Here is a 58,819-nt window from a genome sequence, read left to right on the forward strand (position 1 = left end):
ACTGTCAGATATTTTTAGGCCCCGGCACCCAGACAGAGGAGAGGTTCATTCAACTTTGGGTTGCCCCGCAATATAATGGTAAAATGAAAATAAAAATAGGATTGAATGAGGAAGTGCCCTGGAGTAGAATAATATATGGTTAAGGGGAGGTAGTTAATGTCTAATCTGCACAAGGGATGGACAGGTCCTGTGGGATCCATGCCTGGTTCATTTTTAAGAACGTCAGCTTGTCCACATTGGCTGTAGACAGGCGGCTGCGTTTGTCTGTAATGATGCCCCCTGCCGTGCTGAATACACGTTCAGACAAAACGCTGGCCGCCGGGCAGGCCAGCACCTCCAAGGCATAAAAGGCTAGCTCTGGCCACGTGGACAATTTGGAGACCCAGAAGTTGAATGGGGCCGTACCATCAGTCAGTACGTGGAGGGGTGTGCACAGGTACTGTTCCACCATGTTAGTGAAATGTTACCTCCTGCTAACACGTTCCGTATCAGGTGGTGGTGCAGTTAGCTGTGGCGTGGTGACAAAACTTTGCCACATCTCTGCCATGCTAACCCTGCCCTCAGAGGAGCTGGCCGTGACACAGCTGCGTTGGCGACCTCTTGCTCCTCCTCTGCCTTCGCCTTGGGCTTCCACTGGTTCCCCTGTGACATTTGGGAATGCTCTCAGTAGCGCGTCTACCAACGTGCGCTTGTACTCGCGCATCTTCCTATCACGCTCCAGTGTAGGAAGTAAGGTGGGCACATTGTCTTTGTACCGGGGATCCAGCAGGGTGGCAACCCAGTAGTCTGCACACGTTAAAATGTGGGCAACTCTGCTGTCGTTGCGCAGGCACTGCAGCATGTAGTCGCTCATGTGTGCCAGGCTGCCCAGAGGTAAGGACAAGCTGTCCTCTGTGGGAGGCGTATCGTCATCGTCCTGTGTTTCCCCCCAGCCACGCACCAGTGATGGGCCCGAGCTGCGTTGGGTGCCAGCCCGCTGTGAACCTGCTTCATCCTCATCCTCCTCCACCTCCTCGTCATCCTCGTCCTCCTCGTCCTCCTCGTCCTCCAGTAGTGGGCCCTGTCTGGCCACATTTGTACCTGGCCTCTGCTGTTGCAAAAAACCTCCCTCTGAGTCACTTCGAAGAGACTGGCCTGAAAGTGCTAAAAATGACCCCTCTTCCTCCTCTTCCTCCTGGGCCACCTCCTCTTCCATCATCGCCCTAAGTGTTTTCTCAAGGAGACATAGAAGTGGTATTGTAACGCTGATAACGGCGTCATCGCCACTGGCCATGTTGGAGGAGTACTCGAAACAGCGCAACAGGGCACACAGGTCTCGCATGGAGGCCCAGTCATTGGTGGTGAAGTGGGGCTGATCCGCAGTGTGACTGACCCGTGCGTGCTGCAGCTGAAACTCCACTATGGCCTGCTGCTGCTCGCACAGTCTGTCCAGCATGTGCAAGGTGGAGTTCCACCTGGTGGGCACGTCGCATATGAGGCGGTGAGCGGGAAGGCCGAAGTTACGCTGTAGCGCAGACAGGCGAGCAGCGGCAGGGTGTGAGCGCCGGAAGCGCGAACAGACGGCCCGCACTTTATGCAGCAGCTCTGACATGTCGGGGTAGTTGTGAATGAACTTCTGCACCTCAAATTCAGCACATGCGCCAGGCAAGGGATGTGCGTCAAACCGGCTAGTCCCAGAGCTGCAACGAGATTTCGCCCATTATCGCACACCACCAGGCCAGGCTTGAGGCTCACCGGCAGCAACCACTCGTCGGTCTGTTGTTCTATACCCCGCCACAACTCCTGTGCGGTGTGGGGCCTGTCCCCCAAACATATGAGTTTCAGAACGGCCTGCTGACGTTTACCCCGGGCTGTGCTGAAGTTGGTGGTGAAGGTGTGTGGCTGACTGGATGAGCAGGTGGAAGAAGAGGAGGAGGAAGCCGAGTAGGAGGAGGAGGAGACAGGAGGCAAAGAATGTTGCCCTGCGATCCTTGGCGGCGGAAGGACGTGAGCCAAACAGCTCTCCGCCTGGGGCCCAGCCGCCACTACATTTACCCAGTGTGCAGTTAGGGAGATATAGCGTCCCTGGCCGTGCTTACTGGTCCACGTATCTGTGGTTAGGTGGACCTTGCCACAGATGGCGTTGCGCAGTGCACACTTGATTTTATCGGACACTTGGTTGTGCAGGGAAGGCACGGCTCTCTTGGAGAAGTAGTGCCGGCTGGGAACAACATACTGTGGGACAGCAAGTGACATGAGCTGTTTGAAGCTGTGTGTGTCCACCAGCCTAAATGACAGCATTTCATAGGCCAGTAGTTTAGAAATGCTGGCATTCAGGGCCAGGGATCGAGGGTGGCTAGGTGGGAATTTACGCTTTCTCTCAAATGTTTGTGAGATGGAGAGCTGAACGCTGCCGTGTGACATGGTTGAGATGCTTGGTGACGCAGGTGGTGGTGTTGGTGGTACATCCCATGTTTGCTGGGCGGCAGGTGCCAACGTTCCTCCAGAGGCAGAGGAAGAGGCCGAGGCGGCGGCAGCAGCAGCAGAAGAGGCCGAGGCGGCGGCAGCAGCAGCAGAAGAGGCCGAGGCGGCGGCAGCAGCAGAAGAGGCCGAGGCAGCAGCAGCAGAAGAGGCAGCAGGGGGAGCCTGAGTGACTTCCTTGTTTTTAAGGTGTTTCTCCACTGCAGTTCATGCTTTGCATGCAGGTTGTGCTAAGGTTCAGAACGTTAATGCCTCGCTTCAGGCTCTGATGGCACAGCGTGCAAACCACTTGGGTCTTGTCGTCAGCACATTGTTTGAAGAAGTGCCATGCCAGGGAACTCCTTGAAGCTGCCTTTGGGGTGCTCGGTCCCAGATGGCGGCGGTCAGTAGCAGGCGGAGTCTCTTGGCGGCGGGTGTTCTGCTTTTGCCCACTGCTCCCTCTTTTGCTACGCTGTTGGCTCGGTCTCACCGCTGCCTCTTCCTCCGAACTGTGAAAGTCAGTGGCACGACCTTCATTCCATGTGGGGTCTAGGACCTCATCGTCCCCTGCATCGTCTTCCACCCAGTCTTCCTCCCTGACCTCCTGTTCAGTCTGCACACTGCAGAAAGACGCAGCAGTTGGCACCTGTGTTTCGTCATCATCAGAGACATGCTGAGGTGGTATTCCCATGTCCTCATCATCAGGAAACATAAGTGGTTGTGCGTTAGTGCATTCTCTCTCTTCCACCCCTGGGGAAGGGCTAGGTGGATGCCCTTGGGAAACCCTGCCAGCAGAGTCTTCAAACAGCATAAGAGACTGCTGCATAACTTGAGGCTCAGACAGTTTCCCTGATATGCATGGGGGTGATGTGACAGACTGATGGGCTTGGTTTTCATGCGCCATCTGTGCGCTTTCTGCAGTAGACTGGGTGGGAGATAATGTGAACGTGCTGGATGCACTGTCGGCCACCCAATTGACTAATGCCTGTACCTGCTCAGGCCTTACCATCCTTAGAACGGCATTGGGCCCCACCAAATATCCCTGTAAATTCTGGCGGCTACTGGGACCTGAGGTAGTTGGTACACTAGGACGTGTGGCTGTGGCAGAATGGCCACGTCCTCTCCCAGCACCAGAGGGTCCACTAACACCACCACGACCATGTGCACGTCCGCGTCCCTTACTAGATGTTTTCCTCATTGTTACCGTTCACCACAATAAGAAAAATATTATTCGGGCCAATGTATTGAATTAAAATTCAGGCCTTATTTTACAGACACCTAACACTATCTGGCTATCTATTTAGGTACCGTATTACACTAATACAGGCACACCAGTAATGACAGATTTAGCTGAATATATGTGAGGCCTATTTTTTAGGCGCTGTGTGACAGGTATACGTTTAATCACAGAATTAGACTTGTATCTGCACTGTAGCGTGTGTGTTAAGTTTTTCAGAATGACCCTATCAGCACCTTGAATCTAATATACCCTTTTAGGGATAGATTTAAAGTAGGCCCGATACAGCAGAAACCACTAATTTTGAGAATTGCAAATTTGGGAATTGTTTTTCAACCCAGAACAACAACTGTGCTTTGACGGTCACTAAAAATAACTTGACCAGCTAAAACAGTACAGATTTGGATGAATATAAATGTGAGGCCTATTTTTTTGGCGCTGGGTGACAGGATCAACTTGCCCCTGATGTAGTATATGGCCAAAAAATAACCACACTATTGATGGTTAAATGCACTTGATGAAAGCTTGACCCTGATGTAGGATATAGCAAAAAATAACCACACTATTGATGGTTAAATGTACTTGGTGGTAGCTTGTGCTGGCGCACCACAAGCCACAAAATGGCCGCCGATCACCCCAGAAAAAAGTGACTGAAAATCGCTCTGGGCAGCCTAAAAACAGTGAGCAATTGAATAGCAGCAGTTCAATGATCCACAGCTGTAGATCGATCACTGAATGAAGTCTTTTGGAGGAGTTAATCACTGCCTAATCTCGCCCTAACGTCGCAGCTGCAACCTCTCCCTACACTTGTATCAGCAGAGTGACGTGCAGCGCTACGTGACCCAAGCTTATATAGAGGCTGGGTCACATGCTGCACTGGCCAATCACAGCCATGCCAATAGTAGGCATGACTGTGATGGCCTCTTGGGGCAAGTAGTATGACGCTTGTTGATTGGCTGCTTTGCAGCCTTTCAAAAAGCGCCAAGAAAGCGCCGAACACCGAACCCGAACTTTTCCGAAAATGTTCGAGTTCGGGTCCGTGTCACGGACACCCCAAAATTCGGTACGAACCCGAACTATACAGTTCGGGTTCGCTCATCCCTAATCTTGTATAATACTCCAGAGCTGCACTCAGTATGCTGCTGGTGCAGTCACTTTGTACATACATCACTTATCCTGTAATGATCCTGAGTTACATCCTGTATTATACTCCAGAGCTGCACTCACTATTCTGCTGGTGCAGACACTGTGTACACACATTACATTACTTGTGGTCAAGGCTCCGGGGGGAGTGTTGAAAAGAGGGTGGAGAAACTGGACACGGTAGGACCTAACTTGGCTAGTGGTGTGCCTTTAACCATGTAACGCGGGTAGCCAAAAAAGGGGGCTAACCCAGGGAGTCTGAGCTGAGGTGAGACTGGAAAAGAGGGAGGGTCGGGTGGGGCACCGCGCGATGCCGACACCTGGGGGAGGCCGTGCGGCCGGCTAAATACCCTATGCCCCTCCCACAAATGCAGGCTGGAAATCCAGCCTGCTATACTTGTGGTCAAGGCTCCGGGGGGAGTGTTAAAAAGAGGGTGGAGAAACTGGACACGTAGGACCTAACTTGGCTAGTGGTGTGCCTTTAGCCATGTAACGCGGGTAGCCAAAAAAGGGGGCAAAACATGGATTTAGGCAGTTTATTGTTTGAGAATTACAAAACCAAACTGGAAAAAGCTTTGGCAATCTCGACCCGTGGATGTGGGATGTAACGGGAAAAACATGAAGATTGCCACCGTCCCATCTTTCGTATGACGTGAGCGGGGACGCCATGTTTAGAAGCTGCAGATGCGGCCCCGATTCGGAAAGAGTGTCCGGAAATGGAGGCAGCGTGGAACCCCAGACCCGAAGCTATGGAACGAATGTGCCTGATGAACTGCGCGGATGTCAGTGAAAGCACGGGAAAAGGCAGTAAGGGGCTATCGGGAGTTCTCTCATGGAGAGTGGAGAGCAGCTGATTAAACACTGACACTGGGCACCAAGGATTGAATGAATTTAAGTATTCAATCTGTACCGGTGGACCGACTTGGGAGGTTTTGGAGGAAGGTAGAGAGAAGGTGAAGTGGTCTAAACTACGGTGGAGCTGACTGATTGCTGGCCCTGGATTCTGGGCTGAGGTGCAGCAGAATTCCCCAGGCCTGAGGAACCCATAGAAGCTGAGGTAGAGGGCAGCTTTGAGGATCAAACTTCTGAAAGGGCCAAAAGGACTACCATCTAGGGCGGCAGAAATTTTTGGGAATAAATCCCCTGTAACTGGTTGTCTGGTGGGAGTGCAAGGAGAAGAGAGCTTCTGAATGCCTCTCAAGACCGCCTTGACCGCCTGGGAGGAAAGGAAAGAGGTATGACTGGGATGACTGATCATGTGGTGGAGCTGGATGCCTGCTAAATAAAGTCTGATGGTGTTGTGGGACAACCGGAGCTCCTTGTGGCAGTACGCCAGGAAGGCCAGGACGAAGGAGACTCTGTCCTTGTCCCCCCTGGGGTGAAGGCGTGCAAACCGCCTGAAGGTGTTCCACCCCGTTAAATAGTTCCGGGCAGAATTAGCCGAGAGTGACTTGCGGATGAGACCGTGGGCTGCGGAAATGTACTCCTCTAGTCCATGATCAGGGCTTCGAACCCCGGAGGGTTGATCCCGACTCTCCGTGCTCCCGGCATGACCTGAAAAAACAAATTAAAGTTTAAACGGGACAGAGCATCGGCTGCGGTATTTTTCTTGCCCTCTATGTGCCTGCAGATTACACGGAGGTTGTTTTGGAGAGACAGCCAGGTGAGCTTGCGAACCAGACGCATGACCTTGGGGGAGCTGGACCTACCCCTGGCGAGGATGTCGACAACTGCTTGGTTGTCAGTTATGAAGCACACTGGCCTGTTACTCCACGACTGCCCCCAGACAAGAGCGGCTGCGATGATGGGGTAAACCTCGAGCAGGGGGAAGGACCTGGCAGCCTTCTGGTCTGAAGAGACCTGCGCGGGCCAAGGACCCGCAAACCATTGGTCCCCCCAGATGGCCCCGAAACCGAGGGAAGCAGCAGCATCGGAGAACACCAAGGGGGAGGCATCGTTCCACTGAGGAACGAAGAGGGAGATGCCATTCCAACTGGACAAAAACAGTGACCACATGGGCAGATCTGCCAAAGCATCGCATCCGAGGTGGATGAGGGCATGCTGATCTGAGGCTGTTGGGAGGAGTCTGAGCAGGCCGGAGGTGAACGATCTGCCCTGAGGCATGATCCTGGCGGCAAAGTTGAAAGACCCCAATAAAGACTGGAGTTCCAACTTTGACACCGTGCGGATACCCACGAGCCTGGCCACAGAGTCCTTTAATCTGCTTAATTTGTCCAGGGGAAGGCTGGCCTCCATTCTGACTGTGTCCAGGGTGATGCCCAGAAAGGTGATTACCCTGGAGGGGCCCTCGACCTTTGCTGAAGCCACTGGAACGTTCAGGCGGCTGAACAGGCTGAGGAGGCTGTCCAGCCTATCCGGGGCGTGTTCGGCCTGCTCGATGAGCAAGAAGTCGTCCAGATAATGGATAACCCTCGGACAGTAGGCATGGTTGACCAGGACCCAGTGAAGTGCTTGGGCGAACTGGTCAAAGAGCCAGGGACTGCTCTTTGACCCGAACGTCAAGCGGGTGGCAAATAATATTTTGCCCTCCATTTGATGCCGTAGAACTTCCACAGGTGAGGCAGAATAGGCAGCAACTTGAAGGCATCAGAAATGTCCGCTTTTGACAACCAAGCTCCTGCCCCGACCTGTAAGATGAGTTCCACGGCCTCGTCCAGGGAAGAGTACTGCATGGAGAATTCGTCCGACGGGACCAGGGAATTTAGGCTGGGGGTGCTGGATGCATGAGGAGCAGACAGGTCATAGATCAATCTTTTTTTATTAGAGGATTTTTTGGTCACCAGGCCTTTGGGGCTGACCCGGTACACAGGGAAAGGGGATTCGGCAAATGGACCGATCATGAAGCCCTTCTGCAACTCCGCCTCCAACAGTTCGTCCACCGCCCCGGGATTCGCAAGAGAAGAAAGAAGGTTGGGGCATTCATGAGTGACCTGCGGAAGGGTGACTAGCCCTGTATGGAAACCCTCCGAAAAACCCTGTTTGAGAAACAGGACAAAACTGGGGTCATGATGTTGTTGGAGGAGGGAGAGTAACAGGTCAATGTTGACCCCGCCTAGTCAGGAGCGTTTGGCCGTGCGTTGGGAACAGGAGGACTGAGGATGGGCCCTAAAGCAGATGGAGCAGATGTGCAAGGCTTTGCACTTATCATAACTGCAGAAACCTAGATTGAAATTATTACAAATCTGATTTTTCCCTAAGAAAGTGATGGGATGACCGAGTTTGTCCGTGGCGGGGTTAGGTTTCTGCGCCCCGGAGCTGAACATTGGCCTGGCAGGGGGTGGGTTGGAGACATGGGGGCACCAATCAGAAGAATGGAGGACTGATTGGCAAGCGGCACAGGCTGGGGATTTTTGCCCGGCGAAATGCCTGCAAAAAATCTCCATGTCCAAAACCGCCCAGTTGGTGACATGCTGGTGCTGGAGGAACGCTGCTGCAGCTTTTGCGGAGAAGGACCGGTGATATTCATAAAAGGCGGAACCGCCATATTTGTATCCCAGCTCGGTGACCTTGTACATGTATGTATCCAATTCTACTCTGCGGTGGGGATGAATGGAGCACACGATGTCCCGGTACAGGCTGAAGGTCAGCATAAATTCGGGGATGGACAGCTTCTTATTGAGGCGGACATCTTTAGACCTCAGCACCACCGACACATCACCGCAGGCGATTGTCCGGTTTTCGATCGTGTCATGGGTGGAGACGCCTGATGTTCTCTGATACGAAGAACGCGGGGGCGATGTCGGGAGAGGCAAGACTTGTACCTGGGATGTTGGCATGGGAAGTTGAAGGAACAGCTTCGGGCTCTGCAGGAGGGGGAGGCGTGGAAATCTTGCTCTCGACGGCCTGGAGCCTGGAATCGATGTGCGACATTGAAGATGCTAGGTTGTTAATGGTTGCATGGAGTTGGGTCAGGGAGAGCTGAATGGTCGACATGGAGACCAGGTCTTCGGAGGTTCCGGGTGGTTCGGGAGTCCTGGGTGATTCAGGAAAGAGCAGACGATATAACTCTGCCTTTCATGCTGATGCCAAGTGGCGGATCCCTTTCTTTTTAAGTTCGGCGATCAGCCTGGGGATGGTCCAGTGTCTGTAAGATGCGCGGCTGGCTGCCTCGGAGACCGCTGACTCTGGGATGGACATTGAGTCTTCAATGTCCGACACGTGAGACATGATGTCAAAAGAAGGCCGGACCCTGGAGCCTTAGAGAGTTTAGGAGGGAAAAATTTGGAAACCCTGGGAGCAATCGAAAAATGCCCGGGAATGTCCGCGAAGATGGTGAACTTCACACCCCGCGAACCTGGGATTGGCAAGTGAGGAAGAAATTTTATCTGGTACCTGCGGGGAGAGGTACACCAAAATATGCTGACAAAACGAAACTTACGTGATGATGATCAGGAAGAAAACAAAACCTGAAGGTGTCAGGCCGAAAAAAACTTAAGAAATCCTGAACGATATCAGGCGATGGAAGGACAAAACCTGAAAGAAAACACGAAAACCGAGTGGCCTGAGCGTATCAGGTAGTGAAGAAACATGACCTGGCGTAAACAAGTGACTTGAAAAACGCCGGGCCCTGAACAAGACCGAGAGCCAAGACGCGTCTGGAAACGAGGCCCCAACTGGATGCCAGCGTGGAATTTACCAGTGTGGCAGGCAGTGAGGTGACATGACCCGTGCGTGATGGCAATGGCGAGCAACAGGCCCCTGGCGTGACAGATAAAGAAGCATGAACTGACCGTGATAGGTACACCTATGAGGTAGAAGAGAAAGGTGCAACAGGACAGTAGGAGAGGAATTCGAGGTGAAGTGGTGTAAGCAGACAAATGAAAGATTTAGGAAAGATGAACGAAAAACAAGCAGGTCAGGCAAGACGGGACACGAAAACCGAACGTGACAGGAGGGAGGACATGATGAAGACTGAACAGCAAGAGGACATGACGAAAACCTGAACGTATCAGGCAGAAGGACATGAAGAAAAAACCCCGAACGTATCAGGTAGAAAGACATGAAGAGGAACCTGAACGTATCAGGCAGAAGGCACAAAGAACATCCTGAACGTATCAGGCAGAAGGACACGAAGCAAATCCTGAACGTATCAGGCAGAAGGACATGAAGGAAATCCTGAACGTATCAGGTGGAAGGACATGACGAAAAAAAAACCCGGACGTATCAGGCAACAGGACACGAAGAGAACCTGAACGTATCAGGCAACCGGACATGAAGCGAACCTGAACGTATCAGGTGACAGGACCCTAAGGGAACCTGAACGTATCAGGCGACAGGACACGGAGAGAACCCTGAACCGTATTAGTGCAAAACAGGAAAAGAAGACCACCTGGACGTACCTGGAAGGAGAAAACATGACGGGCCAGGTAAATAGAATACAGAAAAACATCTGAGCGGACAGGAAGAAATATTTTTTTTTTTTTTTATTTATCCTGGGGACACTAAAAACACAGGGGGGCTGCTAGTTGCTTAAGGTAACATCCCTCAGACAACAAGCTGCCATTCATGAAACCAGTAATGGGGCCCGGTCTGCCCCACAGACTGTGTGGGATATGACACCAACCACCTTACTGTAATTGAGAGGGACGCCTGACAGCATACTAATGTTTGTCCAAAACATGCACGTTTAGGCAAGGCAGGCCATTGTTTGGAGGAATGAATGCAGGGGAGTTTTAGGCAAGGTGAACGGGCGCCTCAGGATTTAACAGGGGGCCAAAATGAGTGAGGAATGCAGATGCTAACGAGCGGCCTGTTCTGGGAGAAGGGTGCCTCGGCAGGCTCTGACCCGCAGGTGACCGCTGGCAGACTACGGCGCTGTGCCTACCCTGAGGGAGAAGAACCCATCCACAGGGGAAGCGCAGCCTCTCCGCGTTTTCGTCTGCCGCTCCCCCAGGCACTGATACTGGCGATGCAGTCAGCCTGAGGGGGGAGAAGGAGACGCGCGGCGCCCCCCGCGATGCGACGGCTGAGAGAAGCGGCGTGCTGCTGCCAACATAGCAAACATGTACAAGTGTTTGGCTCCCTGCCCCACTAAGATCCCATCATCTGGCACCTGTGTTATGCAGGTGAAAAGTGACATCACCATGCTGCCTAAGTTAGGCCACGAGTGAACTGCATTGCCAGAGGACAGCATGGAAATGGGGCTGGCGAGTATTATTGCTAGCATTGAGCCAGTGGCAGCAGTTTAAAGAAGGGGCAATACATAGCACAATTGTGGGGCAGCGATCATTCAATCATAGTACTACAATGAGGCATCATATCTGGTAGTAATATTTTCAGCCATAACAGGAACAAGACTTTTATGGAGCACTGCGGAAGCACTTACGATTGGGGGAGTTGCCAGTTGACAGTAAGGCAGTTGGGGCCGCTATACACCTGCCCCATGCCGGACGAGCGGAGGGAGTGCAGCAAGCGGGGGTAAGGCCTGAGGGGGCCGCGCAGCTGGCGGCGGCTGCCCGTGATAGCGGACAGGTGGGGTAGCGATTTAGACCGGTTTCGCCGCGTAGGAGAGGAGTGCCGCCGCTGTCCATGGACGCTGGGAAGGCCGGAACCGGAAGTCGCACGAGGATGACGTCACGTAAGACGAGAAGCCGCACCGCGCGATGCCGACACCTGGGGGAGGCCGTGCGGCCGGCTAAATACCCTATGCCCCTCCCACAAATGCAGGCTGGAAATCCAGCCTGCTATACTTATCCTGTACTGATCCTGAGTTATTGTCACAATCAGTGTGGGGGAAAAACTCCACACTGAACACAGGAGGGAAGGGGAACAGTAACTGGGCCTGTAAACTAGGGAAGAAACAGGTCACCTCCTAAACAACACTAATTGTATGATTTTGCTAATTTATGACGTAAAGTCATGATTTTATGAAAGACACGGAGGCGAGTATTGCTTAGCTCTCTTTACTGACCAAAACCACAGCAGCAAAGAAAAAACTTGGGAGATTAGCATATCTCCATGGTAACAAACCATCCTCCCTGCTCCCCTATAAATAGTCTCTGTAATAGGAAGCCTTCCTCTTTCTTGGCGGATGCCACACCACTCGTCAGGAAACACCGGAACAGCAGCCGAGAACTGGAAGAACTGGAACTGCAACAACGCAACTGGAACAACGAACGCTGATCAGAATAAATCAGTCTGGGGTTGAGTATCTAGTCACCCTGGAAGAAACAGAAAACATAAAATCACATAGAGGGGATACTAAGATCCACTAAAGTAACAAGTGCATGCAAACAGCAGCGAAAAAATCTAATTGCAATCATACGACAATAAGCATAAAGACAAGTATAATAAATATGACCTCTAAACCTGAATAAGAGAAAACATGGGGAAGGGACTAAATGATTGAGGGAGGGCAATACTCGCCTCCGTGTCTTTCATAAAATCATGACTTTACGTCATAAATTAGCAAAATCATACAATTTTATTTCAAGACACGGAGGCTCATATTGCGAGTTCAAAGCTGACCAATGATCGAAGCAAAAACATGTGAAGTAGGGCGAAAATAAAATTTCCTAAATGTGGAGACCCTGGACCAGTCCGCAATCTTCATGACGTCCTCCAGGCGAGCGCCCGCCGCCATCATAGAAGTGGAAGACGCGCTCCGAGCAGAGTGGGCAGTGAAGATAGAAGTATCGACCCCCGCCAAAGACATAATCCACTTTACCCAACTGGCCAAGGTCGTGGTGGCAACCGGAGCAAAAGGCAGACGAAAGGAGAGGAACAACTGTGGGACCCCACTAGCACGATGAGATAATGTCCTGGCCTCATACTCTCGCAAGCAAGACACAGGGCAAAGAGCTGGAATCGAGGGGAAACCAGGGTAAGAAACCGAACGAATCTGAGTCTTAGTTCGATGAGAAATATCAAAGGTGACGCCCTCAGGAGAGAAATATCTGGGATCATAATCCAAAGCTCTAACATCAGACAGACACTCTCTTACAGGAGATGAGGCAAAATAAAGTGACCAGCTTAGCCGACAGCTGACGTAAGGAGAGATCCGAATTGGATGGCCAGGAAGAGAAAAAATTCAAAACTAGTGAAACGTCCCATGTGGCAGAGAGACGTGGTCTGGGAGGACAGGACATCCTAGAGCCCTTGAGTAAACGACAGACCAAAGGATGTTGGCCTGCAGGACGGCCCTCAAAGCCTTAGTGAAAAGAATGGCAGACCTGAAAAGATTTATAGTCCAGTAACTTTTCCAGTCTTCAAAGAGGGACGTGAGGAAACGCAGGATATCCGCTACAGAGGCCGAAACGAGATCCAAACCCCGCTCCAGGCACCAACTAGCCCAAGATCTCCAGGCCGCTCTATAAGCCCGTCTGGTGCCGGGAGCCCAAGATTCCTCCAGTAATCTCCTAGTCGCCTCCGAAAGGTCGTTGCTGACGTGGGAACGCCCGATACCCTGCAAGCTAGCAGACGAAGAGATCCATCCAGAAGGAGAGGATGCCGACTGTCTCCTGGGCCGAAGAGAAGGTCTGGACGGTCCGGCAGGAGAAAGGGTGGAAGGGTAAGGAGTTCCAACAGGTGGGGAAACCACGATTGAGTGGTCCAAAATGGGACAATCAGGATGATCTCCGCTGATTGGAAACGAACTTGACTCAGAACCCTCGGGATCATTGAGAACGGAGGAAACGTGTAATGAAGGAATCCGGACCAGTCTTGAAGGAACGCGTCCACGGCTTCCGCTTCTGGATCCGGACGCCAACTGAAGAAACGTGGTAGTGGCTTGTTCAAGCAGGAAGCGAAGAGGTCGATACAAGCAGGACCCCAGAGCGAGGAGATGGCAGAGAACACCCGCGAGTCTAATTTCCAGTCGCTGGCATCCCGGAGATAACGAGAACTCCAATCCGCCTGGACGTTGTGCGAACCTGGTAGGTATTCCGCCATGACTGTAAGCTCCTGGCTCAGACAGAAAGACCAGAGCTCCTTGGCCAAATGTGAAAGCATGGGAGAATGTGTACCGCCCATGGCACTGACATAACGGACAGCAGACATTGTCCATGCGTAACCGAATGCAAGCCCTGGCTGTGTTCTTCACAAAACTGCGGATCGCGAAGGAGCCCGTCAGAAGTTTCAAAGCGTTGATATGCAATGGAGATTCCTCCTGTGACCAACGACCCCCGGTCGATATGACTTCGCAGTGAGCCCCCCAGCCCAGCAGGCTGGCATCGGAGTCCACTGTAAAATCCGGGCAAGGACTGCAGATCGCTTTCCCGTTCCAGGCCTGAAGGTTGCAGATCCACCAGCGAATCTCGTCCCGAATTTCCGCATCCAGGGAGATCAGATCCGCGTATGAGGCCCCCTCGTGCAAGTGTGCTGTCTTCAGGCGTTGTAGGGCCTGGTAATGTAGAGGAGCCGGAAAAACAGCCTGGATGGATGAGGACAGAAGACCGATGATCCGAGCCAGATGCCGAAGAGAAATCTGTGGCGCCTCCAGTGTCCTGCGCAACTCCTTCCGGATCTCCCTGATCTTCGTCGTCGGAAAACTGAGGGTCTCCGTTACCGAATTTACGGAAAAACCCAGAAACTCCATGATTCGCGCTGGGGTCAGCACGGATTTGTCGTAGTTGATGAGAAAACCCAGCCTGGATAATAGACTCGAGGTGATGTCCAGGTGCAAAAGGAGAGTCTGCCGGTCCTGGGCCAACAAGAGAATGTCATCCAGATATATGATTAGTCTTACACCTCGACTGCCGAGCCATGCCACGACCGGTCGCATAAGCTTGGTGAAGCACCACGGGGCCGAGGAGAGGCCGAAGGGAAGGCAGGTGAAACGCCAGTTCTCTCCCATCCAACGGAAGCGAAGTAGGTCTCTGGAGGACTCCTCCACGGGGACTGTGAGGTACGTGTCTTTGAGGTCGAGCTTCACCATCCAATCCCCCTGGAGCAGAAGATCCCTGAGGAGGTGAATGCCCTCCATTTTGAAGTGCCGATATCGCACAAACCTGTTCAGGGGACGCAGGTTGATGACCGGGCGCATCTGACCGCCCTTCTTGCGTACCAAGAAGATAGTGCTTAGGACACCCATGGGGGAGTCCGGAGCGCGCTCGATCGCCTCCTTCCTGCGCAGCTCCATCAGTTCCTTGTCTATGCAATGTAGGGTCTCTGAGGAGGCAACCATAGGAAGGGGTGGTGAAAGATCTGGAAACCCCACCAATTCTATCTGGAAACCTAGAATCGTGGATAACACCCAAACGTCCGCAGACCAAGCACGAGAAAAATGTCGGAGTCTGCCCCCTACACAGAGTGGAGAAGAAAGAAGAAGAGATGGGGCACTTACCGAACGGTCGACGGGAGCCAGAATTTCCTCTGTAGCCTCTACGACTGGGGGCACCTCGTGACGGAAAGAAACCCGTTGATTGTCTGGAATCCTGGAAGGAGGACCTCTGGGTGAAGGAGCGGTGGTTGTAGGAGCCTCGGGTCTGAAACGAGGAGCGGCCGGACAGACGGCCCCTGGAGCTGCCGGCCCTGCTAGAAAAACGAGGTTGGAATACCCTCTTCATCGAGGATTGGGCCTTGTCAAGTGCCGTGAACGCTCCCACAAACTTGCTCATATCTTTGATGAACGAGTCACCAAAGAGGAGGCCCTGCGCTTCGCTACCTAACTCGGACAGGGCCAAGTTCGCCAGCTTAGGTTCGATTTTAAATAAAATCGCCTTCCATCTTTCAATTGAGAGGGAGGTGTGAACATTGCCGGCTATACATATGGCCCGTTGGGCTCAACCACGGAGCTCCTCCGGGTCAACCGGCTCATTAGCCGCCCTAGCGGTCTCAGCCAATTCGAAAATTTTTGCTAGAGGGCCAAACACGTCCAGGAGTTTATCCTGGCACACCTTGAGGGCAGATTCTAAGCCCTTCCTGGGGTTCCAGACGGATTTTTATAGGAATTGAACCATCTTAAGATCCACGATTGGAGTATCGCAAACTTTGTTTGCAACCAAGGGCCGAGGGCATTCGGCTTTCAATTTGTGTCGCGCCTCTTTGCTAAGAGGGCAGCGGACTCTCGATTATAGATACTGAGCTACATGGTCCAGCGGTAGCCACTCAGCCGACCTTGGGTGGTGCAATGAGTCGGGGTCAAATAGCGGCTCCCCAGAGGGGTCGGTCAAGGGACCAGAATGGCCCTGCAAAACCCCTGAAGCCGAAGTCCCTGCCGCAGAAGCAGGGGGAATGGGATTGGGACGGTCGGGCGGGGAGTCAGACAGGTCTGCCTCAGGGAATTCCACATCCTCAAATCCAGCCTCCTCATCATCAGAACCGAAGTCGGATCCGAAAAACAGAATCCGCTTGTGTTCTGGTACATTTCCAGCTCCTCGCCTTTTCTGCCTGGCGGGACAAGGCTCTTTTGCGCGATCCGGGCGCGCTCTCATGGGGGGCAGACACACCAGTCACAGTTCTGGAGGCAGGATGGGAAACAGTCTCTGGTTGGGTAGTAACCCTAGGCGGCGGGAGCTGTGCCTGAAAGGCCTCAGCAATAGATCTTGATAGGGAGTGGGACATAGACCCCATCGCCGCCATGATTGCCTCTGAGACAGATCGTTGAAAGGCATCCGTCAGGGACGGATCCGTAGTAGGGACGGTACCACTGGGGACAGGTGCTGCAGGAGGGGCGGGAGACCCCACCTCAGATGCCTCGGCCTGCACCTGCATGGATGGCAAGAGACATAACGCAGGCAGACCACCAGGTGACACAGGTAAACTGAATAATGGGCAGTAGGAAAATATGAACCTAACAGAAGTACTGACCGCTCTACCTGCAGCAGCCAGGGGCATAAAACAGGCAGTAGGTAGGAAAAACCTAACCTAATCGGGGTGAGCTACCCCCTGAGACGCAGCAGCAGCGTGTGGAAGCGTACGGACCGCAGGAAGAGGAGAAACGCGCACCCTGCAATCGGAAGTAGGAAGGGGGAGAAGCGGCGCAAAAATGAGGTGACTGGGAAAGAAAAAGGTGCAGCAAGATGGCCGCCGAGAATCTCGCGCCAGGAAGACGCGCAAGATCTCGGCCGCGATGATCTAAAGCAGGACCAACTGTCGGGAGGAGAACGGGGCGCGGAGAGAAAAGGTAACAAATAGAAATAAGAGCCCGATAAAGGGGGCACAGAAAAAGGCCAGAAATAACAGGAGAAAGAAAAACGCCATTGGCGTAAAGAGCCCAAGGAGCGGCTAGATGTGCGCAGAAACCTGTAGGGGAAAAGGGGAACACAGACAAAACTACAATAGGAAATACACCCAACAGGAATAAATACCCTGGGGGGAACCCCGCGCCCTGTAGGAAAAAACAGCAGAATAACCAATAGGACACTACAATGCTAAGGGACAAAGTGAAGTACTTCACTGTGGCAGCAGCAAAGAAAGAGGAAGGCTTCCTATTACAGAGACTATTTATAGGGGAGCAGGGAGGAGGGTTTGTTACCATGGAGATATGCTAATCTCCTAAGTTTTTTCTTTGCTGCTGTAGTTTTGGTCAGTAAAAGAGAGATAAGTAATATGAGCCTCCGTGTCTTGAAATAAAATCCGGGCCCTGACTACCTATCAATATGAATAGACCTTGAAGGTAGGAATATTCATAAGCAGGATACCTAGGCCCTTATATCCCTGTAAGGCCTTGGAATGAGGTAAGGATCAGAGACAACCCATTCCTCCCCAGATGGACGAATGGAAGTCTGTGTCTCAGGCCCAGATACAAACAACAGGGAATCTAACAAACACAATACAATGAGAACAGACAAGACTTATCTGAAAGTAGAAAACTGGCAACTCCAGAAGCACCAGAGTAAACCGACCAGCTAGTTAGAAGGCAGGAAGAAAATCTATAAACCGCACTTCCAAGAGTGAGAAGCGGCTACTTATGGGAAAGGTAAATTCACCAAAACACAGACACAATAAGATCCACAGTGAACTTGTCAATTTAACCCACGAGTTGCCAGTCTCTCCGATCTCCTGGTACATGCCACAGGAACGTCCATACCAGTACCCCCCCCCCCACCTTCTACGGGTGACCACCGGGCACCCAGGACCGACCTTATCCGGGTGAGATCTATGAAAGACATTCACTAAACGATTGGCATTAACGTCGGATGCCGGCACCCACATCCTCTCCTCCGGTCCATAACCTCTCCAGTGGCAAGATATTGAAGAGATCCACGGAGAACTCGAGAGTCAACTATTTTCACGATCTCAAATTCCAAAATTACCGTCCACCATGACCCGAGCGGGTGGCAAGGAAGATGGCTGTAAAGGCTCCACATATTTTTTCAACAAAGACGTATGGAACACATTATGAATTTTCATGGCCTGAGAAAGCTCAAGACGAAAAGCTACAGGATTAATAATGTCCGTGATCTTATATGGGCCGATAAACCTCGGACCCAACTTCCAGGAAGGTACCTTCAACTTTTGTTTTTTTATTTAACAATTTTTATTATTTTGAGAAGACATACATGTCAAAAGATCAGGGAATGAAATACATCAAGGAAAATGTAACATCAAATGATTATCCTAAGACAAAGAAGAAACAAGTAATTGTCTGGAAACACAGTTGTCATACCATAATGTTAACTACAATACTTTATGTAAAGTGCCTATAGGACTTCCAAAGAGTCCAGATCGAGAGGAAAATATTTCTAGAATGGAGTTCCCAATGTGAGATCTCTTCCAAAACTGTAAAACTGGTCTACCTTGTTGATCCAATGGCCAACGCTGGGTACATCAGAAGAGCGCCAGAATGTAGGTATTAATAGGCGGGCGGCCGAGATTAGGAAGGAGAAGAGGGATGCTTTATTGGCGTCAACTCTCTGGATGCCAAAGGATAAGCGAGCTATTTCAGGAGAGCAAGGGAAATTTGAAGGACAAAATGTGTTACCAAGCAGCTATAAGAGGGCATTTCCACCATATATGAATGAACGTGCCTCTATCCAATCCGTATCTCCAGTATAGGTCTGGGATGGTAGGAAAATAAAGAGATATCTTACCCGGGGTTCTGTACCACCGGGACAAGACTTTGTATCCATTTTCTTGCACACGGAGACAATGCGAAAGTTTGTGGGGGGGTTCTGAAGAGTCTATTAATCTCAGCTAGTGAGAATTGCCTCTCTAGATCTTTCTCCCATTGGCCTATAACAGCTGGTTTGACATCCAGGGAAGGTAGACCCAGTTTCTTATACAGAGTGGAGATTAGTTTAGGGGGTATCTAAAAGAAGTCAATAGACTTTCAAACCAAACCAATCCAGGGGATTCTGGGTATTAAAAGTTTTAGCCCAATGAGTGACTTCATTTCATAGGGAGTTGAGGAGTAAACTATGTGAAGGTGGGATACTCAATTTCGACCCCAGTACCAACTCTGAAGGGATGCAGCCCTCTGCGTGGAACAGATCAATTATCAAAGTAGGGGAAGATCTGGCCGAAAGAGGACAAGATTCCGTAAGGGCTTTAGGGGTGAGAGAAATTACATCTTTAATATGGAGAAGAGGGGACGGTATAGCAAAGGGCTTATGGGTGGTAGAGAACCACCCCCATACCTTTAGGGTGGCGTGTACCATAGGATTAGGGATCAAGGAAGGGATCGGAAACTTTCGGCCCGCTAACAACAGGGCCCCAAGGGAGGAAGGAAAGCATAGATTTTCCAAGGGGAGCCATTTCTTATGACAGGAGGGTCGGAGTCAGTCCACCACTCTACAGAGGTGAATAGCTTTCATATAAAGTTCAGGGTCAGGAAGACCTATTCCCCTAAACAGTTTGGGCTTAGTCAAGGTAGAGAAGGAAATTATAGGTTTCTTTCCTTGCCAAATGAAATGGCGGATATGGCGATTCAAGGATCGGAAGTATGATTTAGGGATTGCAATCGGAAGTACCTGAAGTAAGTAGGTGAGCTTTGGGATTTTCCTTTTCGAAAACGTTCTTTATTAAAATTTTCCAGCCGTTCGAGATAAAGGGGTTAAAAAAAAAAAAACTGTCAGTTTGCAGACTATTATTTCTCAGTTCCGTGAACTGACAGCTCAAGTGTAGCTCTCGTCTCCGATCTCCTAAACACTCATGCTACTTAACTGGTATCAAACGGACAGGAACATGGCTTAAAGTAATGTTTTTAAAGGTCAGGAAATCATAGATCAGGCTTCTTTTGAGCCCTGTTTTTGAACCCCTGTATCAGGAATTTTTTGGGTTAACAAAGACCAATTGAAAAAAAAAAAAAGTGTTTAGCCCAAAATGAGTAAAATGCAATCATAAAAATTGCCCAGAAGGTGTCCATAGCCTTTAAAGAGAATCTGCCACCTCCGAAACACCCCCCCCCCCCCAAATAGAGTAAGTAGTGTCAAGGAAGCAGAGTTCAGTTATAAAAAAACTAATTACCCTCATACTCGCACTCTGAGGCTGTGCTCCTAGCCATTGAGGCGCCTCCAAACTCATGCACAAAATGGAGAGGAGTCTATCCAATGCCTTTTAATGCTGGTTTGTGGGAGCACAGCCTCAGAAGGCAAGTGAGCATGAAGATACAAATTGCATAATCAGACTTGGAACCATTTGCACTATACATTGTTTACTCTAGATCAGGGATGCTCAACCTACGGCCCTCCAGCCGTTGTAAAACTACAACTCCCACCATGCCCTGCTGTAGGTTGTCCGGTCATGCAGGGAGTTGTAGTTTTGCAACAGCTGGAGGGCCGCAGGTTGAGCATGTCTGATCTAGATACGGGGGTGTTTTGGAGCTGAAAGATTCCCTTTAAGACCTTGAAGCAACAATACTTGTCTATTTAGCGGGAAGAGTTCTTTTCTACCCAAAAAAATAATAATTTAAACTTGACAGCCTATATGTTCACATGACATACGCAATTCCTAAATATTTGTCTCTGCAAATTGGTACAGGTAGGTTTCCATAATTGTGCACTGAATGGATAAAGTTAACATGTCAAGAGATCAGAAGATCACACTCTTCTGATCTTCAGCCGTATTTCTTGTCAAGTATCTACTTACTCTTCTGGGCAATTTACTAATTATTCTCCTCACCACCGAAGATCAGAAGCTGGACTTTCCCGTGTACTTCTTCCTCGGGAACCTTTCCTTTGTCGACCTTTGTTTCCGCTCCACTTATGTTGGCCAATCTTCTTCGGGACAGGAAGTCCATCACCTTTAAAGCATGCATGAGCCAGCTGTTCTTTCTATTCTCCACAAGCATGGAGTGCTTTATCATGGCCGTCATGGCTTACGACAGACTGGCTGCCATCAGCAATCCACTTCATTACTTATACGTCATGAACAAGAAGACATGTGTTGGCTTTATTGTGCCCTCCTGGATATGTAGCTGGTTACATTTGGTTCTACACATCTCCATTATTTCTTCTGTGAATTTCTTTGGGCATGATTCAGGAGCACTCCTGTGACCTGGCTCCCTTTGACTTGCTCAGATACGTCAAAGTATGACCTTGTGATGTTTACAGGTTCTTTGGTCGCAATGGGTCCCTTTGTCTTTGTAATGGTCTATTGTAGGATCCTCAAAATCATCTTAATGCTGCGTTCATCCCCCCTGAAGATATCAAGCTTTCTCCACTTGTTCTTCGCACTTAACCTCAGTTGCCCTTTTCTTCGGTACCATATTTTTCACTTATTTCAGTCCATCGACGGCAAATTCAGTTGAAGACAACAGGTCGGTGAACGTTGTGTACTCCATCCTTACTCCTCTTCTCAACCCTTTTATCTATAGTCCAAGGAACAAGCAGGTGAAGGAGACTCTGAAGATGATTTTACTAACGCTTCACTACATAAAAGAGGTCCATAGTCGTAGTCAAGCCGTTATTACGACCATTTGCTCTCCATGTCGCAAAAGTTTTAGCCAAAAATGGGAGAAAAAAAAAAAGCTCATCGTGAACAAAATAAATTTTATTAAAGAAATAGAAACTTCCTCGAAAGGATGAACTCAGTTACAGTTACTTAAGGCAGATCAAGAACGAACTATGCAGCCTTAAGAGTGGATCTGTTACCACAGTGAAGGCGGACATTTTTATCTTCAAGCTAAAAATAAATAAATATGGTAAAATTTACTATGACATAACAGGAACCCAGGCAGGAATTGTCCCAGTGAGGTCAGCGATTCTGAATCACATAGGTTCTCCGACACAATTTAACTGCTACAATGGCTGCCTCCGCTACAAGCGGTCCGGAGTTACATCCTGTATTATACTCCAGAGCTGCACTGACTATTCTGCTGGTGCAGTCACTGTGTACATTACATTACTTATCCTGTACTGACCCTGAGTTACATCCTGTATTATACTCCAGAGCTGCACTCACTATTCTGCTGGTGCAGTCACTGTGTACATACATACATTACTTATCCTGAGTTACATCCTGCATTATACTCCAGAGCTGCACTCACTATTCTGCTGGTGGAGACACTGTGTACATACATTACTTATCCTGTACTGACCCTGAGTTACATCCTGTATTATACTCCAGAGCTGCACTCACTATTCTGCTGGTTTTCAATAGCAAGATACGACAACCTTGTCAATGGAAAACCTCTTAAAAGCTTAGATGAAGAATATACTTTACCTTGTGCTAAGATCTCAGCTCTGAAGCCAGCAGAATAGTGAATGCAGCTCTGGAGTATAATACAGGATGTAACTCTGGATCAGTACAGGATAAGTAATGTATGTACACTGTGACTGCACCAGCAGAATAGTGAGTACAGCTCTAGAGTATAATACAGGATGTAACTCAGGATCAGTACAGGATAAGTAATGTATGTACACAGTGACTGCACCAACAGAAAAGCGAGTGCTGCTCTGGAGTATAACACAGGATGTAACATTTGTACAGTGACAGCTTTTTATAGTGAAGACGTTCTAGTAGAGGTGAGCTAGTGAAGATAATAGCACTCCCAAATAAACAGTCCCCACCATACAGACTGGAATATAGTGTATATGGTCAACCCTGGGCTCCTCAGGCCAGTCAGAGTTCAAATGCTCCTCAGTAGCTTACCTCTATTAGGGATCTTAAATCTGTCCAATTTAAAGGGATCTGCTATAAATGCCAGATGGCTATTGGGTGATTAGAAAACAATGGGAGAGGACCACGTCTTACAAGACATAGGCCCAGGTCCACAGCTCTACTCATATCTAACACGTCAGCGTGGCGCACAAACCAGACAGCTCTGCACAATATAACAAATATAAAGATATTTATCCTTTATTTAAAAAGCAGCAACTTTTTTTTATTTTTTCGACAAGAGAGTTACAGCGAAGAGAGGATCGTCATCTACTGTCGGCAAAAAGGAAAAGCAGTCTGTCCCTGGACGAGGCAGAAAGGAAGACTAGTCGGACAGGTCTTGGTTAAAAGATCATGACATTTGACTTTCGAGACCGTAATAAAATAAAAGCAACTCTGCAGAAATAACCTGACATTGATTCGAGAAGAACTTCAACTATAATATCTGCGGGCCAGCCTCAGTTACGTCCAGTGTAGAAAAAGAAATCCGTGACCAAATGGCTGTTCACCTAAAATGTCTAATCGCGTAGTCCCCCAAAAAAATAAAAAAAATATCTAAGAACAGCTCACTTCATAAAAAAAAAAAAATATTCTATAGGCCCAGATTTTTAAGACCCCCCCCCCCCTTTACCTGCAATCATCTCAATGGAAAAGCTACTAATAATATCGATAAAATTATTCCATGGAAACTAATGCAGAGACCCTTCCGTTTCATGTCACCGGCCGCCAGACCCTCATAAACACGATGTGTCGGAAAACACTAAAAATGGAGAGCGCCTTTAAAAGGAGTAGTCCAGGATTAGAAATACATGGCTGCTTTGAGCCCCACCTGTCTACGGGTACCAGAAAAAAACAAAACACACTGGCAGGGTGGCACTGTTTTTAGAAGAAAGCAGGCTTTTTTTTTTTTTAATCCTGGACAATCCCTTTAAAAAAAAAAGCTGATGCAAGGAGATCACCACAGCTCCAGTTTCAACCGTCTACCCACTCACGACATTACATGTAGGTCATACGTGTGAATGACTGTCCATGTACTGCCTAGTTGCGTCAGGTCGGTGAGGATAGGAGCCACTAATCACACATATCCCTTATCTACAGGACAGGGGATAAGGGGTCGGACGGCTGGGACTACCAGTGATCCCGAGAAGTGCCCGTGAACTGTCCCATGAGAACGGAGCGGTAGAGTGCGCCAGTGCGTCCTCTTCACCACTCACTCCTATGGGACTGCCAAGTACAGCACTTGCCATAGAACTGAATGGAGTGAAGGATGCAGTCGGGGGGGGTTATCCGGCACTTCCAGACCCCCGACCTCCACCGATCAGATGCTTATCCCCTGTCCTGTGGATAGGGGATAAGTGTTATTAGTGACAACCTCTTTAAAATGGCCATATACATTAGATAAATGGCAGCAGGATCGCCCACCACTTAATGTCCACAGGGGGCCCGATGACTCCCCTCATTGGCGGATGACAGGGGAGACAAAAATCCCACAGCTGGATTTAAACATGAACAGTGCTTGTGTTCTTGGGGAGATGAGCTAGAGGTGTCTAGTAGTTGCAATGTCCCTGTTCAGGCCAAGCATGCATGTGTACGGAGATAGCTGGCAGTTATCTAATGTGTATGTCTGCCTTACAGCAGGTGACACCCCTCTACAACGTCTTTATTATCTCTGTAGCCTACACACATCACTAATCAAAGTACATGGCTTTTATTTGGTCCCTATTACTGAAAATGGGTTGGAAGCTTTAGGCCGATGTATGGTTAGATACACCTACGGAGAGCTAAAATAAAAGTCAGTTCACATGAACATCTACCCTTGTGAGCGCGCAGGAAGCCCATACTAAAAACCATATGGTGCTCCTCGGTCGCTCTTCTTTGGACATCTATGTATAAGTAAGAGACGTGTACATTGAGGTGCTAAATTTTAACGGGAGGGGGGTGTTTAACCATCCACCGTACTGAACCACTGCTACTGGATACACAGGTTTGTCCATACGAGCAAAGGGTCTTCTTCCAAAATGTACAATCCTTTCACTGCTAAATTCATGTGAGCAGTTCCTTGTCCCTGAGCATTGGCCCGTCTATTCGCCCTCCCCCCACCCCCCTCGCTTCAGTGATAATTGCCTGACGGCCAGGGCATTGTGCAACATTCGGGGCACCGTTCCTCGTACACCAAGATCGAACAGCTTGGAGAACATGGCCCGCTTTTTGGAAGACCTGCGCAAGGACGATAAGCCTCCAGGTCACAAATGAGCTCCACGACTTCGTCCACGGTGGTGAGCCGACTCGGATGCTTTCTGAAGAGTTCATGGCTGGCAGGGACCGTATAATTCCTCACGGCAACATTGAAGTGAAGTCCCGGTAGTATGTGGATGATTGTCTCTGACATGGTGGACATCCTGGACCTCTGGACCAGGTGTAGGTTAGGGCCGTTGAGAGGCATTAATTCCCAATGAGCCGGCAGAGGAATCTCATTCAACTCCTCCATAAATTCCTGCAGGACTAGGTCTATACCATTACTGGAATTGTAGGCGCCCAGACTGAAAATCTCCATGATCTGTAGGAGCAAAATGATTTAGAGTTAAATAGTATTCAAGATTTGTGGTCCAGCCGACACCGATTCTGCTAACCATCGATATCTGATCTGTGGGGGATCCAACTCTCATCATTCTCCGAGGCCTCTACATTGATTACGCCGCAGGTCATCTATTAGTATCAGGTGTGCAGAGTATTGCAGCTTTGACTTGGACAATGCTGCAACACCCTGCACAGCGGTCATGTAAAGAATGAAGAGGTTGCAGCTTTCAGCCCAAATGCCATGACCGCCCCAAACAGACGAGAGTCAGACCCCCATGATCTGTATACTAAGAATAGGCCTTCAATAGTGTGAGCCTGGAAAATCCCTTTAAGGGGTCATACATTGGGGGCATATCGTTAGGACCTGCACCTGTCTCTAGAACAGAGCCTGCACATGCGCGGCTGCCCTACATTCATTCCTATCGGAGCGCTAAAAATAGCCGAGCAGCGCACTCGCCTATTTTCGGCAGCCCCACAGCAATGAATGGAAAGCGCAGCCACCACTCTTTTCACTTTTATGGGGCAGACGACGTATCCGAGCCAGCGCTCCGCTAGGTTTGGCAGTCCCACAGATATGAATGGAATGGAATCCTTCATCCCAATGATATGCCCCCAATGTATGAGATGGGCCAACCCCTTTAAGATACATGTGACGACTCACCACCGGGGTGCTCTCGTCAGCCAGCATTACGTCATCATCCTCCGTGACAAACTCTTCCGGTTTCAATGGGCAATGAAGATCCTGGAAGCAGAAAAAAAAAAAAAAAAAAGGGGGCATAAGTATAAACAGCAGAGCGCTGACTGAACCCTGCAATGTGAGGGCAAGGGATGAGGACTATAAGACATACCAGGGGCTGCTCGTCATCCTCGTCGTCAATGATGATCTCTTGTTTCATCCCTTTGGTATCCACGCCACCTATGACCCAGCCACCGCATGTCCCCTGTTACAATGAATGGGTAGCAATGTCAAGCTGCTCTATGTGGGGCGACGTCCACAGCTCTTCACGTGCTCCTTATGCAAATGGTGGCGGCAGATAACAATCCACCACGGTCCCAAGATCAAAAAGGGGTGAAGGCTTGATTCACACTGTGTTAAGCACTGCCTGCCCCAGGTTTCCGCGACATAAACCTTAGACGTGTGTTTAACGGACACCATTAAGTGGCCTCCGTCACTCATAGGTGCCCATGTAAAAAAAATTAAAAAAAGTATACAACATATTATACTTCTTTACTGTATGGAATAGTGCGGGGGTGTGCTGCTATTCCTACAGCATCTCTTACAGACACCATCCCATTGGACCCCATTCAGTGTCTATGCCTTGGCTTTCCACAGCGCAGTGTGAACAGACCCTAAGCCTTGTTCCATCCCGACCGCTGCTTCATATATTACCGCAAAGCTCACACAATTCTTACATCCGCAGAAGGGTATCCTCCATTTTTTAATGCAAGCCTTATGACCGGTATTTTGGGTGGCAACTGCACTTCTTCATCTTGTTTCTACAGAGGGGAGATTTAAAGGAAAAGGACTGTAAAGACCCGACAGCAGTCGCGGGGTGTGCATACATTTGCATCCAAGGTGTTATTGTGCCAATGCATCTAAAATGAAAAAGATGCAACTTTTTTTATTTTTTTTTAAATCAAAGTCTTCATGAACCCTTTAACTACCAGACCCATTTTTGGTTTAGCATTTTCGTGTTTTTTCCTTCCCACGTTCCAATAGTTATATATAGTATTTTTTAATGGCACCATTTAATTTACCATTTCTGTTGTTATTGGAAAACAGGGGAAAAAAAAATATATATATATATATATATATAAAAAATTGTATTTGTAGGGTTAAATTGAAAAACAAAATTCCAGTTTTTTTAATTTTGACATCACGGCGTTCGCGGTACGCTAAAAATGACATGACGTTCTTACTCTGCAGCTCAATAAGAATCCAGCGATACCAAACTTGTGTAGGTTTATTTATAAAAATCATCAAACTTTTCTTTGCGTCGACATTTTCTGACAGCCATAACTTTTTAATATTTTGGTTTTTAGAGCTGTATGAGGGCTTGTTTTTGGCGTAATGAACTGGAGTTTTTATTGGTACCATTTTTGCGGTACAAACGACTTTTTGATCACCGTTATTAAAACTAAAAAAAAAACAAAAAAAACGGCGTTTACCGGACAGGAATTTTTTAACAAATATTTTAATAGTTCAGACATTTCTGTACACGGCGATACCTAGTATGTTTATTTTTTTATATGTAAAATTGGGAAAGGGGGTGGTTTAGAGACTTTTTTTTTTTTTAACCATTAGCCCCCTTAGGGGCCTAGAACATGGGCTCTTTTGATCCCCGCTCCTATTCACCCTAATAGAGAGATCTATTAGGGTGAATAGGGTTTAAATGACGGGGGGAGGAAGTGGAGTAACACATGACTGCAGGGTCAGACTACACAGGGTTTGTTTGTAGCCTGTAACCAAGGAGACGCATAGGCCTGCGAAGGGCGCTGTAGACACAAAACCATAGGACACATCAGAGCCATAAACCAGCTGCAGATGTATACCTACCCTTTACATACCATACTGAGCAGGCCGTCATACTAACCATGGCTTCCACGTTCTCCGAGGCCTCTGCCGCCTCCTTCTGGATCCGCTCCACCAGTATGGGGTGATTGGAAGATTTCAGATACAGCGGGATGTTTTTCTCCTAAGAAATAAACCATCACAAGTTCAGTCAGAACAGGGCATTTACCCCAAGATATCACCCATCTTTTCTACACAAGAACCCTTTAGACATAGAGGACACCAAAACCACAGCAGCAGAAAAAAAAAAAGCATGAAATGGTCGACCATGTGTAATGTCACCCAAACAACTCAAAATACGAGCTTGCTTTATAGAATCAATCCTGTTTTATGGCAGTCTGCGGTCAGGCTGCCATACAGCAAGCTGTATTATTTGAATTGCTCCCCCTGAGGAATGGCTATTTAAGCAATTAACTATGTCATAGCCAATGGGACTGGTGGCCCTCCCAGTGCTAGCCCATTGATCAGGAGATGCACTAGATCATATTGTTCTCCCCACCTCTGAACGTGCATGACATGGATGCCAGAAGAGGGACAGGTGACGAGAGACATCTGTCTGCAACCTTATATGAAGCATGCACTAGAGGGAACTAGCGCATGCGCAGCAGGTTTCATCACAGGCTGCGGTTGGATGCCTCTTGTTACGTGTCCCGCCATATTTTGAATTGGGCAAGATACTGACAGAAGGAAGGGGGAATGCAAGCCATGGAAATAGTTCCTTTAAGAAAGAGATTCCTATACAAGAACAGGGTTAGTACAAAGAGCCGGCGAGACCCTCCCCATCTAGAAATTATATAGGACCCACCACGGCAAAACGCAGGCACTGCCGCCAGCGACACTTCTGCCGCTTTAGGTTGCGGCCACCAAATTTGGGCTTGTCTTGGCAGAAGTCACATTCGCCACAGTCCAAGTTCCTAAGGCAGGCGTCGCACTCCCCACATTTCCGGTTCTTGCGGCGGCCTACCAAGTGCTGTGAAATATAGGGGGGTGGGGGGTGAGGGACAAGGGAGAACAGGTCAAGCCCGAGCCAGATTGTGTTTAACAAGATGCTGAACAGAAGAAGGTGGCGGTGGTGGACAGTGGAGATAAGTAAGGGGGGAGGGGAATTGGGTTCAAAATAAGAGGGGAGTTGGACTAAGAGAGGGGGTGAGAATGAGAATAAGAGGGAAGGGAATAAGGGGGGGAGGGTTCCCTAAGTTCAGCATGCTAAAGGATTTCTCTCAGAGCTAGAAAGAAGGTAAGGGCAGAGAGTGAGGCGTATGAGCGAGAGGTCTGCAAACAGAAATTGATGGGTCTTTGTGGAGGGGGGGGGGGGGGGGGATGCAAAGGAAGGTAATAATGATGGAGCTACTCCAAACCAAAACCAGCAGCAGGCAAACGGACACAAGATGCGTCTAAGCGGAAATGCTCCCCCCATACATTACTAACCTTTGCTTTCAGCCCAATTTTCGGCTTCACTTTAATTTTTTTTTTCTGGAAGAAAAAAATAAATATTATTCACCCAACGAACAATAGGGAAACGTGGAAATCTCGCCAACTGCAACCAATCAGATCTCTGCATTTCTCGTCCAAGACTCCAACTGGATTGGCCGCTTTGAGGGGATGTCTTATGAAGACACCCTCTTTTGGGATTGACGCTGGCTCTGTGACCCGCTGATCACGGCAGCTCAGGATTCAACCAGCTGGACGGTTCCTCTGCAGCGGCCACTACAGGCGAAATGTGGCATAGCGTTCGAATGGGTGACCATGGAATACATACACGCTCTGGGTCCGCGGGAGCGGGTCCTGCGCTGCAGACTGCCCTCTATGATGTCTACACGGCTAGGGAGATGTCTCCATGAGACAATCTTAAAGGGCAATGGATTCACTATATAGGTTGTATAGAGGGATCTGCACCCCAAAATGCCTTGCACCTCCTGGGCAAATTAGGCTAACAGAAAGTAATTTCTTAACGTGCGATTGGGTACCAATTAGGAACAGGGCTGCTGGTAGCCTAACCTGCATACGCATGATGGAAACCTTAAATTGTCAGGGGTCTGGAGAAGGAGACCACTGACAATGCTGGGAGTGATAGTTGCATTAGAGAATACCAATCCAGGTCCTCACCTTATTGTGACACCGCCTCTTCAGACACTTTCCTTTGATCTTCCGGCCTGGGTTCTGCCGTTTTCGGATACACAGAGAACAGGCACCACAGTTTTCTAGCGTGCAGCAGCCTATACAATGACCACAGTTTCCTCCCTGTGGAAGCAGATCATATAGGAGAACTGTAAGTCTGCTGTTCACCAATAGGGGGCACTGCCATCAAGTAAGGGTCAGAAAATACATACCATGTTCAACTTCTTGGTCAACTTTTTGGATGGTGGGGGTTTGAGTTTGTGTTTCTGCATGAAAAAAAAAAAGAAAAAAAAAAAGTCATCCCAATGGGACAGAAACAGCGCCACCCTTGTCCATGGGCTGTGTGTGGTACTGCAGGTCAATCCAATTTACAAATTGTATTCTTCTATAAAGTTTTCCCTTTCTGTGTTCTCTGTGATATGTAATAGTCTATAGCAGGCATGCTCAACCTGCGGCCCTCCAGCTGTTGTAAAACTACAACTCCCACAATGCCCTGCTGTAGGCTGATCGCTGTTCGGGAATGCTGGAAGTTGTAGTTTTGCAACAGCTGGAGGGCCGCAGGTTGAGCATGCCTGGTCTATAGCATCCTAGCTCATACAGGTGCAGTCACCCAGATTTCCCGGACTCCTACTGCCTGGTTATGCAGCAGTACTTCCCCAACTCCAGTACTTTCACAAAGTGATTGTTTTTAGTAAATACTTGCATTCTCCATGAAATAATTCTGGAGCCTTTTTCCCCCCCCCAAAACGCTGTTATCGCAGTCCTCTTTTATTGTTCCTGGAAATGCAACTGGGTGCTACAATTCCCCTCGTCAACGGGGTGTTTCCCCTACACCTTCTGATGATATCCAGTGATTGCTGACAGCATCAGAGTAGAGACACACCCCATTGACAAAGGTAATGGCAACACACACGTGTCACAAGCTATAATTTCCAGGAGGAGTAACAGAGAACAGGTGCCAGAGAATAGTTATTTCTTGTACTGAAGTATTTACTAAACCAAGCATTAGTAGAGCTGATAGGGAATATTCCCTATCTTACAAAGTGATGGCATAGCACGAGGACCCTCGCTGGGGATCCAGCATCTGGGACCCTCACCGATCTTGAAAATGAGGGGGATGCAGTGCCGATTCAGCGCTGTGGCTCCATCACAGTCAGCAAAGTCATTCAACAAATTGAGTTCCAAGCCGCAAGCTCCTCACCTTATTGTGACACCAGCGCTTCAGACACTTGTCGCTGATCTCCGGGGTCTTCTGCTTGGCGACACACACAGTGCAGGTTTTGCAGTCTTCCTTCATAGAGCAGCCCGGACAGCGGCCGCAGACCCCGCCCTGTGGACAGAGATAATAGAACAAGGATTTAGGGGGCGCTGTCATTTACACCCCTCGATTATAACAGAAGTGCTGCAGCATACTGTAGACTTTCTAATAGACTTTGTAGTTCAACTTCCAGCATCTCTTCTTTCTGAAAACCCAACCTCGACTAGTGCTACCAACACGGCTGAGGGTCTGTTACAGTGCACCGGGGCAGGTTAGCATGATCAGCCTGAGAGGAGATTTCCAGTTTAGCGTAAAAGATTGTCACCAGGCCTGTTACACTTCAACACACCCTCAGCTGAGTGAGCAGGACTAGGTCATGATGGTGTCTAGCAATGCATGTTTTCGTTCACTGAAAGCAAGCAGTCCTGTTGAAAATAGTGAGGGACTGGAACACAAAGTATATTAGAAAGTTGCAGAATAACTTGTGTAGGTGGGGGTCCCAGCAGTTTTGACCCGTAAGCCCCTATTATTAACGGTGATGGCTAACCTCCGGCACTCCAGCTGTGGTAAAACTACAACTCCCAAGATGCACACTTGCTTGGCTGTTCTCAGAACTCCCATAGAAATGAATGGAGCATGCTGGGAGTCGTAGTTTCACCACAGCTGGAGTGCCGGAGTTAGGCATCACTGCCCTATAACAACAGCGAAGGGGCGGCTTTCATCAGCAAATATCTACAGCACAGACCCAGCCAGACTCCACGACCACTACCACCATCATTCATCTACTGGTTGGACCTGTAGTGATTTCTCAGACCTTTCTGATAACCTGCAGGCAGCGTCTTCTCACGCACTTCCAGGAGCTTCCGAATTCTGGGTTTTGAGATCGCAGGAGACACACTGAGCAATGTCCGCAGTTCTCCGTCACCCGGCAGGCAGTGCACAACCCACAACCGCTCGACTGTAAGGGTATAAAAAAAAAAAAATCACCAGAATGAAAGCTGGGCAAGAGCCTTAATGACAGCCATACTGGTTGTCCTAGTACAACAGGCGACCCCCGGTAAGGTCCGACGAATATACCAACAATGAGCACAGGCCGTGTCAACCTTCAGCCTGTCCTCACTAGAGGGGGGCACTGTTGTGTGTAGGATAACCCCAAGAGAGCATGCTCGCCATCGCACACCTATAGACTCACCTTTAACTGCTTCTGCAGCTTGTTGTCGGCTCGTCTGGAAGCTGTGAAGAAGGAAAATACAATATTCTATCAGAACTGTCCAAAAATCATGGGGTAAAGCCAAAAACTGCAGGGTGCATGGCAGCTCCCCAAGACATTACCCTGCGGCCAGACCTGGATGTGAGGAATTCTGCACCACCAGTGGTGTCTGTATATACAGGCACCACTAGACCCAGAATGCCTTCCTGAACTTCAAGGAGGCCATGGAGGGCGTCCATGTGAGTGAACAGACCAGGCGGCTTACATCAGGAGGGATGTGGACCACAGCATCTGTGGTAGGTTGAACTTCAGCTGCTTTTTTTATGCTATGGGTTCGTTACCATACAGGGTATGCATACTTTTGCAAGCGATTATTTCACTGCATCAAGGTCTCCGAAACTTTGCAAATAATCTTGATTTTAACCCTTTTGCTACCAGCGCTGTACATGTACGGTGCTGGAGCGATAGGCAAACATGGCGTCAGCTGGCGTCATGGCCGGCAGGTCTCTGCTGTTTCAAACAGCAGAGACCTGCCATTAATTACCACGACCGGCAATAATGCATTTTGCGGTAATTAAAGGCTTTAGATGCCGTGATCAAGTGAGATCGTGCTTCTGGGCATCCTACCGACATCCCCTGTGGCCAATGGGGATGTCAGTAGTTGCTTTGAATGCTATGGGTCTTGCTGAAGAGACCTCGAGCTTTAGTGCTGCAATTCTGATTTTGGCCACCAGATTGCAGGCCAATATAAGAAATGAGCAATAGACAGTAATAAACTAATTTTAAAAATACATGGATTGTTCAAAATTAAAGATCAGAATTTATAGGCTCATATACGAGCTTCAAAATCATTGCAAAAAAAAAATAATTTTTTTTTTTTAAATATAAAAGTTTAAAGGGAACCTGTCACCGGGATTTTGTGTATAGAGCTGAGGACTTGGGTTGCTAGATCGCCGCTAGCACATCCGCAATACCCAGTCCCCATAGCTCTGTGTGCTTTTATTGTGTCAAAAAATCGATTTGATATATATGCAAATCACCCTGAGATGAGTCCTGTATGTGAGATGAGTCAGGGACAGGACTCATATCAGGTGAATTTGCATATGTATCAAATCGTTGTTTTTTTTACACAATAAAAGCACACAGAGCTATGGGGACTGGATATTGCGGATGTGCTAGCGGCCATCTAGCAACAAATGTCCTCAGCTCTATACACAAAATCCCGGTGACAGGTTCCCTTTAAATGACCCTTTCCGTATAATAAAAAAAATATATATACCGAAATAACAAAAAATATAAACATCATGGGTATCACTGCGACCGAAAACGCCCGTACCATTAAATTATAAAAATATTTTTCCAAATAGCGTAACATAAAAAAAAATATACATATGTGGTATCGTTGTAATCGTACTGACCCAGAGAATGAAGGCAATGGGTCAGTTTTGCTGGATTTAAAATCGCCTCTCGTGTGCTGTATACAGCTCTTAGGTCAGACCTATAGGTCACTATGGTTACAGACTACACACAACCCTGTGTAGTCGGATCCTGCAGTCACACGTCACTCCACTCTTGGGATATGCTGACATAGTGGATCCTGCAGAGGCGAAATCTGATGCAGTTTTTCACCATGAATGCCGCAGACCTGCTCGTGATTTAGCCCCATAGAATGCAGTGGAACCGCTATTGGACACCCACAGCGATTTGTCCCTATGACACCGGCTGACCTGTTATATGAGCACTTTGCAGCTGTAGACATCTGTGTTGGTCCCGTGTTCCTATGTGCCCGCATTGCTGAGAAAAATGAAGTTTTGATATATGCAAATGAGCCTCTAGGAGCAACGGGGGCGTTGCAGTTACACCTACAGGATCGGCCACACCCTCTCCAGTTTAACTGACAGGACCAGGCAGTGCAAACATCATCACGCTCGACCCTGTCAATCAAAATGGAGAGGACGCCGCAGTTGCAGAGAGAGCTGAGCCTCTGTAAGGTGTAAGAGCAACGCCCCCGCTGCTCCTAGAGGATAAGTTGCATATATTAAAACATATGAACACAGGACCAACACAGACGCCTTCAGCTGCCGAGCGCACATGTAACAGGTGAGCCAGTGTCACAGGTACAAAACTGCTGACAGATGCCCTTTAACTCGTGGACCCACCCACTGCTACATGTTACTATACATATGCACCAAGCATCACGGCCGTAATTAGAGCTCACCTCTGCAGTCCGCACAGTACCACACCGTCTGCTTTGATTTACCAAACAGAACTCCAGTAAACCAAGTGTTACAGCCGCGACAGCACCTAAAAAACACGAAACTTCAGTCACTACTCAGGAATGCACCCACTAACCATACCTCTATGCTATACCGCACTAGACTGCGCCATTTCACTCAATAATCCCTCCTTATATCCCTTACATAACATTCTGCATAGAAAATTCCCTTTATAGCTAAAAGGGTCGTCCAGGATTAACAAAAACATGGCATCTGAAAACAGCGCCACCCCTCTCCATGAGTTGGTTTGCGGTACTGCAGCTCAATCTAATACGATGGAGCAGGGCTGCAACACCAGACAACACGTGGACGGAGTGGTTCTGTTTTTGGAAAAAATCCTCACGACGTCACTCTCCACCCCGTGACACCGCCGCTTTAACTTACACAATCTGCGACGGCTCCACATCCTTTCCATTCTGCAGGTCTTGGTCGGTGTCCTTGGGAAGGGACGTCCGCTGTTTCTTAGGAGGAGTCTCGGACGCGCCCTTCACAGTTTTCGCAGTCCGGACATACACCCTAAGAGGTTTCCTCTGGAGAAAATACAGAACATTGATACAAGGGCAGGGGACGCCAAAGAGGACATGGAGGGGGCAGAATGCAGATTTGTGAGCTCATTGATGAACAGAACTGGAAATGCTGCCTTACATCACCCTGAAAGAGCACCTCACCTGTCCATGGGTCGTGTCTGGTATTGCAGCTTTAGCTCCATTAAAGTGAATGGGGCTGAGATGCAATACCACATACAACCTGAGGACTGATGTGGCGCTGTTTACGGAAACGTGCCCCCTCAGCTGCTAATCCAGCCAAGAGCCCACCATCTTTAAATCAGGAGACAGGAAACCTGGGGTTCCAGGGGCAGAGACCCTCCCCTGATGTCACCCTCATGATGGGCGTGACTCCCCGATGACATCACTTTTTACCTTTCCGGCTGGTAATATTGTCCCGCTCTTGAAATCAAAACACGACAGGTCCACGGAGTCCCCCAAGAATTTGGACAGCTCATTCCTGCTCCTGAAGCGTTGTCCCGAGGGGCTATCAGATGAGAAAGAAGAGGAAGGGGGGGGGGTCACAGGAGAAGGGGCATCCCCATCATCCTCCAGTGCGTAATCTATTCCTATTACCCCAGCTTCGCAGAGCCCTGGATGGCCCATCGACAGGCCTATGCATCACAGCGTGTTATTCCAAATCTGGAAAAGCTGGGTGAGTGCCCATGTGGGAGCTACAGCGGCGGCCATATTGGAAGCCACCCAGCTTTCCTAGGACCAGAAATAACCATTAGAATAGGGCCAAGCAGGATTATTTTCACATTGAAGGGTGCCTTTGCAACCCTATATTAAAGCATTCTCGCTGACAAACAACATGGCCGCCGCAGAGGTTACGTCAGTCACCCAGCTTTCCCAGAGTCCGGAATAACAGATCTGCCTAGCCGGAACCCTTTTCATGCTGTTAAGTAACTATGCAATTCGGAAGCTCGGGAAAGCTGGGTCAACGCCCCTTTAATGGAAGCCATTACTAGCTGCCACTCAGCTTTCCTAGGAACGGACACAACTGCGGTTGACACCCATATCTCCCAGGATCCTGACAGGCGCAAGTGCAACCCTGTATTAAATGGTGAGAAATGAACAGTGGCAAATATGGCTGCCACATCACCCAGCTTTGCCGTTCAGGAGCCCAGGAAAGCTGGGTCGGCCATCTTGTTTGGCAGAACATTTAGCCCGCCCCCCTCACCCCCGATACCTTTGGTAGTAGGTGTCTGAAAGACCAGAAGAGGCTCCGGATTTGCGGGTGACCGTCCGCCGCTTCCAGCCGGGTCCCAGAATAGGCCATTCCTGCCAGCCCTCGGACATGGTGGAAGGAGATGCCTGAGACAATAAGAGGAGATGATCAATGAGCCTGGAAGCAGGCAGCAGCTGCAGAGATGACTCGGGGGTGGTGGGGGGGACTCACGCTGGAGACACACATGGATGCTTCTCCGGAGCCTGTGACTCACTACATTCCTGCTGCTCCAGCCCACAACACAGGCCGTGGGAGGAAGTGGAGCAGACAGGAACACCCTGCAATGCGCTGGACGCCAGCATCGGCCGCCTCTCAGCACGCAGCCACCTGGCTGCGGCAAAACTACAACTCCCAGCATGCTGGCCCCGAGGGCACGCCGGGAGTTGTAGTTTTGACGCAGCCACATGGCTGCCATAAATCAAACATTACGCAGTGCTAAACACAATATGGCCGCCACGGTCAGGTTTCCTCAGTTTTGACATAATCTGTAATATAGGACCCGATGCAGGTGTAAATGCTATCAGCGACCAATCACTGCGCAGATTTCATTGCGCCAGAGTCGTTTGAGAAATAAAAGCAGAGAGCTGATTGGCTGCGATCAGTCTTGGCAGCGCACAGCAACCAAGATATTTTTTTTCAACTGATGTGGTACAATGAAAGCTGCACAGTGATTGGTTGCTATGGGTAACAAAGACTAGCCTCCCCAAATCAGCCTCGTCGATCAACACTGTGCAGCCAATCAGAACTCAGCTTTTATCTATTAAACCTGCTGAGGTAAACTGAAAGCTGCACTGCGATTGGCTGCTATTGGCAACAAAGAGTTTAGTTCATTTTCATCAATGAGGCTCCTTTGAGGGGATTTGCTAATAGCACCCAATCACAGAACAGCTTTCATTTTACCACAGCAGCTGAGCCCTGATTGGCTGCATAGAGTTTTGAGCAACAAGCCATTATTGAACAGGTCAGTCTTTGGCAACCAATCAGGGCTCAGCTTACATTTCTCAAACTAGCTGTGGTAAAATGAAAGCTGCGCTGTGATTGGTTTGTTAGTTTTTTTTTTATAAATCTGTACAACTGCTCAATAGTGAAATGGCGGCCACTATGTAAAGAGATGAGCTGCTCAGGAGCACAGGAAAGCTGGGGGGACGAACACAGATTTCACCACGGGCTGCGCAGAGAGACGGCGCTCGGTCATCCATTACCAGCGAAAGGTGAATCTTAAAGCCTCCCTGTCTCTCAGCTCGGCAGATGCATGTCAAGCAGACAGAAGAGATGAGGGGCTGCCACATCGATATAGGACGCCGCTTAACATCTGGGTAACAACATATCAGAAGGGGGTTCAATGCAATCCGCCTGTACCCACAGACAAGAGCTCTCTCCATAACCACCTGAGACACTACAACTCCCAGCATCCTGCCAAGAGAGTATACTGGGAGGGGGCGGGGTCGAGAGTAGGATATGAACCCTTCTAAGAATATACAGGCCATACACGGGTATATAAAGGGCAGTATACAATATATACAGTATGTTACATACATGTCCGATCACTTACACAGAATAGAGGAGAGAGGCGTCACATACAGTATATCCCACATCCAGCAACAGAACAGATTCATCAGCAAAGGTATAAAATAATACACTATATATACAGGAGGAGTATAAATATATATACACACTGCGCTGTATACACTTCTCCTCCCGTATACGTGCTGCGCTGTATACACTTCTCCTCCCGTATACGTGCTGCGCTGTATACACTTCTCCTCCCGTATACGTGCTGCGCTGTATACACTTCTCCTCCCGTATATATGTGCTGCGCTGTATACACTTCTCCTCCCGTATATATGTGCTGCGCTGTATACACTTCTCCTCCCGTATACGTGCTGCGCTGTATACACTTCTCCTCCCGTATATATGCTGCGCTGTATACACTTCTCCCGTATATATGTGCTGCGCTGTATACACTTCTCCTCCCGTATATATGTGCTGCGCTGTATACACTTCTCCTCCCGTATATATGTGCTGCGCTGTATACACTTCTCCTCCCGTATACGTGCTGCGCTGTATACACTTCTCCTCCCGTATATGTGCTGCGCTGTATACACTTCTCCTCCCGTATACGTGCTGCGCTGTATACACTTCTCCTCCCGTATACGTGCTGCGCTGTATACACTTCTCCTCCCGTATACGTGCTGCGCTGTATACACTTCTCCTCCCGTATATATGTGCTGCGCTGTATACACTTCTCCTCCCGTATATATGTGCTGCGCTGTATACACTTCTCCTCCCGTATACGTGCTGCGCTGTATACACTTCTCCTCCCGTATATATGCTGCGCTGTATACACTTCTCCCGTATATATGTGCTGCGCTGTATACACTTCTCCTCCCGTATATATGTGCTGCGCTGTATACACTTCTCCTCCCGTATATATGTGCTGCGCTGTATACACTTCTCCTCCCGTATACGTGCTGCGCTGTATACACTTCTCCTCCCGTATATGTGCTGCGCTGTATACACTTCTCCTCCCGTATACGTGCTGCGCTGTATACACTTCTCCTCCCGTATACGTGCTGCGCTGTATACACTTCTCCTCCCGTATATATGTGCTGCGCTGTATACACTTCTCCTCCCGTATATATGTGCTGCGCTGTATACACTTCTCCTCCCGTATATGCGCTGCGCTGTATACACTTCTCCTCCCGTATACGCGCTGCGCTGTATACACTTCTCCTCCCGTATACGTGCTGCGCTGTATACACTTCTCCTCCCGTATACGTGCTGCGCTGTATACACTTCTCCTCCCGTATACGTGCTGCGCTGTATACACTTCTCCTCCCGTATACGTGCTGCGCTGTGTACACTTCTCCTCCCGTATACGTGCTGCGCTGTATACACTTCTCCTCCCGTATACACTTCTCCTCCCGTATATGTGCTGCGCTGTATACACTTCTCCTCCCGTATACGTGCTGCGCTGTATACACTTCTCCTCCCGTATATGTGCTGCGCTGTATACACTTCTCCTCCCGTATACGTGCTGCGCTGTATACGCTTCTCCTCCCGTATATGTGCTGCGCTGTATACACTTCTCCTCCTGTATATGTGCTGCGCTGTATACACTTCTCCTCCCGTATATATAGTGTATTATTTTATACCTTTGCTGATGAATATATTCTGTTCTGTTGCTGGATGTGGGATATACTGTATGTGACGCCTCTGTCCTCTATTCTGTGTAAGTGATCGGACATGTATGTAACATACTGTCCTGTATGACAGGAGGAGGGGTATATACACAGCGCAGCACATATACAGAAGGAGGGATATATACAGTGCAGTATATATACAGGAGGAGGGATATATACACAGCGCAGCACATATACAGGAGGAGGGGTATATACAGTGCAGTATATATACAGGAGGAGGGGTATATACAGTGCAGTATATATACAGGAGGAGGGGTATATACAGCGCAGTATATATACAGGAGGAGGGGTATATACAGCGCAGTATATATACAGGAGGAGGGGTATATACAGCGCAGTATATATACAGGAGGAGGGGTATATACAGCGCAGTATATATACAGGAGGAGGGGTATATACAGCGCAGTATATATACAGGAGGAGGGGTATATACAGTGCAGTATATATACAGAAGGAGGGATATATACACAGCGCAGCACATATACAGGAGGAGGGGTATATACAGCGCAGTATATATACAGGAGGAGGGGTATATACAGCGCAGTATATATACAGGAGGAGGGGTATATACAGCGCAGTATATATACAGGAGGAGGGGTATATACAGTACAGTATATATACAGGAGGAGGGGTATATACAGCGCAGTATATATACAGGAGGAGGGGTATATACAGCGCAGTATATATACAGGAGGAGGGGTATATACAGCGCAGTATATATACAGGAGGAGGGGTATACAAGATATGCAGAGGAGTGTGTAAATATTGATATTACAGTCTTAGTCATGTGACCATTTGATTGACGGCTACACACATCCCCTCCCCCTCACTACGATACGCGGTAACCGCGACCACCGCTGATCTACTTACCTATCCGCCTACTAAGCCTTCGTTGACTCTAGCACGGGCGGGAGAGCTGCAGGAAACGGAAACAAACTTCCTTCCTGTTCCGGTCAAACGAAGCGCGGCCCGAATACGACGGCCATAATCCGCGGGTACAGGAAGAGAAATGTGGAACGCAGAGAATGAAGCCACGCCCACCATTATCCGTCACATGACAGAGAACTGCAGGACACACCTCTAATGTTCTATTGGCTGTGACTGATAAACAAGCGTGGTGAAATGGCGGCTGAGAAGGGGCGGGGCTTCTATTAATCCTAGATTATTACTGATATCCTGATTATAGTACATACAGTCATGTATAGGGGCAGTATTATAGTAGTTATATTCTTGTACATAGGGGCAGTATTATAGTAGTTATATTCCTGTACACAGGAGCAGTATTATAGTAGTTATATTCTTGTACATAGGAGGCAGTATTATAGTAGTTATATTCTTGTACATAGGAACAGTATTATAGTAGTTATATTCTTGTACATAGGAGCAGTATTATAGCAGTTATATTCTTGTACATAGGAGCAGTATTATAGTAGTTATATTCTTGTACATAGGAGCAGTATTATAGTAGTTATATTCCTGTACATAGGAGCAGTATTATAGCAGTTATATTCTTGTACATAGGAGCAGTATTATAGTAGTTATATTCTTGTACATAGGAGGCAGTATTATAGCAGTTATATTCTTGTATATAGGAGCAGTATTATAGTAGTTATATTCTGTACATAGGAGCAGTATTATAGCAGTTATATTCTTGTACATAGGAGCAGTATTATAGCAGTTATATTCTTGTACATAGGAGCAGTATTATAGCAGTTATATTCTTGTACATAGGAGCAGTATTATAGTAGTTATATTCTTGTACATAGGAGGCAGTATTATAGTAGTTATATTCTGTACATAGGAGCAGTATTATAGTAGTTATATTCTTATACATAGGAGGTAGTATTATAGTAGTTATATTCTTGTACATAGGAACAGTATTATAGTAGTTATATTCTTGTACATAGGAGCAGTATTATAGTAGTTATATTCTTGTACATAGGGGGCAGTATTATAGTAGTTATATTCTTGTACATAGGAGGCAGTATTATAGTAGTTATATTCTTGTACATAGGGGCAGTATTATAGTAGTGATATTCTGTACACAGGAGCAGTATTATAGTAGTTATATTCTTGTACATAGGAACAGTATTATAGTAGTTATATTCTTGTACATAGGAGCAGTATTATAGCAGTTATATTCTTGTACATAGGAGCAGTATTATAGTAGTTATATTCTTGTACATAGGAGCAGTATTATAGCAGTTATATTCTTGTACATAGGAGCAGTATTATAGTAGTTATATTCTTGTACATAGGAGCAGTATTATAGTAGTTATATTCTTGTACATAGGAGCAGTATTATAGTAGTTATATTCTTGTACATAGGAGGCAGTATTATAGCAGTTATATTCTTGTATATAGGAGCAGTATTATAGTAGTTATATTCTGTACATAGGAGCAGTATTATAGCAGTTATATTCTTGTACATAGGAGCAGTATTATAGCAGTTATATTCTTGTACATAGGAGCAGTATTATAGCAGTTATATTCTTGTACATAGGAGCAGTATTATAGTAGTTATATTCTTGTACATAGGAGGCAGTATTATAGTAGTTATATTCTGTACATAGGAGCAGTATTATAGTAGTTATATTCTTATACATAGGAGGTAGTATTATAGTAGTTATATTCTTGTACATAGGAACAGTATTATAGTAGTTATATTCTTGTACATAGGAGCAGTATTATAGTAGTTATATTCTTGTACATAGGAGCAGTATTATAGTAGTTATATTCTTGTACATAGGAACAGTATTATAGTAGTTATATTCCTGTACATAGGAGCAGTATTATAGTAGTTATATTCTTGTACATAGGAGGTAGTATTATAGTAGTTATATTCTTGTACATAGGAGCAGTATTATAGTAGTTATATTCTTGTACATAGGAGCAGTATTATAGTAGTTATATTCTGTACATAGGAGCAGTATTATAGTAGTTATATTCTTATACATAGGAGGTAGTATTATAGTAGTTATATTCTTGTACATAGGAACAGTATTATAGTAGTTATATTCTTGTACATAGGAGCAGTATTATAGTAGTTATATTCTTGTACATAGGAGCAGTATTATAGTAGTTATATTCTTGTACATAGGAACAGTATTATAGTAGTTATATTCCTGTACATAGGAGCAGTATTATAGTAGTTATATTCTTGTACATAGGAGGTAGTATTATAGTAGTTATATTCTTGTACATAGGTGCAGTATTATAGTAGTTATATTCTTGTACATAGGAGCAGTATTATAGTAGTTATATTCCTGTACATAGGAGCAGTATTATAGTAGATATATTCCTGTACATAGGAGCAGTATTATAGTAGTTATATTCTTGTACATAGGAGCAGTATTATAGTAGTTATATTCTTGTACATAGGTGCAGTATTATAGTAGTTATATTCCTGTACATAGGAGCAGTATTATAGTAGTTATATTCTTGTACATAGGAGGCAGTATTATAGTAGTTATATTCTTGTACATAGGAGGCAGTATTATAGTAGTTATATTCTTGTACATAGGAGCAGCATTATAGTAGTTATATTCTTGTACATAGGAGGTAGTATTATAGTAGTTATATTCTTGTACATAGGAACAGTATTATAGTAGTTATATTCTGTACATAGGAGCAGTATTATAGTAGTTATATTCTTGTACATAGGAGGCAGTATTATAGTAGTTATATACTTGTACATAGGAGCAGTATTATAGTAGTTATATTCTTGTACATAGGAGCAGTATTATAGTAGTTATATTCTTGTACATAGGGCAGTATTATAGTAGTTATATTCTTGTACATAGGAGCAGTATTATAGTAGTTATATTCTTGTACACAGGAGGCAGTATTATAGTAGTTATATTCTGTACATAGGATCAGTATTATAGTAGTTGTATTCTTGTACATAGGAGCAGTATTATAGTAGTTATATTCTTGTACATAGGAGGCAGTATTATAGTAGTTATATTCTTGTACATAGGAGCAGCATTATAGTAGTTATATTCTTGTACATAGGAGCAGTATTATAGTAGTTATATTCTTGTACATAGGAGGCAGTATTATAGTAGTTATATACTTGTACATAGGAGCAGTATTATAGTAGTTATATTCTTGTACATAGGAGCAGTATTATAGTAGTTATATTCTTGTACATAGGAGCAGTATTATAGTAGTTATATTCTTGTACATAGGAGGCAGTATTATAGTAGTTATATTCTTGTACATAGGAGCAGCATTATAGTAGTTATATTCTTGTACATAGGAGCAGTATTATAGTAGTTATATTCTTGTACATAGGAGGCAGTATTATAGTAGTTATATTCTTGTACATAGGAGCAGTATTATAGTAGTTATATTCTTGTACATAGGAGCAGTATTATAGTAGTTATATTCTTGTACACAGGAGGCAGTATTATAGTAGTTATATTCTTGTACATAGGAGCAGTATTATAGTAGTTATATTCTTGTACATAGGAGGCAGTATTATAGTAGTTATATTCTTGTACATAGGAGCAGTATTATAGTAGTTATATTCTTGTACATAGGAGCAGTATTATAGTAGTTATATTCTTGTACATAGGAGCAGTATTATAGTAGTTATATTCTTGTACATAGGAGGCAGTATTATAGTAGTTATATACTTGTACATAGGAGCAGTATTATAGTAGTTATATTCTTGTACATAGGAGCAGTATTATAGTAGTTATATTCTTGTACACAGGAGGCAGTATTATAGTAGTTATATTCTTGTACATAGGAGCAGTATTATAGTAGTTATATTCTTGTACATAGGAGCAGTATTATAGTAGTTATATTCTTGTACATAGGAGGCAGTATTATAGTAGTTATATTCTTGTACATAGGAGCAGTATTATAGTAGTTATATTCTTGTACATAGGAGCAGTATTATAGTAGTTATATTCTTGTACATAGGAGCAGTATTATAGTAGTTATATACTTGTACATAGGAGCAGTATTATAGTAGTTATATTCTTGTACATAGGAGCAGTATTATAGTAGTTATATTCTTGTACATAGGAGCAGTATTATAGTAGTTATATTCTTGTACATAGGAGCAGTATTATAGTAGTTATATACTTGTACATAGGAGCAGTATTATAGTAGTTATATTCTTGTACATAGGAGCAGTATTATAGTAGTTATATTCTTGTACACAGGAGGCAGTATTATAGTAGTTATATTCTTGTACATAGGAGCAGTATTATAGTAGTTATATTCTTGTACATAGGAGCAGTATTATAGTAGTTATATTCTTGTACATAGGCAGTATTATAGTAGTTATATACTTGTACATAGGAGCAGTATTATAGTAGTTATATTCTTGTACATAGGAGCAGTATTATAGTAGTTATATTCTTGTACACAGGAGGCAGTATTATAGTAGTTATATACTTGTACATAGGAGCAGTATTATAGTAGTTATATTCTTGTACATAGGAGCAGTATTATAGTAGTTATATTCTTGTACATAGGAGCAGTATTATAGTAGTTATATTCTTGTACATAGGAGCAGTATTATAGTAGTTATATACTTGTACATAGGAGCAGTATTATAGTAGTTATATTCCTGTACATAGGAGGCAGTATTATAGTAGTTATATTCTTGTACATAGGAGCAGTATTATAGTAGTTATATTCTTGTACATAGGAGCAGTATTATAGTAGTTATATTCTTGTACATAGGAGCAGTATTATAGTAGTTATATTCTTGTACATAGGAGCAGTATTATAGTAGTTATATTCTTGTACATAGGAGCAGTATTATAGTAGTTATATTCTTGTACATAGGAGGCAGTATTATAGTAGTTATATTCTTGTACATAGGAGCAGTATTATAGTAGTTATATTCTTGTACATAGGAGCAGTATTATAGTAGTTATATTCTTGTACATAGGAGTAGTATTATAGTAGTTATATTCCTGTACATAGGAGGCAGTATTATAGTAGTTATATTCTTGTACATAGGAGCTGTATTATAGTAGTTATATTCTTGTACATAGGAGGCAGTATTATAGTAGTTATAATCTTGTACATAGGAGCAGTATTATAGTAGTTATATTCTTGTACATAGGAGCAGTATTATAGTAGTTATATTCTTGTACATAGGAGCAGCATTATAGTAGTTATATTCTTGTACATAGGAGCAGTATTATAGTAGTTATATTCTTGTACACAGGAGGCAGTATTATAGTAGTTATATTCTTGTACATAGGAGCAGCATTATAGTAGTTATATTCTTGTACATAGGAGCAGTATTATAGTAGTTATATTCTTGTACATAGGAGGCAGTATTATAGTAGTTATATTCTTGTACATAGGAGCAGTATTATAGTAGTTATATTCTTGTACATAGGAGCAGTATTATAGTAGTTATATTCTTGTACACAGGAGGCAGTATTATAGTAGTTATATTCTTGTACATAGGAGCAGTATTATAGTAGTTATATTCTTGTACATAGGAGGCAGTATTATAGTAGTTATATTCTTGTACATAGGAGCAGTATTATAGTAGTTATATTCTTGTACATAGGAGCAGTATTATAGTAGTTATATTCTTGTACATAGGAGCAGTATTATAGTAGTTATATTCTTGTACATAGGAGGCAGTATTATAGTAGTTATATACTTGTACATAGGAGCAGTATTATAGTAGTTATATTCTTGTACATAGGAGCAGTATTATAGTAGTTATATTCTTGTACACAGGAGGCAGTATTATAGTAGTTATATTCTTGTACATAGGAGCAGTATTATAGTAGTTATATTCTTGTACATAGGAGCAGTATTATAGTAGTTATATTCTTGTACATAGGAGGCAGTATTATAGTAGTTATATTCTTGTACATAGGAGCAGTATTATAGTAGTTATATTCTTGTACATAGGAGCAGTATTATAGTAGTTATATTCTTGTACATAGGAGCAGTATTATAGTAGTTATATACTTGTACATAGGAGCAGTATTATAGTAGTTATATTCTTGTACATAGGAGCAGTATTATAGTAGTTATATTCTTGTACATAGGAGCAGTATTATAGTAGTTATATTCTTGTACATAGGAGCAGTATTATAGTAGTTATATACTTGTACATAGGAGCAGTATTATAGTAGTTATATTCTTGTACATAGGAGCAGTATTATAGTAGTTATATTCTTGTACACAGGAGGCAGTATTATAGTAGTTATATTCTTGTACATAGGAGCAGTATTATAGTAGTTATATTCTTGTACATAGGAGCAGTATTATAGTAGTTATATTCTTGTACATAGGCAGTATTATAGTAGTTATATACTTGTACATAGGAGCAGTATTATAGTAGTTATATTCTTGTACATAGGAGCAGTATTATAGTAGTTATATTCTTGTACACAGGAGGCAGTATTATAGTAGTTATATACTTGTACATAGGAGCAGTATTATAGTAGTTATATTCTTGTACATAGGAGCAGTATTATAGTAGTTATATTCTTGTACATAGGAGCAGTATTATAGTAGTTATATTCTTGTACATAGGAGCAGTATTATAGTAGTTATATTCTTGTACATAGGCAGTATTATAGTAGTTATATACTTGTACATAGGAGCAGTATTATAGTAGTTATATTCCTGTACATAGGAGGCAGTATTATAGTAGTTATATTCTTGTACATAGGAGCAGTATTATAGTAGTTATATTCTTGTACATAGGAGCAGTATTATAGTAGTTATATTCTTGTACATAGGAGGCAGTATTATAGTAGTTATATTCTTGTACATAGGAGCAGTATTATAGTAGTTATATTCTTGTACATAGGAGCAGTATTATAGTAGTTATATTCTTGTACATAGGAGTAGTATTATAGTAGTTATATTCCTGTACATAGGAGGCAGTATTATAGTAGTTATATTCTTGTACATAGGAGCTGTATTATAGTAGTTATATTCTTGTACATAGGAGGCAGTATTATAGTAGTTATAATCTTGTACATAGGAGCAGTATTATAGTAGTTATATTCTTGTACATAGGAGCAGTATTATAGTAGTTATATTCTTGTACATAGGAGGCAGTATTATAGTAGTTATATTCTTGTACATAGGAGCAGTATTATAGTAGTTATATTCTTGTACATAGGAGCAGTATTATAGTAGTTATATTCTTGTACATAGGAGCAGTATTATAGTAGTTATATTCTTGTACATAGGAGCAGTATTATAGTAGTTATATTCTTGTACATAGGAGGCAGTATTATAGTAGTTATATTCTTGTACATAGGAGCAGTATTATAGTAGTTATATTCTTGTACATAGGAGCAGTATTATAGTAGTTATATTCTTGTACATAGGAGTAGTATTATAGTAGTTATATTCCTGTACATAGGAGCAGTATTATAGTAGTTATATTCTTGTACATAGGAGCTGTATTATAGTAGTTATATTCTTGTACATAGGAGGCAGTATTATAGTAGTTATAATCTTGTACATAGGAGCAGTATTATAGTAGTTATATTCTTGTACATAGGAGCAGTATTATAGTAGTTATATTCTTGTACATAGGAGGCAGTATTATAGTAGTTATATTCTTGTACATAGGAGGCAGTATTATAGTAGTTATATTCTTGTACATAGGAGTAGTATTATAGTAGTTATATTCTTGTACATAGGAGCAGTATTATAGTAGTTATATTCTTGTACATAGGAGGCAGTATTATAGTAGTTATATTCTTGTGCATAGGAGGCAGTATTATAGTAGTTATATTCTTGTACATAGGAGCAGTATTATAGTAGTTATATTCTTGTACATAGGAGCAGTATTATAGTAGTTATATTCTTGTACATAGGAGGCAGTATTATAGTAGTTATATTCTTGTGCATAGGAGGCAGTATTATAGTAGTTATATTCTTGCATATAGGAGCAGTATTATAGTAGTTATATTCCTGTACACAGGAGCAGTATTATAGTAGTTATATTCTTGTACATAGGAGGCAGTATTATAGTAGTTATATTCTTGTACATAGGAGCAGTATTATAGTAGTTATATTCCTGTACACAGGAGCAGTATTATAGTAGTTATATTCTTGCACATAGGAGCAGTATTATAGTAGTTATATTCTTGTACATAGGAGGCAGTATTATAGTAGTTATATTCCTGTACATAGGAGCAGTATTATAGTAGTTATATTCTTGTACATAGGAGGCAGTATTATAGTAGTTATATTCGTGTACATAGGAGCAGTATTATAGTAGTTATATTCTTGTACATAGGAGGCAGTATTATAGTAGTTATATTCTTGTACATAGGAGCAGTATTATAGTAGTTATATTCCTGTACATAGGAGCAGTATTATAGTAGTTATATTCTTGTACATAGGAGGCGGTATTATAGTAGTTATATTCTTGTACATAGGAGGCGGTATTATAGTAGTTATATTCTTGTACATAGGAGCAGTATTATAGTAGTTATATTCCTGTACACAGGAGGCAGTATTATAGTAGTTATATTCTTGTACATAGGAGGCAGTATTATAGTAGTTATATTCCTGTACATAGGAGCAGTATTATAGTAGTTATATTCCTGTACATAGGAGCAGTATTATAGTAGTTATATTCTTGTACATAGGAGGTAGTATTATAGTAGTTATATTCTTGTACATAGGAGCAGTATTATAGTAGTTATTTTCTTATACATAGGAGCAGTATTATAGTAGTTATATTCTTGTGCATAGGAGGCAGTATTATAGTAGTTATATTCTTGTACATAGGAGCAGTATTATAGTAGTTATATTCCTGTACATAGGAGGCAGTATTATAGTAGTTATATTCTTGTACATAGGAGGCAGTATTATAGTAGTTATATTCTTGTACATAGGAGGCAGTATTATAGTAGTTATATTCTTGTACATAGGAGGCAGTATTATAGTAGTTATATTCTTGTACATAGGAGCAGTATTATAGTAGTTATATTCTTGTACATAGGAGCAGTATTATAGTAGTTATATTCATGTACATAGGAGCAGTATTATAGTAGTTATATTCATGTACATAGGAGGCAGTATTATAGTAGTTATATTCTTGTACATAAGAGCAGTATTATAGTAGTTATATTCTTGTACATAGGAGCAGTATTATAGTAGTTATATTCCTGTACATAGGGCAGTATTATAGTAGTTATATTCTTGTACATAGGGGCAGTATTATAGTAGTTATATTCTTGTACATATGGGGCAGTATTATAGTAGTTATATTCATGTACATAGGAGCAGTATTATAGTAGTTATATTCTTGTACATAAGAGCAGTATTATAGTAGTTATATTCTTGTATATAGGAGCAGTATTATAGTAGTTATATTCTTGTACATAGGAGCAGTATTATAGTAGTTATATTTTTGTACATAGGAGCAGTATTATAGTAGTTATATTCTTGTAAATAGGAGCAGTATTATTGTAGTTATATTCTTGTACATAGGAGCAGTATTATAGTAGTTATATTCTTGTATATAGGAGCAGTATTATAGTAGTTATATTTTTGTACATAGGAGCAGTATTATAGTAGTTATATTCTTGTACATAGGAGCAGTATTATAGTAGTTATATTCTTGTATATAGGAGCAGTATTATAGTAGTTGTATTCTTGTACATAGGAGCAGTATTATAGTAGTTATATTCTTGTACATAGGGGGCAGTATTATAGTAGTTATATTCTTGTACATAGGAGCAGTATTATAGTAGTTATATTCTTGTACATAGGAGCAGTATTATAGTAGTTATATTCTTGTACATAGGAGCAGTATTATAGTAGTTATATTCCTGTACATAGGAGGCAGTATTATAGTAGTTATATTCTTGTATATAGGAGCAGTATTATAGTAGTTATATTCTTGTACATAGGAGGCAGTATTATAGTAGTTATATTCCTGTACATAGGAGGTAGTATTATAGTAGTTATATTCTTGTACATAGGAGCAGTATTATAGTAGTTATATTCTTGCACATAGGAGCAGTATTATAGTAGTTATATTCCTGTACATAGGAGGCAGTATTATAGTAGTTATATTCTTGTAGATAGGAGGCAGTATTATAGTAGTTATATTCTTGTACATAGGAGGTAGTATTATAGTAGTTATATTCTTGTACATAGGAGCAGTATTATAGTAGTTATATTCTTGTACATAGGAGGCAGTATTATAGTAGTTATATTCTTGTACATAGGAGCAGTATTATAGTAGTTATATTCTTGTACATAGGAGCAGTATTATAGTAGTTATATTCTTGTATATAGGAGCAGTATTATAGTAGTTGTATTCTTGTACATAGGAGCAGTATTATAGTAGTTATATTCTTGTACATAGGTGGCAGTATTATAGTAGTTATATTCTTGTACATAGGAGCAGTATTATAGTAGTTATATTCTTGTACATAGGAGCAGTATTATAGTAGTTATATTCTTGTACATAGGAGCAGTATTATAGTAGTTATATTCTTGTACATAGGAGCAGTATTATAGTAGTTATATTCTTGTACATAGGAGTAGTATTATAGTAGTTATATTCCTGTACATAGGAGGCAGTATTATAGTAGTTATATTCTTGTACATAGGAGCAGTATTATAGTAGTTATATTCTTGTACATAGGAGGCAGTATTATAGTAGTTATAATCTTGTACATAGCAGCAGTATTATAGTAGTTATATTCTTGTACATAGGAGCAGTATTATAGTAGTTATATTCTTGTACATAGGAGGCAGTATTATAGTAGTTATATTCTTGTACATAGGAGCAGTATTATAGTAGTTATATTCTTGTACATAGGAGTAGTATTATAGTAGTTATATTCTTGTACATAGGAGCAGTATTATAGTAGTTATATTCTTGTACATAGGAGGCAGTATTATAGTAGTTATATTCTTGTGCATAGGAGGCAGTATTATAGTAGTTATATTCTTGCATATAGGAGCAGTATTATAGTAGTTATATTCTTGCACATAGGAGCAGTATTATAGTAGTTATATTCTTGTACATAGGAGGCAGTATTATAGTAGTTATATTCTTGCACATAGGAGCAATATTATAGTAGTTATATTCCTGTACATAGGAGGCAGTATTATAGTAGTTATATTCTTGTAGATAGGAGGCAGTATTATAGTAGTTATATTCTTGTACATAGGAGGTAGTATTATAGTAGTTATATTCTTGTACATAGGAGCAGTATTATAGTAGTTATATTCTTGTACATAGGAGGCAGTATTATAGTAGTTATATTCTTGTACATAGGAGCAGTATTATAGTAGTTATATTCTTGTACATAGGAGCAGTATTATAGTAGTTATATTCTTGTATATAGGAGCAGTATTATAGTAGTTGTATTCTTGTACATAGGAGCAGTATTATAGTAGTTATATTCTTGTACATAGGTGGCAGTATTATAGTAGTTATATTCTTGTACATAGGAGCAGTATTATAGTAGTTATATTCTTGTACATAGGAGCAGTATTATAGTAGTTATATTCTTGTACATAGGAGCAGTATTATAGTAGTTATATTCTTGTACATAGGAGTAGTATTATAGTAGTTATATTCCTGTACATAGGAGGCAGTATTATAGTAGTTATATTCTTGTACATAGGAGCAGTATTATAGTAGTGATATTCTTGTACATAGGAGGCAGTATTATAGTAGTTATAATCTTGTACATAGGAGCAGTATTATAGTAGTTATATTCTTGTACATAGGAGCAGTATTATAGTAGTTATATTCTTGTACATAGGAGGCAGTATTATAGTAGTTATATTCTTGTACATAGGAGCAGTATTATAGTAGTTATATTCTTGTACATAGGAGTAGTATTATAGTAGTTATATTCTTGTACATAGGAGCAGTATTATAGTAGTTATATTCTTGTACATAGGAGGCAGTATTATAGTAGTTATATTCTTGTGCATAGGAGGCAGTATTATAGTAGTTATATTCTTGCATATAGGAGCAGTATTATAGTAGTTATATTCTTGCACATAGGAGCAGTATTATAGTAGTTATATTCTTGTACATAGGAGGCAGTATTATAGTAGTTATATTCCTGTACATAGGAGCAGTATTATAGTAGTTATATTCTTGTACATAGGAGGCAGTATTATAGTAGTTATATTCGTGTACATAGGAGCAGTATTATAGTAGTTATATTCTTGTACATAGGAGGCAGTATTATAGTAGTTATATTCTTGTACATAGGAGCAGTATTATAGTAGTTATATTCCTGTACATAGGAGCAGTATTATAGTAGTTATATTCTTGTACATAGGAGCAGTATTATAGTAGTTATATTCCTGTACACAGGAGGCAGTATTATAGTAGTTATATTCTTGTACATAGGAGGCAGTATTATAGTAGTTATATTCCTGTACATAGGAGCAGTATTATAGTAGTTATATTCCTGTACATAGGAGCAGTATTATAGTAGTTATATTCTTGTACATAGGAGGTAGTATTATAGTAGTTATATTCTTGTACATAGGAGCAGTATTATAGTAGTTATTTTCTTGTACATAGGAGCAGTATTATAGTAGTTATATTCTTGTGCATAGGAGGCAGTATTATAGTAGTTATATTCTTGTACATAGGAGCAGTATTATAGTAGTTATATTCCTGTACATAGGAGGCAGTATTATAGTAGTTATATTCTTGTACATAGGAGGCAGTATTATAGTAGTTATATTCTTGTACATAGGAGGCAGTATTATAGTAGTTATATTCTTGTACATAGGAGCAGTATTATAGTAGTTATATTCTTGTACATAGGAGCAGTATTATAGTAGTTATATTCATGTACATAGGAGCAGTATTATAGTAGTTATATTCTTGTACATAGGAGCAGTATTATAGTAGTTATATTCTTGTACATAAGAGCAGTATTATAGTAGTTATATTCTTGTACATAGGAGCAGTATTATAGTAGTTGTATTCTTGTACATAGGAGCAGTATTATAGTAGTTATATTCCTGTACATAGGGCAGTATTATAGTAGTTATATTCTTGTACATAGGGGCAGTATTATAGTAGTTATATTCTTGTACATAGGAGCAGTATTATAGTAGTTATATTCATGTACATAGGAGCAGTATTATAGTAGTTATATTCTTGTACATAAGAGCAGTATTATAGTAGTTATATTCCTGTACATAGGAGGCAGTATTATAGTAGTTATATTTTTGTACATAGGAGCAGTATTATAGTAGTTATATTCTTGTACATAGGAGCAGTATTATAGTAGTTATATTCTTGTATATAGGAGCAGTATTATAGTAGTTATATTCTTGTACATAGGAGCAGTATTATAGTAGTTATATTTTTGTACATAGGAGCAGTATTATAGTAGTTATATTCTTGTACATAGGAGCAGTATTATAGCAGTTATATTTTTGTACATAGGAGCAGTATTATAGTAGTTATATTCTTGTACATAGGAGCAGTATTATAGTAGTTATATTCTTGTATATAGGAGCAGTATTATAGTAGTTGTATTCTTGTACATAGGAGCAGTATTATAGTAGTTATATTCTTGTACATAGGGGGCAGTATTATAGTAGTTATATTCTTGTACATAGGAGCAGTATTATAGTAGTTATATTCTTGTATATAGGAGCAGTATTATAGTAGTTATATTCTTGTACATAGGAGGCAGTATTATAGTAGTTATATTCCTGTACATAGGAGGTAGTATTATAGTAGTTATATTCTTGTACATAGGAGCAGTATTATAGTAGTTATATTCTTGTACATAGGAGCAGTATTATAGTAGTTATATTCCTGTACATAGGAGGCAGTATTATAGTAGTTATATTCTTGTAGATAGGAGGCAGTATTATAGTAGTTATATTCTTGTACATAGGAGGTAGTATTATAGTAGTTATATTCTTGTACATAGGAGCAGTATTATAGTAGTTATATTCTTGTACATAGGAGGCAGTATTATAGTAGTTATATTCTTGTACATAGGAGCAGTATTATAGTAGTTATATTCTTGTACATAGGAGCAGTATTATAGTAGTTATATTCTTGTATATAGGAGCAGTATTATAGTAGTTGTATTCTTGTACATAGGAGCAGTATTATAGTAGTTATATTCTTGTACATAGGTGGCAGTATTATAGTAGTTATATTCTTGTACATAGGAGGCAGTATTATAGTAGTTATATTCTTGTACATAGGAGCAGTATTATAGTAGTTATATTCTTGTACATAGGAGCAGTATTATAGTAGTTATATTCTTGTACATAGGGGGCAGTTGTCATGCCCCACTCTGACGATGTGCTGAGGTCGGCCAGGATTGCAGCACGAGTCTAGTATTTGTTTTGATGCTGTGCTGGATCCGCCTCTCATCAGGTGCACTGGGTGGAGTCATTAGTTTAAATGGTCTCCAGCTAAAGTGCTCTGAGCGGATTATACTGTTCATTATTGTCTGGGAAGTTTGGAAGGAAGGTTGGCTGTTTGTTCCTGCTCTCAGCAGATAAGTGTCTTTTCTTGTTTGGTTGTTTATGTCATCTTACCCATCCAGGTTCTGTGCGAGCAGGCTGCTCCTTTCTCCCCACTTCACCATCTCAGGGAGTTCAGGGTTCTGTTAGTTTAGGCTGGTGGACACAGCAAATCTACCATCAAGGTTTGTCTGTGGGCTGAGCATTGCAGGGAAAGAGGTCAGGGATAAATTAGGAGGTGACCCTTCCCCTGTCTCTCGTCCAGAGCCTGGTTGGTGTGTTATCTGTTTAACTGTGCACGTCCGCCGTGACATTATAATCCGCCATACTGTGACCGCCATTTCTCAGTGTTTATGTGATGGCGTCAATTGATGCACTGGTTGACCGCATGCAGGTTTTGTCCCTGGAGGTTGCGGATCTACGTAGTACGGTCACACAGTGTCAGAGGGTGTTGGCTTCAGGTACAGGTCAAACTGTTGGGGAGCCTAAAGTCGCTATTCCGGAGAAATTTGCAGGGGGTACTGATGTTTTTTTCAGTTTCAAGGAATCATGTAAGTTGTACTTTCGATTGTGCCCATTTTCATCAGGTAATGAGGATCAGAGGGTGGGTATCGTCATGTCTTTGCTGAAAGGGGACGCGCAATCCTGGGCTTTTTCCCTGCCGCCCGGTTCTCTGGCATCCCGGTCGGTGGAGGAATTTTTTAAAGCCCTGGGATTGATTTACGATGACCCAGATCGAGTTTCGATGGCAGAGTCAAAATTACGTAACTTACTACAGGGTAAACATACTGCTGAGGTTTACTGCACAGAGTTTAGGAGGTGGGCTACTGAGTCGGGGTGGAACGACCCCGCGTTACGTAGCCAGTTTTGTCAGGGGTTATCTGAAAGGTTGAAGGATGCTCTGGCTTTTCATGAATACCCAGATACTTTGGAAAATGCAATGTCTTTGGCGATACGTTTGGATAGACGTATCAGAGAGAGGGGTAAGGGTCCCTCTGTGCAGGGGATTCCTCCCGCGTGTGGTTTTGTTTCACCAGCTGCCCAGGGAGATAATGCTTGTTATTCTGGGGTAGGAGAGGAACCCATGCAGTTAGGTCAGATATCTTTCCATTCGAATAGTAGAGACTTTCGTAAAGCGCACAATTTATGTTTCTTTTGTGGAAAGAGGGGTCATTTTGTTTTTTCTTGTCCGTATGTTGAATCACAGGGGAAAGTGATAAAGAAAAAAGAAAAAGAAAAAAAAAAACTCCCCTCACACTTGGTAGTATGAATGGTGTGGTAGAGCAGACTGGTATGCAAGTTCCCTGCAGTTCCCGTTTTCTCCTTTCAGCTATGGTGGCGCTAGAGTCTCGAAATGTGTTTGTTGATGTTTTTCTTGATTGTGGTGCTGGGGTAAATTTAATTGACTTTCTGTTTCTTGAGGGTTTGGGACTAAGTATTTGCACGTTAGAGAACGAGATTCGTGTTTTTGCCATTGATTCTTCCCCTCTTTCTCAAGGGAGCCTTACTCACGTTGTTCATGATATTCATTTAAGGGTGGGTGATTCACATGCTGAGATTATTTCCTGTTTTGTCATGAAAGAATTTGCCAGCTCCAATAGTTTTGGGGTTGCCATGGTTGTCTAAACATAACCCAATTATAGACTGGCAGGCGAGACAAATTGGTTGGAGCAAGTTTTGTTCGGATAATTGTCTTGTCACATCTATTTCTGAAGTGTCCGTTACGGCCTTGCCTCAGTATCTCTCAGATTTATCGGACGTGTTTGCGGAGGGTGGGGCTCAGGAATTGCCCCCTCATCGTGACTATGATTGTCCTGTGAATCTCATTCCGGGGGCTAAGTTGCCTAAGTCTCGGCTCTACAATCTCTCTCAACCCGAGAGAGAGGTCATGCGAAAGTATGTCGCCGAGAGTTTGTCAAAGGGTCATATTAGACCATCCAAGTCTCCAGTGGCTGTAGGTTTGTTCTTCGTGAAGAAGAAAGATGGATCACTGAGACCGTGTTTGGATTTCCGGGAGCTGAATCGTATTACAGTCCGGGATCCATATCCCCTGCCTTTGATCTCTGATCTTTTTGATCAGATTGTTGGAGCCAAGGTGTTCTCCAAGTTGGATTTGAGAGGAGCATACAATCTGATCAGGATCAAGGAGGGGGATGAGTGGAAAACGGCCTTCAATACGCACGAGGGTCATTTTGAGAACCTGGTAATGCCTTTTGGGTTGACGAATGTGCCAGCGGTATTTCAGCGATTCGTCAATGATATTTTTCATCATTTGGTGGGGAGGTTCGTAGTAGTTTACCTGGATGACATTTTAATTTATTCTCCTGATCTGAAGACCCATCAGGATTATGTGAGACAGGTTTTGACGATCCTGCGGGAGAATAAGTTATACGCCAAATTGGAGAAATGTTTGTTTGCGGTGCAAGAGCTTCCATTTTTGGGATACATGCTTTCTGATTCTGGTTTTCGTATGGACCCCGAAAAGGTCCGGGCGGTTCTGGAGTGGGACCGACCGGAGAATCAGAAAGCTTTGATGCGATTTTTGGGGTTTACGAATTATTATAGAAAATTTATTTTTAATTATTCCACGCTAGTCAAACCTCTTACTGATATAACCAAGAAGGGCGCTGATGTCTCTGTCTGGTCGGATGAGGCATTGCAGGCCTTTTCGGCTATTAAGGAGCGTTTTGCGTCTTCTCCCATTCTGGTGCAGCCGGATGTATCTCAGCCATTCGTGGTCGAGGTTGATGCATCAGAGGTGGGGGTTGGGGCGGTGCTTTCGCAGGGTCCTTCTCCTGGCAAGTGGGTCCCGTGTGAGAGGAATTATGATGTTGGAGATAGGGAGTTGTTGGCAATCAAGTTGGCCTTTGAAGAATGGCGTCACTGGTTAGAGGGGGCTTCTCATCCCGTTACTGTGTATACAGACCATAAGAATTTGGCTTACCTGCAATCTGCCAAGCGTCTGAACCCTAGACAGGCCAGATGGTCATTGTTTTTTACCAGGTTCAATTTCGCGATTACCTTTCGGCCAGGGGTCAAGAACGTCAAGGCAGATGCCTTGTCTCGCAGCTTCCCTGGGGGAGGTGATTCAGAAGATCCAGCGCCAATTTTGGCGGATGGAGTGGTGGTCTCTGCTCTGTACCCTGAATTGGAGGTGTTGGGAGCTCAGGAGGGGGCTCCTGGTTCGTGTCCCCCAGGGAGGTTGTTTGTTCCTGAGGGCATACGATACAAGGTGTTCAAGGAACATCACGATACTGTTCTCGCTGGACATCCTGGTGGTAAGTCCACCTGTGATCTGGTGTCCCGGAGGTTCTGGTGGCCAGGTTTGCGTAAGAGTATTGAGAATTACGTGGCAGCTTGTGAAACCTGCGCTCGGTCTAAGGTTGCTCATACTCGACCGCCTGGTTCACTTCTTCCATTGTCTATTCCATCTTGTCCATGGACTTTATTACGGACCTACCGAGTTCCTCCGGGAGAACAGTGATTTTGGTGGTAGTCGATCGTTTCAGTAAAATGGCTCACTTTATACCACTAACAAGTCTGCCTAA

The 58,819-nt window shown here is 44.2% G+C and overlaps 1 protein-coding gene and 1 pseudogene across 7 annotated transcripts; one reads left to right on the forward strand and one right to left on the reverse strand.

The window, feature by feature from the left end:
• Positions 1–20,655: 20,655 nt before the first annotated feature.
• Positions 20,656–23,148, forward strand: LOC120977569 (annotated as a pseudogene).
• Positions 23,149–23,730: 582 nt separating this feature from the next.
• Positions 23,731–40,843, reverse strand: MBD1 (methyl-CpG binding domain protein 1). 7 transcript variants are annotated; one of them, XM_040442488.1, is made up of 17 exons: positions 40,680–40,843; positions 36,568–36,692; positions 35,751–35,862; positions 35,215–35,360; positions 34,773–34,858; positions 32,537–32,577; positions 32,159–32,302; positions 31,288–31,416; positions 30,299–30,352; positions 30,075–30,209; positions 29,397–29,441; positions 28,774–28,938; positions 27,991–28,092; positions 26,810–26,893; positions 26,245–26,337; positions 26,058–26,138; positions 23,731–25,376 (listed from the first exon to the last, which is right to left on the reverse strand). In XM_040442488.1, the coding sequence occupies exons 2-17, from the start codon at positions 36,675–36,677 to the stop codon at positions 24,930–24,932; spliced, it is 1,974 nt and encodes a 657-aa protein (XP_040298422.1). In that variant the 5' UTR covers positions 36,678–36,692; positions 40,680–40,843; the 3' UTR covers positions 23,731–24,929. The 7 variants fall into 7 exon arrangements, with proteins under 7 accessions (XP_040298422.1, XP_040298421.1, XP_040298424.1 ...); XM_040442487.1 differs by lacking the exon at positions 40,680–40,843 and adding an exon at positions 36,778–36,861; XM_040442490.1 differs by lacking the exons at positions 28,774–28,938; positions 40,680–40,843 and adding an exon at positions 36,778–36,861.
• Positions 40,844–58,819: the final 17,976 nt, after the last annotated feature.

This window comes from Bufo bufo, chromosome 8, assembly GCF_905171765.1.
Source record: "Bufo bufo chromosome 8, aBufBuf1.1, whole genome shotgun sequence".
NCBI lineage: Eukaryota > Metazoa > Chordata > Amphibia > Anura > Bufonidae > Bufo > Bufo bufo.

Coding starts and splice junctions, on each gene's coding strand:
- MBD1 (XM_040442487.1), bottom strand. Junction 35,863..36,567: donor TCAGACACCTACTACCAAAG/GTATCGGGGGTG, acceptor CTCATCTGATAG/CCCCTCGGGACAACGCTTCA. Junction 34,859..35,214: donor GTGGAGCCGTCGCAGATTGT/GTAAGTTAAAGC, acceptor CGTGTTTTTTAG/GTGCTGTCGCGGCTGTAACA.